Source organism: Plectropomus leopardus, chromosome 8 (assembly GCF_008729295.1).
Source record: "Plectropomus leopardus isolate mb chromosome 8, YSFRI_Pleo_2.0, whole genome shotgun sequence".
NCBI classification, from domain to species: Eukaryota; Metazoa; Chordata; class Actinopteri; order Perciformes; family Serranidae; genus Plectropomus; species Plectropomus leopardus.
This window is the reverse complement of record NC_056470.1, coordinates 35,643,283-35,715,371: the sequence shown is the minus strand read 5'-3', so window position 1 is coordinate 35,715,371 and position 72,089 is coordinate 35,643,283. Positions and strand designations below refer to the sequence as shown.

General features: G+C 37.4%; 2 protein-coding genes across 2 annotated transcripts in view; both read left to right on the top strand.

Moving 5' to 3' along the window:
• Window positions 1–11,698, top strand: part of LOC121946642 (DENN domain-containing protein 4B-like) — a 29,349-nt gene extending 17,651 nt beyond the window's left edge. Inside the window, exon 6 of the mRNA XM_042491309.1 lies at window positions 11,658–11,698. Within this exon, the coding sequence (XP_042347243.1) occupies window positions 11,658–11,698 (41 nt within the window). The remainder of the gene's footprint in view (window positions 1–11,657) is intronic.
• Window positions 11,699–16,891: 5,193 nt separating this feature from the next.
• gripap1 (GRIP1 associated protein 1) lies at window positions 16,892–46,921 on the top strand. The gene is given in 23 exon segments (XM_042491308.1): window positions 16,892–16,981; window positions 18,092–18,158; window positions 24,262–24,323; window positions 24,474–24,500; window positions 24,838–24,945; window positions 26,311–26,473; window positions 27,068–27,207; window positions 27,587–27,626; window positions 31,561–31,727; window positions 33,571–33,618; window positions 33,883–33,914; window positions 34,135–34,182; window positions 35,068–35,167; window positions 36,076–36,153; window positions 37,757–37,849; window positions 41,090–41,188; window positions 41,190–41,225; window positions 42,227–42,322; window positions 43,121–43,231; window positions 43,508–43,609; window positions 43,842–43,955; window positions 45,293–45,376; window positions 46,838–46,921. Coding segments are annotated over 23 exon segments (1,947 nt in total). The 5' UTR covers window positions 16,892–16,933.
• The last annotated feature ends 25,168 nt before the right edge of the window (window positions 46,922–72,089 follow it).

The window sequence follows — 72,089 nt, the reverse complement described above, 5'->3', positions numbered from 1 at the left end:
AAAGTCCAGCAGAGTGAACGATTTTTTGCTCACTGCATATTAGAGAGAGGTTAAAAATTTTAAACATCGGGCTCAGGCAGCAAGCAAAAATTGGATTTATTTAAAACTGTTTGAAAAAACTGGGTGATTTTTTTTTTTTTTTAAAATTTGCACAATGAAAATGACGTTAATCTCTTAAGATATTTCACGCAATTTTTTGTATTTATATGCTGGGCAACAACTATTAACCTCGTCTTCCAAAATGAAGTGCATCAGCGCAATGCCCCAGGGAGCGTACGTACATATAATAATCTTAAAGAAAAAAATTCTTCCAGAACCACCACCGGATAGATTGGAAACATGAAGTTTTTCTAAAAAAAGTCATAAAAAATATTTTCAAAGCTTCCTGAATAAAAACTTACAATAATGTGTAAAATGAAATAACCAGTGATTTTTCATTGCCTAGAGTGGAAGATTAGGCAGAGCAGCATGGAAAAAGCTTAAAAAAAAATAAAAAATTCCCTTCGTCTTCAGCTGCAAGCCAACCAGACTGAAGTGGCTTTTCCACATCCGTTTTGTGAAAAGTTAGGCCTCAAAAAAAATCTTTTGGTAAAAAAAAATTTATAAGAAGCAAAACAGTCCAATATAATGCCAAAAGCTTGAATTTGAAAACGGTCCTGACCATAGAGAGGGCGCTGTGCTGGAAATGTTTTGCCTTCAGCAAGGAGCTGTGTGGAATCGCTCCGTGAAATGGTTAACGACATCCTCGTAGCACAAACTTTGATCTTGATTTTGCACAGTGGAAAAAAAAGAAAAAAACGCAGGGTGATCAGAGAAAAAACGCCAATTAAAAGAAAGTAGCGTAAAAATGAAAAGACAAAACCACATCACCAAAAAGTAAGTCAGGTTTTAAACAAGTTATTTGTGAAATATTTATTTAGTTCTTTTTTTTTATTTTTTTGCTGCTTGCCCTCCCACAATTGTTAACCTATGGTAGACTGTTAATGTTTGGAAGATCTGGACTTTCAAAGACTTAAATCCAGATAATGGGAAGCTGTAAATGGAGATGTGGAGCTGGAGGAGAAAATGGTAAAGGAATCCATATCACTTTTTGCAATTTTTTTATTTTTTCTTTTTTTTTTTTTGACGTTTTTCAAAAACTCAAAAAGGCAAAAAACTTTTTTTTTTCTTTTGGGTGGGACTTGCGAGTGCTGACTATGGGGAGTCCTTTTTTTGAGATGCACAAGTACGTGGAACAAAACTGCATATTTTTCTTTTTAATATGTTCCTGTCTGTATGAGATCCTGGAGCACATTTTTTGATCTGAGCTCTCAGAGCCATCGGAGGGGTGGAGTTTGCTTGGTCCATTGCGGCACAGGTGATCACCATCTTTGCAGGTTATAAACGGCAGGAAAGGGAGATTACTTGAATAAAGTGATTGAGTTGCCTGTCGAGGACTTGGAGTCGTCTTGGTTGTCTGCAAAGAGGAACCGGAAACGACGGCTTTGTTGAGCTGGACCTTAACGATAACAATGACATCATGTTAGGTTCTTTGAGAACTGAAAGCCTGTTGACATATTGGTGGAGATAAGTTTAGAGTCGTAGAGTTTTCCTTGCAGAAAATCAGTGTTCAGATTCAGACCTCATAAGTTTAATTTTCTTAAAATAGAGTGCTGCAGGATCGATCCTAGGGATAGCAAAGGATTTTGACCCACCCTAACGATGAGTGGCTAGTTCTAATTGCCTTTTTTGGTTGGATTTATTAGATTTAGGCAAAGGCTAGTGGGAATAGTTTGGTTAGAGTAACCAAAATCACCTTTTTTAAAACAATCTAAAGGCAATCCAACCAGATGGGGGTGAAAGTAACACTTAATGGGAGTGTTGAAAATGGCAAACTTATTTTTGGTTTTAGGACTCATTACTGGGATTTACCTATTTTCTCTGATCCAGGGATGTGGTAACTTGATTCCTGTGACTTGAACTCCAGTCAGACCAATTTGCAGTTTTAATGAACTTAAGGTTTTTTCACGTTGACAAAAGCAAAACGGAAAACAAACAAAATTCCTCCCTTAAAATTTGACTTGGCGCACCATTGACTTGTAACCTCACTTGGACTCAAGTCTTTTGACTTGAAATGCTTGATACTTTTCCCAATCTATCTACAAAATTTTAGTACGTTTTTGGGCCAAATTTCAGTATTATTGAAGTTTTTTAAGATTAAGGTCAGTCGCAGTTGTTTTTTAACAAACCTAATTACCCAAAATTTTTAAGATACAAAAGTAAAAAATGAAACAAAAAGAAAACTTTTTTGAAATTAGTGGTTTTTTTATTTTTTTTTCTTTTGACTTGAAAATACTGCATACTTTTCCCCAGTCCCCAAATGAAAGAGTATGTTTGGGCACTATTTTTTTTGCTGTTGTTTTTTTGTTTTAACTTTGTTTAATAAATGCATGCAAATGTAAATAGCAATCATGATATTTTTGTAAATTTCATTGGGTTTATATATTTTTTCTCTGTTGTAAAAATGGATTTACATTTTAGTGAAGAGCACCATTGTGACATTGTTTAGGACTCAAAACTCAACTTGAGACTTGCCTGTCTTGATTCGGAGGGACTTGACTGCACAGACTAAAATGTCACTTTGTAGATTTGGCATTATTGCGTAAATTAGTAATTTGCGGTAAACAAACATTTACGGTACTGAAACATTTTTAAGATGTGTAAAAAGCTTCAAAATTCCACAGTTGGGTATTTACTATACGAGGAATTTTATATAGTAAAACAAGTTTGAAAAATCACTTAATGAGAACTTATTTCAGTCAGGATATTGTAACCAAAAAAACATGTTTTAAATAATAACCTTAGTGATTTGATACTAACTGCAAAAATGCAAATTCATTTCTGGGTTTTAGGAAATTATTCCTAAGCACCACGCTTTTTATAATTAATGAGTCATTTGGTTTGTAAAATACTTGCCAAGTTTTTCCCTAAAAATGAAGATGATGTCTTCAAGTAACTTTTTTAAGTTTTAAAAACCTAAAAAAAGTCTTTATTTTCAGTTTTTCTGCCATAAAAATAAGAAAAAAAATCAGCCACCCATATTTGACATTTAAAAAAGTATAAAACTTAAATTTTTTTTGCTTGAATAATGCTTAATCGAAAAAAGCCACCTCACTAAAAAAAAAATTGTTTGTCCACAATAATAAAAAAAAAGTTGTTTCAGGCAATCAAAAGAAACACCTAAATCTTCAATTTTAAAAATTTTAACAGTAAAGATTCAACACAAAACAGTTACAAAAAAAAACCTTCAAAAGGTTTTAAAGTGTTGCAAAGCTGTTTGCATTCAGCTGCATAAGAATTTAGTTGTGTAGCTAAAAAAATATCTGTATTTAAATATATATTTTTTTTGACATGTAAAATTTGCCTAGGATAAAAAAAAAAACAAAAAAAAAAATAAAAAAAAAGACAAATGTCCACTGGAATCTGACTTTGTCTGAAACTGTTTCAAGTCTCGTTGTCATCTAAAAATGTGGACCAAAAGCATTTGAAGATATCTTTGTATCTTTATCTCCAAGAATGGTGAAATTCTAAAAATGAAATTGCTGTTAAAAACATAAGTGGCTGAATAAGTCATTTTTGGCCAAAATACCCCATATTTTTCAACATAGATGTGGGTGAAAACATATTTTTCCTGCCTTGAATGTACTTTTTTTTTCTATGTTGTGAATTAAAGTGTCTTTAAAACTCAATACATACAAAAACTCCCTGTCAAGAACACAGCACTTTTAATATGTTCAGTGCAATTCAAAATTCACTGCAATATTTGCATATTTGCTGATGTTCTTCAAAAAACGTGATGTCCAGTGTAAAAAAATATATTTCTTTTAAAAGAATTTTAATGTGAAATTGAGTTGTTAAAGTTGTATCTTTCTTATTAAAAAGTTGTTGTTTTTTTTAAATCCATCACCATGTTAAATAAATGATTTAACTTTGTTTTAACCCTTGGGGACTGTTTGGTGCAATAAATAAATTTTTAAAAAAAAATCATACCTTTTTTTTTCATCTAAAACCGTGGCTTCATGACAAAAACCTGCCATTCAAAGGGTTAATATTCTGAAAATTCATGAAAATTTGATATTTATGATTAGGACTGTGTTGGTTTAAAAATAAACCAATGAAAAAAAAAAAAAAATAAATTAATATGTCATGTTTTGTAAGCTAGTATTTTTGTGCATTTTGTGTGCAGAGTGATACGAGTGTGTGTATACAATGGTTAACCTAAAATCTAATTTGTTTCATGAATGATATAAAATCAGCTTTTTCAACAATTCTCATTTTCCAGCAAACAGTAACTCATTTTTTAAATTTCATGACAGACATTTCTAGAACTTCATAAAAAATAAAAAAGGCAGGAAATATTTTTTGACTGCAACAGATGAAAAATCACATTTTTAGGACTTAATTACTGGCATTAATGTCTTCATTAAGAGGGTCAAAGATCAACCAGATAGTGATTTTAATTTGAATAAACTGAATTTTTGTATTCTTGTAAAAAACAAGCACTCAGATCATTAAGTAAAGTAAATCTCGCCACATAAACTTAATTAAAAGTATTTCGTTTAAAATCCTTTAAAAAGTAAAAGTAAAAAGAGATTTATATTATAGAATAAAAAAGTACCTGTCCCTGCTGTGACTAATATAAAATATGTGCTCGAAAGGCAATAGTACTTATCCACAGAACTTGAGTAAATATACTTTAAAAAAATTCAAATATATTAATTTTTGTGTTTGTTTTAAAGGACATATTCCCAAAATTCCCAAAAAGGACTTGGTGTCTATTGAAGTCTGCAGTATGCGTCTTAATGATTTTTTCTTTCCCCCACAGCTTATATTAATAATAATTAACTATAAACTAACACTGAACATTTAAACAATTATTAAGCTGATTAATCAATTTACATTAAAATAATTTATTTCAAAATTCGTAAAAAAGAATTAAATGAGACTCCTAATTGGCTCATAAACTGAACAAATTAATAATTACATTTCAACCACAAAAAAAATCTTTTAGTGATTTCCCTCCCCAACATGCTCTGTCGTTTATCTTCTGCGGATGATTTAAGTTTGTACCAAATTAAAACAGATGCCACTAATAATCAGATTAAAAAACATGATTATGATGTTTTTATATTTAAAGAAAACTGGAGTGTGTCTGTTCAGTTTCCACTAAATGGAGGGCTCAAGTCCTACAGAAATGGAACTCACCATTGTAATCAGGTAAAATAAAATTTCAGTCCTTTAACCCCTCAAAACATAAATAAAAGAATCAATTTTATAACTTGTTTTAATTTCAGGCGCTCCTCACAAGTATTTCAACTTTGAACTCTTGAAAAAAAAGGGTTTGATTAATTTAAAAAAAGTAAAAAAAAAAAAAATAAAAATGGCCTGCAGAAATGCAAAAAGTAGTATATTGTTAGTTGTTTTGTTTGTTTGTTAGATTTCAGAAATTAAAAAAGAAAAATAAGAAAACTTCAAGAGAACTGAATTTAAAATAATCATAGTTGGATTATTTAAATTATATTTTTAAAGAATAATAAATATTTTTAAGCAGTATTTTCCAAGAAATTTCCATGTTTTCTTTTCTTTGCTAAAAAAATTTATTGTTGCATGTTTAAATCTATTTTTTTTTATTGCAAAAAAAAAAGTCGATTTTGATTTTTTTTTTTTATAAAGCTAAGGAAAAATGTCAGGAGAACTGAATTTATAATTAATCATAATAAAATTTTTAATGACTTAATTGTTATGTTAAAGCAATTTTTTCCAAGTAATTTCCTTCCTTTTTTGGTTTGCTTTGCAATTTTCTGAATTCACTGTATTCATTATAATTATAGTTAGATATTTAAAATTATTTTTATTAAGAATAACTATTTTTTTTTCAGACCATTTCCCAAGTAATTTCCTTTTTTTCCATTTGAATTTATTTGTTTTGTTTTTTTAGGTAATTTTCAATATTAAAAATGTCTTGCTTATTTCTGGATTTTATTATTTTATTTCATTTTGATTAATTTATTTTTTGTGGAAGTTTGTGATTGGTCAGTGTCAACCTTGGCAAACTCTAAAAATTAATTATTAATTTTTAATTTAAATCACTTAAAAATAATTTAATGCCCCTTCTCTGAGTTCAGGTCCACAGTTATTAATTAACTATATTACTAGGAATAATTAATAGGCCTTATTAGTTTTACAATATTCTTTGATCACTGGCATGGTGGTGTTTTAATTTTAATTGTTCTGTACATGATATTCAAAAGGTCTGTTTAATTTAATAAAAGTCTTGTATTAATCACATCAGTCACATGAGACATTTTTACTACAAAAAAGTGCTTTTATTTTTTTATTGATGATATTTTGTTGCTAAAGAAGTAATTTGAAATGCAGGACTTTTGATTGTTTGTTGCTTGCTTTTTTGAATTAAATTAGGGAGAGAAAATTAATACTATTTACATTTTTGAGACATGACCAACAGTCCTGCTCCAGGCACGGGACATGTCCCGGCAGCCCCGCTCCAGTGCAGATATCAACACTTGCACAAGGGGGTCCACTCCATGGCAAATTTTTGAAAACTTTCACCAGAGACCTTAGAGAACATGATTTTAGGACGGATTTTTAGAGCATGACCAATTGGGGGGGGGAGTGTCCCTTTTGGCTTTTTTAGTGAAAATACCCCTGTTGGTGAATGTTTAACCAGACATGGAGGTCCACTGTTATATAGATTGGGGCTGAGTGCACACACAGGGACACAATGACAAAACTCTGCAGAAATAAAATTCTAACAAAATCTACAATTTCATTTAGCAGACGCTTTTAATCCAAAGCGGACGTACAACACAAGCAAGAATTTAGACTGTAGATAAAATTTTTAATTTTGAATTTAGACTAAAAAACCTTAGTAAGTGCAAAAAGTGCTTCAGGTGTGATTGGCACAGGTATTTGCCTGTCTAGTGGCAGAAGAAGTGCCGCACCCAGGCCCAACCCCCCTCCCTTTTTTTTTTTTTGAAAACCAAAGTAATAAAAACCAGTAGCGATCTCAGCATACTGAGATTCAACAATCTCAGTATCACTACTTACGATGGCAGTCAACATACAACATCACACAACTAAATGAAGAGGAAACTGCAAGTGAGACAGAAATGAATAGCAAAGGAGAAGAAATAATATAACCAAATATTGATTTTTAGGTTTATCTAGATTCTATGCTTTAAAAAACTAATTTGAAACTCCACAAATAGAAAAAAAAAGGCTCCAGTTGAAGATGAAAAAAAAAAATGAACTTAAATAAATAAATGCATTCTGTCACTGCTGCACTTCCTCTTGTTTCAATTTCCTGTGCTGGAACATGGCTGTCAGCCTCCGTTTAACATGCCTCCACTCCACCTTTAAAAATAAAGAGTAAAAATAAGATTCACTGCTTTACCGTCACTGTCACAGTCCTGCAGGAGGGAGGCAGCAATCATAATGTTTCTGTGAGAAAAAAGAGACTTATAAATAAATAAAAAAACCCATTTCCTGCTCAATGTGAATGAAAAAAAATCTTCAAGTCATTAAATGAAAAAGAGAGGGAAACAAACTTTTCTCTAAATAATGACTAATATGGTAAAAATAATGATCAATAATCATTTTCTATATCTAAAAAGCATCTTGCAATATGTGGGACATTATCCTTGCCAAGCTGCTTTTTTTCCCATAATTTCTGATGGAAGAATTAAAAGAATTTTCTCAGCATTCAAAGGTTGAAATGCAAGAAAAGTGAGTCGATACAGACTTCAAAGGGATAAAAACACAAATTATTATCAGCTAAAAAAAAGGCCGCATTTTTTATAGACTTGTCAAGTTTTACTGCAGGACAGTTGAGAAAAAAAAATCCTGAATGTGTTTGTGGGTGTATTAACACAACCTCACCTCACCTGTATAACCACAGGTGATGAGTCCACTGCCCTGTGTGTGTGTGTGTTGTGTGTGTGTGTGGTGTGTGTGTGTGTGTGTGTGTTGTGTGTGTGTGTCTGGTTTGGTGTGTGTCTACGATGTGTCTGTGTGTGTCTGTGTGTAACTTGTTGTGAGTGTGTGTGTGTGTGTTGTGTTGGTGATAAAGCACAGAGACAATATTTAGTAATCTGCAGTACAAACTGACACACAGAGGCAACTCAGAAGGGTCCCCGGGGCTGCACTCAGTGGCCCCAGAGTGCCTCATCTGCACTGTACATTATGGGGACAACACACACAACACACACACACACACACACACAAAAAGGGCCCACTCATTTTCACCCTGATTCATAATCTGCTCAAAGACTCACTGCAGAGCTCCGACATAATACAGTGGACCAACGTCTGTCAACTGCAGCACGTCCACATATTTAAAAATGATAAATAAACTTTTATTGACAACAGGCTCACTCTGCACTCATTGCTACCTGCATGTAAAGCTCGCGGGATTAAAATTCACCGCACCACTTCTTATTCATCTCTCTCAACATTTACAAACCAAAGCAATGTTGTGGTTTTAATCGACCAACAACAACGTCGAAGACACATCAGTGCCTGATGGGGACGAGGATTTTATGCCACAATAGATCTGATCAAATTTGGAAAATCTAGAAAAAGCAGAATGATTAAAATCATTTTATCCCCAGTCAAATTTGCAGAGCGCTCCAAAACAGGAAGTTAGAACTGTTTGGCTGGCAGAAGTCAACATGCATTATTCGCCCCATAAAGTGTACGATCTGAGTGGATTTCACACACCATAAATAGAAAACAAGAAAATTCATGCACGACTGAGCAGCTTCATATGAATGTAACAGGGCCCAGCCTCAAATTCTGTAAACCAGGTCTCTTAATATATCTTTTGACTCCAACTTCTTTAATGTGAGAATTGATTGCATATTTTTGTTATATATGATAGTAAACTGACAGACCTATGGGTTTGAGACCTGATTAATCAGCAAATTAATTAATCAATCAACCCTGCTATGTATAATGAGCACTTTAACATCAATTGAAATAATTCAACATGTGCAAAACAAAGTATGAATTATCTTTCTTATCCAGTCAGACCAAAGGGGAGAAACGAAACCAAAGGACGAAGAGAGGGAGGAGAGCCGGCATCAGGGCGAGGCTGACCCCACTTGGACTGAGGAGAATAAAGTGGATGAGATGTGACTGAAGCTCACTCAGCAACGAATCAGAGACTGCTCTGCAGACATCTTCACAGAGACATGGTTAACCCCTCACATCCGGGATTAAGCTGTTGCACTGGATGAGCAGACCCTGTTCAGAGCCAAAAGGACACAAAACTGATGCAAATTCAAAAGATGCACTGCAGAAATTAAATGATGCCATCAGCAGCAACCGAATGGAGTTTTTCATAGCAGCTGCTGATTTAATTAACTCATCCTTCAACTCCAAAGATGGTGCAGGATCAAGGACAAAAGTCATTTTGACTAATAAATCTACCTTCTACCTTCTATCCAACCTAAATTTAAACCTCAGGTGGTCACATCCTCTGAAAATATGACAGTTTGTAGGAAACAGGAAATGAAAACCATGTGACGTAAGACAGACCGCACAGAGGACAAACTGGGTGATCAGAAACAATACTACATATATGTAGTATGTATATGTGTTTGTTGAGAGGTCACTGTGGTAGTGAAACTGATAACCTGCTGCAGACCTGTGCAAAAGGTTCATTTTTGCTCATTAAAGGCTCAGTTCACTCAAAATGGTAATTGGACCTGCACTTGTATAATGCTTAAAGTTTAGTTTGTTTAAAAAGGGACAGTGCATATTAATATACAAGGTATAAAAATGCCTATTTTTTATCTGTGGTCCCTCGGTCAAGGTGTTACACAAAGCTTCCTAAAAAATAACATTGCCAAAGGTGCCACATGCTACACAATTTGTTTTTTTTTTTTACATTCATACACATTCACTCACTGATGGAACAAATTTGGGTTCAGTATCTTGCGCAAAGATGCATCAACATGATGATTGGACGAGCCAGAGATCAAACTGCCGACCCTCCAATCAGAGGACAACCAGTTTTTTAGTCTTTTCTGAAATAAAGCTGCTAATGTTTTGAATATCAATCGCCATGGTTATTGGGATGTTAGTTGCTCAGCTCCACGTTGTGTTTTATCGACATTTACAAAAATATTGCTTAAGTTTTGTGCGAATCTGTGATGGAAACCCTAACTTCTAAATTACAGCTGCTGCACAGCAATGGGTCGGGCCAGGCATTTTTAGCAGCAAGCAGCAGATACACTGGAAGACAATGAACGACTCTATCCCAGTGAGCGTCAGGTCAAGAGAGAAACCAGAGATGGCTTCACACTATAACTGAGCCGACCACCAGGGGGCAGGACATCAGCTGTCTGTGCATGGAAAGGCAGATTTCAAACTGCTGTCAAAAATGTTATCGCCAGAGAAGAAGTCGAAAAACATCACACGGTGGAAACACAGTCATCTCCACATTGTGTTTTATACACATTTACAAAATATCGTTCAAGTTTTGCACAAATCTGTAATGGAAACGCGCCTACTGAGGCCAAAGGACAGAAGTGTCTGTCCAGCATATCCTGCACTTTGACTGACTGTCAGGTGTCTCTTACAATTACAAACGTATATAACCTAAATCATAACCACATACACTCTTGGAGGAGAACTGAAACACAGCTGAGCTTCCTGTCCTTTGGTCAGTGGACATAAACAAAGAAACAAATTGGACTCTCAGGCATCCACGATAATGAACTCAGAGATATTTTTGGACAGAGACTCAAACCTGCAGTTTCCTCTGTGGTTCAGAGGCAGTGACAAGGCTGCAGCTTATTTCTGCTGTATCTGTCTCTGACCACAGAGTTAAATTCACAGCTTCGCGTTATGTAAAAACAAGCAGAGAGGACGACACAGTGGCGGCTGCTTACAAGGCTTTGCCGTTTTCAGAAGCAGGAGGTGTGATTCTGATCTGTTTTACTCGTTTTATTTCTTTACATTCATGCACGGCTGAAAACACAAAGGATGTACTGACAGTGCTGGAAGAAAAATCCAGATATTTTACAACAGTAAAAGTGGCAAAACTACATGAGTAGAAATACACTATTATAAGCAGAAATCCCTCACTTTTGTAAAACTATAGTAATGCAGAATGGCCTATTTTGGGATAATACTGTATAATAATAATAATTGATGCATTAGCCCTTTAAGACCTGGATTGAAATCAGTTCTCTTGTGCTGTGTTCTTTCACAAGCATTTAAAGCACTGAAAAAATTGGGGATGATTTCTTTTGTAAACATGGGGAAAACTTGTTATGGAACTTGACAAGATATATCTCCCATATATTGCAAAAAAAGAAAGAAAGAAAATAAAGGTATAAGGCGACAAGAAAATGACTTGACAGTTAGCTTGGAAGGATTGTTGGATATTAAACACTACATCAATAACGTTAATAACTAAAATAAATACACAAATATACATCTTGAGATCATTTTCTTTTTTGTTTTTTACCTTTCTTTTCCTTTTTCAGGTAATTTTATTGTAACTTTTTTACTGCAGACTGACGGGAACAAAAGTTTCTCAGCGCTAATACTTCAGACGGGCTGTTTTTTTTAAACATGTTTGTTTAAAGGTGTGAGGCCCACAGAGCTGCAGGACGCGTTCACACGGTGACGCTCCTAACATTAACACTGAGTGCGAGGCTGCGTTCACACGTCACATTTTCATCTTCTGACCTCAGTCTGAGCAGTTCATTTTGTACAGCTGCAGCAAAAAAAACTCGGCTTGGTGTCATATTACAATTTAAGAAAGAAATGTGTCATCAAAAGTGGTGTTGTCAGTTTGATTCTGAAAAGGATCATTTGCAGTCTGTTTCTCAAATGGGGGCACGCGGAGGTACTCCAGGACGTATGTGAGATTTTTAAAAAATGCATTTAAAAAAATAGCAGTCATGCATAACTCCTAAAAAATAATTATATTACAAAAAAGTACAGTACAAATCAAAATCTAAGTTCATAAACTGAAATTTATACTCAATATTCAATTTCAATATCCTTAAAAAAAACCCTGACTCTCCCCAAACCAGGATCGTTTGACCCAACCTGTCAATCAATCACTTGCACAGTCAAGACACAAACATTGGGGTCGTTGTCGAAACGTAGCAGCAATGCTGCTAAAAACACGGAGAGACATATCTCTGTTACTGCCATAGTTAAGTGCAGGTGTAACCATAGACATGGACTGCAACATTAACATTGGGCCCAAATAATGTTGTTACAGGCGTTGTGTTTAACTTTGCATGTTGGACAGAAAGCAGCCTGACGTCACCGGCTCTGTCTGTAGCAACACTGCAGGGTTAATAATCCTCAGAAGACAAACAACATGTAAAACATACAGAAGTGTGTGTGTTCAGTTTGTGTGTGAAATACAGAAACTTACTTCACCATCAGCGCTAACCTCAACCCTCGGCCTGGCACCAGGGTACACTTCAGCCTTTTTCACTTCATTTTTAGATCCTAAAATTCTCATGTGACTTTTAAAACGGCATTTTAAATCAAATTTATTATTTTTCATGAAGTACTTGTCAGATATATATTAATATCAGATATATATTAATATGTTATATTAATATGCTTTGTGATGCTGAACACACTCTGACAGTGAACTGTAATTTAAACTGAGCAAATTGGCTTGATTTCATAAAAAAACATGGGTGGAAGACAATGAGCAAGAAAAAAGAAATGACGCAGAATTTTGCAAAAATTTGTTTTTTAAAAAGAAAATTATCAGAAAATCTGTTTAAGCAAATAAAAACAAAAGAAAAAAACACACAAACAAAGCAAACAAAACTTGGAAATGTGCTTTAAAACTCCCAATAATTCAGTAATGTAGTTTAAAATATATAATTATGCTAATTATTAATATAGTTTTTCTAGTATTTTGTTCTTTTTTCCCCATAGATATTTTTTCCCTAGCTTTTTTAAAAATCATTTTACAAATCTTCTAATTTGTGGAACATTTCTTACCACGTTGCTCTATGACTTTTTTCATGTTTTTTAAAAGAAATTGCACCAATTTCCAGAATTGAAAGGTTTAAATACTTTTATAAGGCGTCTGAACGCAGCACAAGAAAAGTAATGTTGGTCCAAGTTAACCCTTTGAAGCCTGGATCTGCATCAGCTGTGCTGCCTTAAGTATTTCACCTTTGAACTCCAAACCAATGAGCACCTTGACAATAAATGTTCCACAAATTGCAGGAAATCAGTAGATTTGGGAAATTATTATTTATAATAATTATAACAGAAATAAGAGCCGGAAGATCGGAAGAGCGTCGTATAATGATTATATTTGTATATTTAAAATTACTTCACAGAATTATTAGTATTATTATTGTCATTTATTTTTTTACCAAGCACTTTTTCTGGGCCATTTTCTTATTTGTTTGTTGTTTTTCTATTTGCTTATTTTTCAAACTTTTTTTTTTTTTTTTTTAACTTTGTTCATTTATTTATCAGGTAACTTATTGCCTTGTCTCCCTGTTTTTGTAAGAAATTAAGCAAATTTGCACACATTTCCCAGAAACTGGTTGGAGTATGGTAATCTGGTATCATATCATTTATGAAAATTTTATAATGAAAACAAAGGTCTTTTTTGATTAGGTTTTATGAAACTAAATTTGAAGAAATTCGAAAGGAATGGAATTCGAAATGGACCAGTATACACAGAATGAATGTATAACTGTGAAGTGTGAAATGCTTCCACTGTGGCTTCTTACTCGTTTTATTCCTTCATATTTTAGTTATTTATTATTTATTTAAATATAGAGATGTGCTGAATGTGTGCCGACTGTTTAAACTGGCACTTTACCAGAGTAGCACTCTGAATTTTATTTCTTTAAAATATGTTTATTCAACTCTGTATTTTTATTTCTATTAATTTACCTTAAATGCTGAACACATCATGTTCTACTTGTCGTTTGTTGGTTTTCTTTGTTGTTATTTTACAGTGTAAAAAAATGGAAAAAAGATTAACTTTTTTAAAATACTTAATTAAAAATGCCTGCTTGACTGTTGTAAAACCTACAGAGCTCAGGAGGTGACATGGATGTGTGTGTTGTTGGTTTTTTTTTTTTTTTTTTTAGGTTTTTTTAAGATGTGTGCAAATTACTAAATCGTGCAAGTTTTACTAAAACGCATGCCTGATTTAGTAATTCATGCACACGATAAAAGGGACTGGGTCAATCTATATAATCTGTCAAACAACATCATTACGAAGGAAATTAAGCCATTCTGAGGCAGAAACAGCCTTTCAGTGACAAGGTAGAAGCTGCAATCACTTTTTTGGCAGGTTAAAAAGTGCTTTTTATGGGTTCTATTGGCCCTTTAAAGGTATTTGAACAAGTAAAAAGTACTAAGTGGGCTATAGTCTGTCAAATATAGGCAATATAATTGAAATTAAGTCATCCATGTCACCTCTCAGGCTAAAAAAACCCCAAAACATCCATCAGGCTCAACAGAAAAAAAGACAAAAAAACAAACAGACACTCACAGTGTACTCCTGTTCCTGAGTCCCGGGATCCACAGCCTTCAGAGTGGACAGCAGGGAGGGCAACAGCTCCATGTCGCTTCAAATAACATCCAACAGACATCAGACACCATCCAGCAAACTTCAGAGATCATCCAACACCTGAGCCGACGTCCTCTGACTGTCTGTCTGTCTGTCTGTCTGTCGGTTTCTCTCTTACTTCTCTCTTGATGTTCGCCTTTCTCACTTCTGTCCCTATATTTAACTCCTGTTAGTTAATAATTTAACACCAGATAATTGAGCTCCTCCCTCTCTCTGTGTGTGTGTGTGTGTGTGTGTATGTGTGTGTACATGAGAGGAGGAAGTGTGAGGAAACTGAATGAAATAACAGTCGACTGTAGCTCGATTACTTCACTGAGTTTTAATGTGTCAGAGAGATGTATTTCCTTCCTGAGGACAAACAGATGACTCAGACTCACAGCCGTCCACCTCGCCGTGTGCAGTCTGCATCGACCAGCTCCACCTGCATGTCTGCAGACAGAGATACACGCACGCAAGTACGAGTGTAAATAACTGCTTTCATCATGATATCATATTATATCAATACTTTAATCAACGATACAATATTTACTGATATTACAAAGTCTACCACGATACAATTTTGATTCAATTTCGGGGCCTGTGATTGACATGAGCCGATATTATCTGCTAATTTTACACAGTCAGTTAGAGGAGAAGCTGCCAACACTTTCTTTGCTTGTAGCCACAAAAAGATAAAAACAACATAAACATTACTGGAAATAATTAAAACTGGTTCGTTTCTGAAAAAAATGTATTCAAATATTCAAACTATGATGTTTTTCCTAAAACTTCAGGGCTGTCTGACTAAAAGACAAACTTCTTCCAAAAACCTTGAAATGTGGAAGAACAACAAGATCTTTTCACTTAAGCATAAACCTCAATAATAAATATTGACAAAACAACTGTCTTTTGTAGGTCACATATACAGCATGCTAATGTTATTAGCATAAGCCTATGGCATTTTACATGGCATAAATTAGATTAGCAGCGAGCGGACTTTTCCTCTCCTCATAACTTAACCAGTTTAATATTATTTATGTTTTTTCTGACTCACCGCTGGTTTAAGTCGCTGCATCTCCCGAAAGAACAGATGACTTTCAGTCGACGTGCTCGTTTTTTCAGTCAACATCGCTAAAACAGAGCAGCTAACGTAAACGTTAGCAAAAAGTCTGTGTCCGGCAGGTACTTCCTGTTTCCTCAGTACGCTTTTGTTTACATGTCACGTGCGCCGTCTGTTGACTCGCAGTTTCTCTGAAAAACAAAACACTTCCACATGATGATTTATTCCGGAATAAATCATAATAATGATATATCCTCTTCATCTTTCTCTCGGCTGCCCGCCATCATCTGCCGGACGCTGTGTGACGTCACACGCAATTTCAAAATAAGGGCGCGCCTGAAAGAGGATGATGAGGATTGATGTTTACACTTTGCATCCATGTTACCTGCTCGTTGCTCATTTAATCAATATATCGATACATATTGATGGATCATTACACCCCTACATACAACACACAAGTGCACTTTATGCCATACAGATTACATTGCTACTGTTACTGCACTTTTGTTTTTATTTAGTTCTTTATTTCTATTGTCTGTTACCTGCCAAGGGACTACGGATGTAAATTAGCAGTCCTGCTTACTCTGGCATATTCACTTTTGTACTTTATAGTGATTTTCATAATATGCTGTGTCCCTTTACAGTAAAATAAATAGATAAATAAAGTTCTATACTTGAATATTTTGACCTCGTATTCCATCCTTGTGAAAGATATCAGCACATGAGAACAGTTTCCTACTTTTGTGAGCAAGATATTGACAAAAACAATTTCGCAAAAGCAAGTAAAGCAAAAGGAAAAGATGAACATTAACCTAAGTGGAAAGTATGAGATAATAAGTCCAATATTTTGGCTGTGTAGGTCTATGTGTCTCATTTAAATCAAAATGAGAGTTAAAATGTTGACCTACATGTTTTCTTTCTATACTGGCTTAATAGGCCTTCATATTTTTCTTCTTTGTTTTTGATGCTTCGGCACCTTTATGTTGGAGCTTATATGCCAATAAAGCCCTTTGTATGAAACTGAGGAGTGAGAGCTCTGTCTCCTGGAAACACAGTCAGAGTGAGAGCTCTGTCTCCTGGAAACACAGTCAGAGTGAGAGCTCTGTCTCCTGGAAACACAGTCAGAGTGAGTGCTCTGTCTCCTGGAAACACAGTCAGAGTGAGAGCTCTGTCTGTCTCCTCCTCTCTGCTCTTCCTCCGTCTCCTCCGCTAGCTTAGCCTGCTAGCTGGCAGCTCAGGTAAACATGGCCATGTCTCAGGCTCTGTCAGAGGAGGAGTTCCATCGGATGCAGGTGAGATAGAAACACGACAGGTGATGTTTCGGGTCGTGGGGTTCGCGCGCAGGCAGCTGTCAGTCGTGTGTCACACCTGTGGGCTGCAGGCAGGTGCGGCATCTCTGTCAGGGACGTTAGCTCCCCCCTGCTAACCGTTAGCCGATGGTCCCGCAGCTGCCGTTGGGCTGACGGTATTAATGTAATTATGTCATCTCGACCTGGGCTCGGTTATTGATCAGATCGATCATAAAACTGATAGATATTTATTCGGCAGTTAGCCGCTAGCTCTGTGTTAGCTTAAGTTAGCCTAGCCTCCTCCTCTGGTTTCATGTTAGCTTCCTGATGCTAACGGTTGTTTTTATCTGTTAGTTAGCATGTTAGCATCCACGGGACACAGTCACGGGGTCCGATCACACACAGAGCTGCTGCTGTTTGTCTGCTGTCATTTCACCCTAAACTGCAATAAATATGATAAAAATAGACAGTCTGTCACTCAGCGGGTATACATGGACCTCAGGAGAAGTATTCAGATCAGTTACTGCAGTAAAAAGTGCTGTGAAAATACTCCACTACAAATATCTGTGTGGATGTGGTACTGCTTTCAAAACCTTACTGAGATAAAGGAAACTGCTTTTCTAAAATCAAGCTTTGAAAAAATATTCTACATCAATATTATTTTCTACTACCATTGAGTTTATGGCTTCAACCAACATCAGTCCTAGTAATAAATATCAATATTCATCAAATTTATGAATTTTAACCCTTTAAATGCCAGGTTTTAGTCATAATGCTATTATTTTTACTTTAGATGAAAAAAAAAAAAAAACACACAAGAAAAAAAGACTTATTTTCAGCATACTACATGATAAGTTTATTTATTTATTTTCAATGATGTCAGTCTGGGATATGTCAATGATTAGCAGCATCATTGACTGTGACAGTGCACACAAAATGTCTTTTCATTTTAGTTTGGACAAACAAGAAGATTCTGAAACTGTGAAGCTACTGATTCAGTTCAGTCAAAAGCAGGATAATTTAACATGAGGTGATAATGATATGAGATGATAATGTGTGTGTGTGTGTGTGTGTGTGTGTGTGTGTGTGTGTGCGCGCACGCTGTGTGTGCAGGCTCAGCTGTTGGAGCTTCGGACTCAGAACTACCAGCTGTCTGATGATCTCAGGAAGAACTCGGCTGGTAAAAAGCACCTCTCTGCACTTTCTCTGTTTGATGATGATGATGACGAGGAGACTTTCAAGTTCGTGTGTTTGCTGAGTCAAGATTATGCAACACGAAATAACAACAATGAATATCAGTTTTTTTTTTTATTTATATGTTTATTGCTTTTTATGATGAGAAAGAACACAGAACAAACATATGAGAAAAAAGAGAAAAGAAAGAAAAAAAAAAAGCAAAAAGCCCTCCCCCCACCCTCTATGTAAACAATAAACAAGTAGAACACGAACATGATCAGCTCATCACACAGAGAAGTAGCAAAGACCACAGTCATGACAACAAATTAGACATACATGTTTTAAAGAAAAACTGCAAAGTGAATGGTGAATGGTAAAATAAGGAATATGCACAGCAAGGCGTTTCACAGTGGTGGACACAGTAGTCCTATCGTTGAAGTAGTTGCAGCACCGGATCCCACATCTTTTTTTAATATATCTCCCCTGTCTTCATTCAAAAATCTCAGTCTTTCCAGGTGAAGCATATTTGCCATTTCACCCAGCCACAAGTCATACGAGGGTGCAAAGTCTGACCTCCATGCCCGGAGAATTAACTTCTTTGCAATCATAGTTCCAAATATTATAGCCTTCTTCTCATATTTTTTAACAGAAGATAGGGGAGTAGTTGCCCCGAGGATGGCCACAAGCGGATTAGGCTCCCAACATTTCCCAAAAGCCATAGAAAAGCAATGAAAAATACTCTTCCAATATGTATATAATTTGCTGCAAAACCAAAAAGAGTGTATTAAATTACCAGTCATTGACTTACATCTGTTGCAAATGGGTGAAACATCGGGAAAGAAATTGTGCAATCTTTCTCTAGAGTAATACAGTCGATGTAATGTCTTAAACTGTATAAGGCAAAGCCTGACATTCACAGAGCAGTTATGGATACTTTTTAAGCATTCATCCCATACATCATCTTCCAATTCTGCACCCAGTTCATCTTTCCATGCCTGCCCAATGTTTGCTGTGTTCAAATTAATATTCTTGTGCAAAATCTGGTAGAAGAAGGAGACTGCCCCTTTAGTAGCAAGGTCAAACTTATTTATTGCCTCAAGGACCCCGTGTTCTTCCAGAATTTCAAAGTTAGATAAGTGGGTCCTGACAAAATTTTGAATTTGAAAGTATCGAAAAAGGCCAGTTTTGGGAATGTCATATTTAGCTACAAGTTGTGGGTATGAGGCAAAAATGCCTTTAATATATAAATCACCTATATTGCAAATGCCTTTCCGCTTCCAGAGGAGAAAAAACACTATCAGACAGACCTGGCAAAAAAGAATGATTTTCACATATTGGGGTGTCCAAGTAGATTTTTGGAGCCTTAATGTAATGTTTTATCTGCTTCCAGATTTTTATGGTGTTGCCAATTACAAAACTGCTGTTAAAGCATTCCTTTTTAACAGTAGTAGGGCTGTTAAGAAGAGCAGATAGTGAAGTTTTTTTGCAAAGCATTCTTTCTATACACAACCATGCTGGGCAGATGTCTGCCTCCGAGGGAGGGCCCTTCTTCCACCATGCAAGAATAGATAAGTGCGCCGCCCAATAATACAACTTAAAATTCGGCAAAGCGAAACCTCCCATATCCTTTGGTTTTGATAGGTGTTTTTTAGAGATTCTAACAGTTTTATAACTCCAAACAAAAGGTATAATAATCGAGTCTAACTGCTTGAAATATGATTGCGCAATAAAACATGGAATGGACTGGAAAAGGTGGAGCAAGCGGGGCAATACAATCATCTTGATTGCATTCATCCTCCCAACCATAGATATCGGGAGGGTTCTCCAAAACTCGATATTAGTTTTGACTTGCTCAATTTTGTTTTGCCAATTTAACCGGAGGAGATCATTTGGATTTTTGGTGACAGTCACTCCTAAATATGTAAAAGTTTTGTAGGATTTTTTAAATGGAATGGATTGCAAGTATGTCTTGTTAACTGTTGCGGAGACGGGCATAAGTTCACTTTTCTCCCAGTTGATAGAAAAATCCTGAGAGGCCACCAAATTTATCAGTGAGAGTCAGGAGAGGAGGTATTGATGCTTGTGGCTGAGAAATGTACAGGAGGACGTCGTCTGCATATAATGAAAGATGATGTTTATAGCCAAACATGTTAATGGGGGAGATTAAAGTACTCTGTCTGATACTTTGCAGCGAGCGGTTCGATGATAATTGCGAACAAAAAAGGGGAGAGGGGGCAACCTTGAGGGGTCCCACGGTGAACTGCAAATGGAGGGGAGATATTCTGATTTGTAATAACTGATGCAGTCGGTCGTAAGTAAATTATTTCAATCCATTTCATGAAAGAGGGTCCAAATCCAAATTTTTTGAGCACAGACATCATGTAAGGCCACTCTACTTGATCAAACGCGCGTTGCGCATCCAGTGAAATAACAACCGCCTCTCCTGAATGCTTGGCATGTAGTATATTTAAAAGGCGGCGTAAATTAAAGTACATATGTCGACCGGGCATAAAGCCAGTTTGATCTGGATGTATGATGGAGCATATGCATTCTTTGAGTCTATTGGCAAGAATTTTTCCAAGAATTTTGGTTTCGATGGATAATAGCGAAATCGGGCGATATGATGATACCATATGAGGGTCACGGCCTGGCTTTGGGATTAGTGAAATATTAGCTTTATATAAGGTAGGCGGCAAAGCCGAGGATAACTTTGTGTGATTGAACATTCGTAAGAGCAGCGGGGACACCTTAGAGCCAAATTTTTTGAAAAACTCTACATTAAAACCATCTGGACCAGGTGCTTTGTTATTTGGAAAGGAAGAGATAACCTGGGTAATCTCATCTAGATTGATGGCTCTGTCTAACATATCAGCTGAGTCCAATGATAATTTAGGTAAATCCAGACTCTCAAAGAATGCATTAAAGGCTTGAAGGTCTGGGCCGCCCTGTGACTTGTAGACATTAGCATAGAAATCTGCAAAACATTCATTGATCTTCACTGGGTCAGTATGCAAGGTTCCTTTTTCGGATTTGATACAATGTATGGCTCTAGAAGCCTGTATTTGCCTTAGCTGGCGGGCTAATAGCTTGTGTGGCTTGTCGCCAAGCTCAAAATATCTCTGTCTGACTTGTACTAGTAATTTTGATACATTTTTTGACATTATAGAGTTATATTCATACCGTAGAGCTGTTATTTTATTAAGTACTTCTAGTTTACGCTCAGTTTTGTATGAGGCTTCTAGTTTGGTCAATTGATCATCGATTTCAGTTAATCTTTCCTTAGAGTTTTTTTTCTCTATTGCCTCATATGATATTATATGGCCTCTAAGGACAGCCTTCATGGCCTCCCACAGAGTGGAATCATCCACATCGCCCGTATCGTTGCTGCTTAAATACAGTTCTATTTTATCAGAGAGATAGGTACAGAAATTTTCATCTTTTAATAGTGCATTATTCAAACGCCAGCTATATTCACCTCTCTTGTGGTTCAAGTCAAGACTTAATGAAACAGGAGCGTGGTCTGATATTAGTATATTATGGTAAGTGCAGTCAACAACTGACTGTAGTAGCTTAGAATCAATCAAAAAGTAGTCAATCCTGGAATAAGATTTATGTACTGCGGAAAAATAAGAAAAATCCCTCGCGGTGGGATGGAGAAGCCTCCAGATATCCACCAAATTATAAGATTGCATAAGATTGTTGAGCATGCCACTGTTTCTAAATACAGCAGTTTGGGAGTGCTGTCGATCGAGAACAGGGTCTAAGACGTAGTTGAAATCCCCACCCATGATTACATTTGAATCTGACAAATTTGGCAGGGTATTGTAAAGGTTCTGAAAGAAAATTGGGTCATCGAAGTGGGCCGGTAAACATTTACTAGAATTAATGGCGTGGAGTTCAGAGTCCCACAAACTATCACATACCTGCCCCTATGGTCCGAAATTGTTTGAGAATGGATAAATGGTATATTTTTACTTATCATAATTGCAACGCCCCTAGATTTTGTACTGAAGTTGGATTGATAGACCTGAGAAGCCCATGAGGGACATAGTATTTTTGCTGCTGTTTTTTTAATGTGTGTCTCCTGGAGAAAATATATGTCTGATTTAAGTGCCCGTAAATGAGCATACACCTTTCCCCTTTTCAGTGGGCTGTTCAGCCCTCTTACATTCTAGCTAGTTATTTTAATTTTACCATTGCTGCGTCCATGAGAATCAGCTAACATACTGAGTATCTACTGTATATATAAAAATGAAAACATTTTCCATGACTGTGATAAGGCATATTCAATTAATTAAAACAGACAGATGTGCTGAATAAACACCCCATAACAAACACAAAACCCTTCTGTGTGAACACAGGAGTAGTACTTCAAAACCCTAACTTAAAGTTAAAACTAGACTTGAATATCAGTTTTTAAGTGAGATATTTGTAAACAGATGCGTTAAGATAAGGTGCATATCGATATCGATATGTTTTAAATAATGTTGTTTCAACTGTAGGATTTAAGGGTCAGTTTGTAATGCACACTTCTTGTTTTAACCCTTAAAAGAGGAAAAATAAAAAAAAAAATTAGTAAAATTAGTAGGAAACGATCAGGGAAAAAAACTACAATGATTATGAATATAAATTTTTGCACATATTTTTCCAAGCTTTTTATTTGGATTAATTTTCTAAATCTACTGACATCTTGCTATTTGGGGAACATTTTTCCAAGTTGCTTCCTGCCCTTTTTTCCCCATGTTTTCAAAAGAAAGCAAACCATTTGGCTTCGGGTTTGAAGGTTTAAATACTTGTGAAAACATTTAAATGTAGCACAAGAAAAGTGATCCAAGTTTCAGAGGGTTAAACTTGTGTCTGATTTTGAGATTTGGGGTTAGGGTTAGGGTCGTTTGTTTTCTCAGATGAAGACATTATTAAATAACATTTCACTGGCTGAGTCGTACTATCTGTGACAAGTAACTGACCTTCATGTCAGATCATGTTGGTTGAACATCTTTCGGGAATTTTTGCAGTGTTCAGTGTGTCTGATTTTTGGAGCTAGCACTCTTACATGAACATCAGCCTGCAGTCATTTTATCTGTCAACTCTTCAACGATACAGGAATAAATTCACCTGCATGTTTAGTTTGTAATTAATGTCCTTCAGAAAAACCTGTGATTTCTGCAGAATTATTCCGTTGAATGATTTGATATCAGTCTGACCATCATGTCAGAGAAAGACGAGCAGAGCGGAGACGTTCAGTGAGCCGCCTGTTTGTTTTATTCATGAAATAATTAATTGACTTGTATTTTATTTCATTAATGAGTCAAAGAGTTTATTTACTCAGATTATACTGTGAACAGAAGAACAGCATGCACACTGTTTAAATACAGAGTAATCAAGTTTTTTTTCATTAACTGTTAATGATTAATTATTGATAAATAATGTGGCTGATTCCTGACAGTAATTTGTCGTTTGTAATTATTTATTTAAGAAGGGACAATGTACATTTATCCACATATAAACAAATGTAAATGCACCCGAGTTAGCCGAGGAGCTACTTTTTAACGGCTATCCATTGCGTGATGTTAACCCCTTATGATTAATGAACAAAATGACAAATTCAGAGTCAGAAGCCCAGAATGACACCCAGAAATAATACAAGTCCTGTTTTTCTGCTCTGATGGCTGTGGGATCAAAAATGTCAGTTTGAATGGGTTTCAATGGAGCATTTTTGGACCTGAACAGTCTGAATGTAACTATTTAGTTTCCACAGTGTATTTTAGACTTATTGTAGGAGCTGAGCTGCAAATTCACTGATTACACTCAAATACACAATCTGGACTACATTTAGGACACATGCATCAACACACACACACAGTTATCACAACAGGAAGAAGAAAAGAGACTAAAATGTGTCTCTAGGGTTATTTTACTATAGAGGGAAAATATATCTGATCAACACTGCAGCTGTGTTGAGTTTGACATCATTGTTATGGGACAATACTTAAAATCTTTATATCTCCATAAAGCCATTATCAGTCATCACAGTGCTGTAAAAGTGTTATTGCAGCAGCAATATGAAGATTAAGATAGCTCTAATGATGACGTTTGCTGTGTTTCAGAGCTGAACGCCGTCCGTCAGAAGAATGTGGTTTTGGAAAGAGATTTTGTCAAAGCACAAAAGGTAACAAAAGTCTTTAAATGTCTGAAATTATATATTATAAATATTCAGCCTTAAAAGTCATTAAATAGTCCTTAAATTTGAATTTGTGCTGTGATCACGTTGTTTGTTAATGATGTTTATTTTCATGATTTTTTTTCCCCGTTTCCTCAGGCTTTGAATAAAAGCAAAAAAGCTCAGGTGAGTTTCTTCTGTTTTTGTAATTTATATTCTTTTATGAGTTTTTTGTCCAGGTTTTTAAATTTTTGTTTGAACATGTGAGTCTAGCATCAATATTTCTAACACTGAATACCTTTTTCATTTATCTGATTAAAAAAACTCTTAGCTTCAAAAAAAAAAAAATTACTGTCAATTTTATTTTTTTAAATCTTTTCTTCTTTGTTTTGGGTTTTTTGTTCACATCCACACAGATCCGGCTCCATTCATTTTGCTTTTGTGCAAAGACAGTAAAGAAGCTTTAGAATATGAAGTAGGATAATTAATAATGAATGATGAATAACGCTGGCTGTGGTTGCAGGAGGTGGAGGCGCTGCTGAGTGAGAACGAGATGCTTCAAGGGAAACTCCACAGTCAGGAGGAAGACTTCAGACTACAGAACAGCACGCTGATGACCGAACTCTCCAAGGTCACTCTCACTCTGTCTTTACTCTCACCACTAACATGCCGTAATTTCCGACAGGCAACTCCAGTGCGAACATGTCCGACAGCCCGCTCCAGCGCGGACATGTCCGACAGCCCGCTCCAGTGCGGACATGTCCGACAGCCCGCTCCAGCGCCGCTCCTAGCGCGGACATGTCCGACAGCCCGCTCCAGTGCGGACATGTCCGACAGCCCGCTCCAGTGTGGACATGTCCGACAGCCTGCTCCAGGGCGTCTGTCCAGACAGCCAAACTTTAAAGCCTCAATCTGAGATGACGGGAACCCCCAAGGTGGTTATCACCTGTCTCTAAGCAGGTTTCCGTTAACCCTCAAATTGCGCAAATTCAATTGCGAATACAAAATACGCCTAATGGAAACACGTAAATGAAAGAAAAAAACTCCCATTTATGACAAAGAAGTTATTACAGTCTCATGAAGTGATGTTTCAGGCTACTTGAAAAAGCCAGATTTTGCAAAACTGCAATTGAAACACTTTTTTTCACTTTTATAGCTCATATGATGTGTAATAGCGGGTGGCGGTAATGCGACTTTATGGATGCCAACCGCCATCAAACCCAAAGAAGAAGAAAAAGTACAACAAAGTCACACGACTTTCTACAAAACATGACTCGGTGTGTGTGGACGGAGCAAGAGACCGAGATCTTCTTCACTCCGATACCAGACAAAGAAAATTATTAGATATTAGATCGGCTTTATTGAGCAGCTGCAGTGAAATAAACCTGCTAATGTTTTAAACATTGATTGCCATGGTTACTGGGATGTTATTGCCAGAGAAGTCGCTTGACATCACTGAGTGGAAACAGAGTCATCTCGCAATTGTTTTTTTTTAACGAAATTTCGAAAATATCGCTTAAGTTTTGTGCAGATCTACAATGGGAACCCAGCTTCTGTTAACTCTTTCTGCTTCAGGCTCTGAGCGTGTTCACAGAAAATGAGTCAAAATGACGCATTCAGCGGGCGCTACAAGAGCTGTTATTGCATCACATAACTCTTCAAAAGTTGAGCAGATCATCTGGAAGTTTTGAATCCACAATTCCTCTGTGAAATCAGCTCCCAGAAATCCCTCATAAATCGCGTTTCCATCACAGCTCCATAACACGCCTATGTGGCCTTGGATAAAAAATAATGACGGCTAGCGCGATGGCTGCAATAGAAATAAAGGTCCATCCATCACCATGGTTACTGGGATGTTATCATCAGAGGAGAAGTCACACAACATCACTCAGTGGAAACACAGTCCACATTATGTTAAGTCCACTTTTTAAAAAGTTTAGCACAAATCTGCGATGGAAACCCGCCTGATGTCAGTCCCATCTTGTTTTGTTTGCAGCTGTGTACGCAGATCGAGCAGCTGGAGCAGGAGAACCAGGGCCTGAAGGAGGGAGGAGCAGCGTCTGCGTCCAGCCCCCCGCCTAACCCCGCCTCCAGTCCCGTGGATGGAGAGCTGCTCCGCCTGCAGGCGGAGAACTCCACCCTGCAGAAGCAGCTGAAAGGTGTGTGCTGTTACAGGCTGCCGTCTCAGCTCCAGGAGAGACACAGAGCAGGTGTGACGTCTCCATCAGCTGATCAGCATCCAGCAGCCGGTGCTCTGAGGTGTCCGCAGGGACTGTGCTCCGTCTTTTTATATTTACATTCAGACACTGGAAGCCGTGTGGAATAATTGTGAAATGTTTGTATTGTTTATGATGCTGTTACTTGCTGTTAGTTAAAGTCAGCAGGAGATACTTGACTTTTTTTTATGTACCAAACCAAAGTGGAGAGCAAATCATGGCCAGCTGGTTCACAGCAGCACATCCAGTTTATGAGGGTGCCCACAGTAAAATAATTGTAAAATAACTTTTTTATTCATTAATGAATGTCCTCTGTGAGGAAATAAGTAAGTAGTGAGTAAATGAAAATATAAATAGGTAAACAATTCAGTAAATAAGTAGATAAATAGATAAGTAAATAGATAAATATATAAATAAACAGAAAAGCAAATAAATTTATGTATAAATAGATAATTAAATAAATGAATAAATAAATAGATAAAGATAAGTAAATAAATGAATAGATAGAATAGATTATAATCTGTGATTGCCCTGCAGCTCTCCAGGAGCGCTATGCCCCCGGCAACCAAAGCGCTACCACGGAGAAGGACGAGTCCGCCAGCGCCAACGGAGTCTCTGATGTCACAGGGAGAGGGGAGGAGCCAGCAGCAGAGGGACCCAATGAGAGGCTGGACCAGGTGAAGGACAGAGAGCGTTTCTGTTTTTATTTTACAGACCAGAAACACCCAGAAAAACACAATCTAATCCATATTAAATTGTTACTAAATTATCCATATTTAATCCAATGTAATCAGTTGAATTGATATCTTAAATTATGTTTTACTCACCATCTCTCGAGACTTTGGCAAATATACTGCGCAGATCAGCGCTATTAGTTTGACAGATTCTACCGAAATTCAACATGTTCCAGGAGTGCTGGGTAGCAAAATATTATCAAGACATAATGGAAATAAAGTGAGAGATTAACACGTAGAAGAGACAGATGATCATTTGTATAAACGTACGTGTTTGAGTGTTTCAAACATGTAATTTTCTGTTTCCTCTCTTTGTGTGCAGACGGAGGCTCAGCTGGAACAAACGGAGAAAAAACTTCACGGTGAGTTCACGGTTTTTCTTGATTAACTGTTTGAAACCTCGAACGACATCCGTTTTCTTGTGTCGCTCTCAGAAGCCTTTCAAGCTATTTGACCCTCTGAGAAAGTTGGTTTGATTTATTTTGAAAACATGGGGATAAAAGGCAATGACCAATATTTTTGTGACATTTTACAGATTAAATTACTAATTCTATTATGACTTTTCTAGAAAATGATATGTAGTGAGCGTTATTTAAAAATAATTTTAAAAATTGGGAAAAGAATGTCCAAAAAACTATATTTATAACCACAAATAACTTTAGAAATTTATATATATTTTAAATATGAAATTCATAATTTTATACTTTGTAAAAATGTTTAAATACTTTTATAATATATATATATATATAAATTCTTTTGTGTTTTTTGTCATTTCCAGTACTTTCTCTTGGTCATTTTCTTGTGTCTTTTTTTTAAAAATAATTGTCGTAATCTTTCGGGCCTTGTCTTTTTTTTAAGTTGCTTATTGCCTTCGCCTTATGTTTATAAAATATACAAACCAATTTGTTAAAGTGTGATTTTGAAAAATTCTCTAGTCTGATAAAAAACTTAGATTGTGCGATTTATTTATTTTACTGCTAATAAACCCAGTCAGAGAATATCAAATGACCGATGAATATATGTGCGTAAAAATACAGTTTGCGTTTTACTGATTGGAGCAGAAATAATGAAACGTATGGTGTTTGACTCACAGACCAGTGAAGCTTTTAAATTTCACATTGAAAGAAAGAAACAGGAGTTCTTCGTGATGTCATGACGAGCTGATTTCTGCTGACTCGCTGTTTTTCTCTGAACAAACTCTGCTCTGAAAGACGTGAAAACACTGACGGCGAATTCACAAAAGGATTGTGTGTCCTTTTACTGCTGCTAGATCTGCACGAATAAAAGAAAAAGAAACTCTGTGATCCTCAGAGTGCCTGCAAATGGTGAAATGCACCTCTAACATATCATCTCAATGCTCCTGTGCTGTTTGCAGGAATTTAAATGAGGACATATTTGACATTTGGTGCAAAATTGACCCGTTTCTATGCAAATGAGTCTCACGGCAGAAACAGTGCAGTCCACAAAGATCAGCACTAACAGCTGCACACAGTTACAGAGCAGGTATTAGTCTCTTCAGAGAGCTGGTGGAAACTGAAGTGCACTGAAGGTCTGAGATCTTAAATCCCCTAAACAGTTTCTCTGTGTTTTGTAGTTGGTCAGAACTGAGAGCTTTTTTTTTCTCCCAGTTGTTCTGATTTGAGCGAATCAATACGCTGCACGCAGCTTTACCATGGAATGAGATTTTACATGTTTTATCTTTTTTTTTTTGAGTTTCAGTGATTGGAGAAAATCGCTAAAGGTTAAAAGGTTAAGCAGAATTAATGGTGTTTAGGCTGAATGTGCATTAATTGTTGCCTGTTTGAAGTTTTTGTAGTTGGTCAGAACTGAGAGCTTTTCTTTTCTCCCTGTTGTTCTGCCTAATTTGTTCGTGGCACAAAGGCAGCGTTATCAGTCCCTCAGGATTTTACAGGCTTTTTGTGGGATTTTACAGGGATTTTTGCGGTCCAAAAACCTGATTTCACGACCGTTTTTACAAAATTAAGGTGCTACAATTTGCAATTTTGTAGTTTTTTTCTGCAGAGGCAAGTGAAAAATTTAAGAAATAGTTGTGATGCAGAGTCAGATTCGAGTGGATCCTTCGCAGCTTTACCTTAGAATGAGATTTCACTGTTTTATACATTTTTGTAAAGTTTCAGTGATTGCAAGGTTAAGCAGAATTAATGGGGATTTGCTAAATTTGCGTTAATTGTTGTGGTCACAACATCACAACGTTCTGGAAAGATTATAATTTTCCACATGGATATTTGCGATCAGGCACAAAAACATCAGATTTCATTCAGCAGTGAAACGTTACGCTGCGATGTCATCCGTGAGTCACGCAGCGACGCGCACTGATGCTCACTTCTTTGTTGCTGTCAGCAGCTGCAGTCCAGTTTTTGTGAATTCGCCTCTTGATTTTTTGGTTTTGCTTGATTTCATCAGATTGTGTCAGTCTTCAGACAAATCAGTGACTAAATCTTACAGTAGATTTTGAGAGAAATCTAGTCGATATAATAAACTTTTAGGTGCTGTCCACATCAAGAACAATAACTATAACTAAGATAGTTTTTAAAAACAACTAGAACGACAACAAAAGTGTCAAAGAATATTGTTTGGATCAATCTTCGAGCAATACTGTGAACGATAGAAACACATTATCGTTACAGTTCTTGGTGTGGACGGCTCTTTCGTTTGGTGTTATTCTGAATTAGTTGCTAATAATTGATAAAATCCACCAGTGCGGCCCTTTTTTCATGGAGCTCGGTGCACTGAATCTCCAGTTACTGGCTGTTTCTTACCTGCAGAAATCTGTCACAGTTACAGCTCCACCTGTGGATGATTTTTTTGCTTTCTGCTGGACGTTATGTGAGAATTAACGGCGAACCCTCAGCTTTGCTTTATGAAAGCGTAGAGCAGCTAGCTGGCTCAGGGCAGACACACACTACAAGCTGACCGAGGCTGAAGGATAATGAAAAATATCTGGATGTTTGTAAACCATAATAAAAAAGTTTAGGCTTCAAATCTGGTATTTTCTGGCAAAGCTGCAAAGCCAAAACTAATTTAAACCTGCTTACTTTTTTTTCTCACCCAAATATGAATGCAGTGTTAAAACTTGATAGATGTTGAAGGTCGTTCTGAAAGTTTTAATGATCTTCTTTTTATTATGGGAGTGTTTCATTTATCGAGTGTTGAGCTGCAGCTGTATGACTGACGGCAGAGTTGGTGGTTAGGATTTTTTTTTTGGATAAAAAATAATTTGCATGATCAAGATGTTATTAAATGATTGTTATGCAAATTAAAAAAGTCTGAGTACACCAGATCTCTACAAGTAAAAGTTATATTTCTGCGACAAACTGAGAATCAAACTGACTGAAAAGTGCCTGTAGCATCAAGTATTGAAACTGCCAAAAGTCTTTCAGACTTCTTTAATCAGATTTAAATTAAAAAAAAAACACTTTTGGGTTTATATAGTTCAGGATGACTGCTTTTGTTTTCTGGAGAAAAAAAGTCTTTCATAAAAAGTTCATTTTCAGCTGTTTCAGATGTTTTTCTGTGTCAGAAATTGTTCATTGAGAGAACTTTAAATGAATGTGTGAATGTTTTCAGTTGTTACGAAGTTTTAATGACAGACTGAGAAAAGCTGCAAGTGAACACGCCGTCAGTGTTTTACAGGTGTTTCTCAAAAAAATAGAATATTGTGAAAAAGCTCAATATTTTAGCATTGGTTATTTAAGAAAGTGACAATTTTATATATTCTAGACTCATCACATAAATGTTTCCAGCATTTTTCTATTTTAATTTTTTATAATTATGGTCTACAGCGAGAAAAATGTAAATGTAAAAAAAACAATCAAAATATTAGAAACATGCAACCCAAAACTATGACCCTCCACGCCACGTTGATGCAGTAATTTGTAGTAAAGGAGCCCCAACCAAGTACTGAGTATATAAATTAACATTCTTATAATTTTTTGAATGATCCTCGGAAATATTTTAATAATTTGAGATACTGGATTTCTGATTTTCATGAGCAATAAGCCATCAAAATTAAAACAAAAAAAAGCTTGAAATATTTATGCGTTATGAATATAAAGTATATGACAGTTTACCTTTTGTAATTCAGTTACTAAGAATAATTCCCTTTTTCGTGATATTCTAATTTTTTTGAGATGCACCTGTGCAGTCGATGTTCGACTTTGCGGCTCGGCCAGAAACTCAGAACAGACTCTCATCAGAGGTCGGAGCTGTCGCAGCCGTGTAGTGTGTGTCTGGCCTAACGGACTGCCCCCCTGCTGTGTGCGGCGCCCCCTTTAGGCCTGTCAGAGACGAGCGTAGAGAAGATTGTAGCTAAGCAGGCAGCGCTAGGCTGGTCGGCTGCTCTCTGTCCAATAACTCACTGCTTTGGACCAGAGCTGGAGATGGCACTGAACACCGAGCAGGAGGAGAAGAGGCTGCTGAGGGAGCAGGTCCACAACCTGGAGGTACTCAAACACACACACACACACACACACACACACACACACACACACATACACACACACGACACTGAGACTTCCATCCACCAGTTTTTGCGCACTTATTCATTTGTAAATTAAAAGCAGTTCAACAGAAAAGCCAGAAATTTGTGTGAACATTGCAAAAACATTTTTACATTTTATTTTAGAGAAATTTAAAAGTGTTTGTGTGCAGCCCCGCAAAGCACTGTATTTTATCATTATTATTATTATTATTATTATTATTATTATTATTATATTTGTATTTAATAATAATAATTTGATTTGATTTTTTACTTATTTCGACCATTTAAAAAAGGAAATAAAGAAAATATACAAAAACAGACAGACCAAAAGAAAGGAGTAATTACAGACAATGAAAAACATGAAAAAAGTAAAACATAATAATATGCTTTACATATTCAAAAAGGAGTGAGAAAAAGAACAAACGTATTTAATCCCACCCCTTATCCATAAGTCATAGAGTTTTAATTAATTAGCTTCCTTATCCTTATTAAAATGGATAATAATAACTTTAGTCATATAACACCTTCAAAAACAAAATGCTTTGACAAACAAAGCGAAACTGAAATAAGAAACACAGACGATGACACAAAAACAGACAAACAGACCCAGTAAACACAAGCGAGACAAAATTAAAACCAGTAGGACAAATAATACAAGATGCAAGATGTAAAATGTCAATATGTCAATTAAAAATAATACAAAAAAACTAAAAACTACAACAGAAACAACAAAGCAATAAAATTACATTAAAAAGGAAATAAAACAAATAAAACATAAAAAGGCAAAATAGATAAAAAGAAATAAAAAGACAAATAGAAAAGACATCACACAAAGCAAGTCTATAAAAATGGGTTTTAAGAAGTGAATAAACAAAAGTCACTGATTCTGCAACCAGCATAAAAAAAATAAAATAAAATAAAAAACATTAAGAAGCCAAGCTGAGAGTGATTTTTAATTGATACCAGAGAGGAGGGAGTCGCAGTGACGAGTCTGGAGAAGATCAGTGAATTAATGATGTTTTCGATTGTTTTTTTGCGTAACTTTTTCTGATGTTATGTGTTTTTTTTTTCAAACCAGTTGTGAGTCTGTGGGATCGCCTTCAGTTTTTAATGTTAGAGGTTTAAATGCTGAGTCAGTATCACTGAACCAGAGAGGACACACAATAAATGAGATTAAACAGCCGTGTGTGTGTGTGTGTGTGTGTGTGTGTGTGTGTGTGTGTAATTAATTCATGACAGGAAGTTTAACGGCAGCCGCAGAGCGGCGCTGAAATGTCAGGCGTCTGCGGCTCTTTAATCACGTCGACTTGTGTCCTTTTCACAGATTCACCGACACGCAGACTCATGTTTTGTCATACAGCAGGTTTTTAAATGTTCCCACAAAAATCTAACAAATATTTAATTATCTTTAGAAATATCAAACATGAGAGGTGTAAACCACAACTATAAATATGAGGAGGGAACAAAGATGTCTTTATTAATGCTAACTCATCTTCCTCCTGCACTTTGTTTGACATGAAGTCTTAATTATAACTTTTGGTGTTTAATTTTCATGATTATTAATCGCTGACACAACAAATAATATTTAATTGAACATCAGTTTTAGGATTTAAATCCAATTTGAGACACTCATAACTCCATAAATCCACTACTGTGTCCAAGCTCAAAATTGGACATGGAAATGAAAATGTGGCAGATTTATCAGAATAATCCGAGTTCAAAATGAGCACTGATGTTTTTGGAGATGTGAGGAGCCGAATTTTGTTTTACAGTGTCCTGAAAGTTTGTTTCCTGTCCTCTTCCAGGTGTCCAAACAGGCTGAAATCACCAAACTGCAGGAGGAGATAACAAAGGTATCAGACGGGTCATTGATTGATTGATTGATTGATTGATTGATTGATTGATTGATTAGGCCACTGAAATGATTTTGTTTGAAAAGAAGCCTTTTTTATAGTTTTTAAGAAGGACATCATAAAACAAACAAACAACAAAACAAATAAAACACAACAATGATCATAACACGTTTTTTTTAATTGATTTTTAATGACATTTTTTAGGAAAGATGAGGTGAAATTCTTATCCTGATTTCCTTCCTTTTGTCTCCGTCTCTCCTCCAGCTGTCTGACAAGTTAAAGAAGAAACAGGAGAGGTGAGACGCCTGATAAAACATCTCTAAATCACACCAGTCTGGTTTGAATTTCATGGATTTCATAGTTATGAGACGTTAATCTGCCGGCTGAAGCTCCTCCGGGTTTTTTTTACCAGTTACAGGAACATTTAAGGGAGCAGCTGAGCTGCAGTCTCACAGTGAAACTTTTTTATCTTGTGAAAACATGATGAATGATAAAGTTTGTGTTTGTGTTTTGTAGTTTCCAGCGTCTGCAGGGAGAGAAGGAGGCTCTGTACAACGACAGCAGGTCAGAGCTGCTCTCACACTCTCACACCAAACTCACTGACCTCCACGTCCGGACTTCATCACGCGTTAACAGTTCGACAGACGCTCAGTCGTGATTCGCTGTTGTTTGTAGCTTTTTGTTCTGTTTTGTATGTGATTTGCTTTTTTGTGTCGTTTTATGTTGTGTGTCATGTCGTTGTGCATCTGCAGAGGGACTGTAGATGTAATCTGGTACAGTGCATCAAATGATAACATTAATGTTCTGAATTGTACATGGTCCCTTTTAATTGAAATAAAATAATTTGATAATTACCTAAATAAGTAGCCTATTAAATAAAAATGTACTACCAATATTACTAATATAGGTGCATCTAAAAAAAATTGAATATTGTGAAAAAGTTAATTATTCTTAGTAATTTAATTCATAAAGGTAAACTTTCATGTATTGTATATTCATAAGATGTAAATCGATATATTTCAAACCTTTTTTTGTTTTATGTTTGATGTCTATGGCTTATAGCTCATGAAAATCAGAAACCCAGTGTTTCAAATTATCAGAATATTTCCTAAAATCATTCAAAAAGTGATAATTTTGTTCATTTTTATTTTTTATTTCATTTTTTAAAAACATTTTCGCCGTAGGCCATAATTATAAAAATTAAAGTAGAAAAATACTTGAAGCATTTTAGTTTATTTAATGAGTCTAGAATATATTAAATAGTCACTTTCTTAAATAAATGATGGAAAATATCGAGTTTTTCACAATCTTCTAATCTTTTGAGCGTTGATCTCTTCAGCACCTGTGCTGTACTGTACTCTCCTCGGTATCGACAGGGCCGATCGCCATCACTGTTCTTTTGTTGCTCATCAGATGTTGACATGTTGTTTGTTGTTTGTGTGTCTGCAGGACAAAAATCGATGAGATCAACCAAAGAAAAGAGGAGGAGCTGAAGGCAACAAACATCCGCATCCAGAAACTGCAGTCAGACGTGATGGCGGCCAATCAGGTCAGAGAAATACTCCGGTGTAAAAGTACAACTTCTGCATTCAAACGCTTTAGTAAAAGTATTTATATTTGAAATGAAGTGAGAATGATCCAATTTATAATGATGATTACTGGATTATAATTATTGATGCATTAATCTCCTGTTGTTCCTACGTCAGTGTGACCTGGTGCATTTTTAATAACCCAAAAAACACAAATCAATCAGTATTTTGTTGTGGTGGTGTTAATCACCTCTCACAGATCATTTTTCCAATAAGACTTTTTTAAATGAAAAAATACGTTAAACACTTATTTTTCTCTACATTGAAAAAAAAATCTAGAAATATAATATATTAGTGTTATTCAAGATTTAGATATTTCTCATTTTTTACATTTTGAACTTTTTTTCATGAAGTGATGTTGATAAAAAGAGATGAGGCAAATACATAAAATGTTCCATTTCCATTTGAAATGTTGCTACACTGATCGATTGATCGATTGGTTGATTGAATTCTTTAATTTGAACATGTTTTTCTTCTAAGACCATAAATGTACAAATGAGCAAAATAAAAAAAAAAGCAACAGAAAAAAAGAAACTGATTAAGAGCAGCAGAAGTTTCATCCTCAGAAAAACACTTAATATATTTGCTCATTTTTCAAACTTTCAAAAGGATCAAATTAACCTGCGACATAACAGGAAGGTTCATGTGTTCATCTGGTGAAGGTGGAGCTCATTTTGAGGATTTAATCTGTAATAATATATCCTAATTCATTAATGTAAATGCATTATATTAATCTGAATCTGCAAAATAATCAAAGCTGTCAAACAAATGTATCTGAAGAGAAGCAGAAAGTAGTTTGAAATGTAAAATCTCAGTTAAAGTTCCTGTAAACTGCTGTGACTGACGTGCGTTTGTGTGTTTGGTTCAGGTGACGGCTGAGCTGAGAGAGCAGCTGCAGAGCAAAGAGAAAGAGCACGAGCTGGCTCTGCACAACCTGAGAGACCAGGTAACACACACACACTCACGTGTGCACACGTTTGTTTACACAAAGACATATATATATATATACGTAGATACGGCATCCCCGGTTTGATGTGCGTCCGCTCGAGCGCCGTATTGGGGAGGTCAAGAAGTGCAAGTCAATAAATACATGTGTGTTTAGAGATGCAGATTTCACTACAAAATCGACCGTAAATCGCTTAATTCTGAACAGATTTTCATGAAATTTGTAGCAGTATCAAAATCACGTCATTGTGATTTCAGCAAACAGAAAGCTGGTCGGGTTAAAAAATACCATCAATGATGCAGACGTCTGATAAAGTGATTTACCTGATCGTGAGTGTAGATTATGTGTAATGTGTCTGTGAAATGTAGTGGAAGTATAAAGTTGAATAAATGAAGTTGATGAAATGAAATTGAAAGTAGCAGAAAATAAATACTCAGGTGAAGTGCCAGTTCCTCTAACCTGTACTGAGGTGCCGTCCTCGAATAAATGTGCTCCGTCACAGTAACCACTGTCATGTTGACTTTCCCGTGTTTACAACAAAACAAATTTCATGAAAATCGGCTCAGAATTAAGTGAGTTACAGCTGATTTTGTGGTGAAATCTGCATCTATTTGTTTACTAGCGGCTCTTGACCTCCCCAATATGGTGCACGTGAAAACGCATCGCGGCGAGCTGAGAGCAGCAGCCAGGGAGGTATCTGCGTTTCTAAAATCTTTGGAAAGTAACTGTCGACCTGATGTTCACACCGCCTGTGAGCCTGAACTTAGAAAATGACTGTGTGAAACGACATTTAACACTTTTTAGATTCTTACGTTCGTGTAGAAATTTCGTGAAGAAAGTTTCACAGCTCTCGTCAGATTATTCAGCTTTAGTTTCGGCTCTGATCGAAACGTTCTTTTGAATGTCTCTGAATGAGGCAGAGAGCTGAGCACGGACTGATCCGTTTTCTCTATTTTCTTTATTAGAGCACAAAATCTGAAATTGGCAAAACGAGTCCATATCCATTTTTATCATTTTGGTTTTGGAAACAAACATTGACAAAAAACCCCAAAACATTTTGGTTTTATTTTGAAAAACGACTAAACGAATGACACATGGACTGCCGAGGAGGCGGTCAGAGGGAGAAGGCGAGGCTTTCTGGGAGGAATTTTGACTTATTTATTTGTATATTTATAATTTTAACTCAGACGGATGCCTGTAGGAACGTCTGCTCTGCTGTTACACTTTTCAATGAAGATGTTTCGTTGCCAAAGTGATTAAATAATGAAAAAAAAGATTCACATTCAAGAATTCGTTTTAAAAAGTAAAAGAATAAAAAAAGGATGCATGAAGGAAACAAACTCAAACATATTTAATCACTTTGGTGGTGGAATAATTTGGTGTTTTTCTGCTCACTGCTCTCTATGTGTTTCTGACTCTTTCCTTCTCTTGTCCTCTTTTTTACCTTTTTGTTCTCTTGGTTGTGTCTCTATTTGTTTCTATCCTCTTTGTTTTTGTGTTTTTACTGCTCCTTCTTTGTGGTTTTTTGCTTGCTTTGTTGGCGCTCTTTCCTGGGCTCTCTGTGTCTCCGCTGCCCCCTGCCTGTGCTGCGGTGCTACTGCAGGTAGCCAGTCAGAGCGCAGTCAGTCAGGAGCAGGTTGACAACATCCTGCAGGAGAACGATGCTCTGAGGACAAACCTAGCTGCTCTAGAACAGGTAAAAAAAACCTAGAAAACATCACCATCTAGAAGGTTCAGGGCCCGTACACAGGCCGCGTCTTTAACTGCCCGAAAACGCAACTTTGTGTTCACGTTGTGCCAACTGTCAGCACTTTATCAAACCTCTATAATCAGAAATCCTGAGAAATCCTTTTCCAGCTGTTTCTTTGGTGCATCTTGAAAGTGGGAGAGATGAAAAGCTCAGGTTTATTCTGCGTTAAAATGATCAACTCCTGCTCCAGCTTCTTGTGGCCGATAATGTACCGATAATTTATTTTTGTTTGTTTTTCGTTAGCTGAGGGTATGAAAGGCTGAGATGAGTACAGATGAATTTAATTTGTGCATTTTCATTAAAAAAAACATTTCAGACAAAAAGCTGGAAAATCACATTTTTTTAAAGAAACATTTTCAACAGCAAAATCAATTTCATTTTTATATTTTATATTTTTTTCCTCTTATCTTTTTATGTCAACTTAAATTGTACAAAAATAATGCTGAAAATAATATTGTGTTTGAGTTCTAGTGGATCTATAGAGAGGAACTTTCCCCAAAATGTCAGGAAGCAGCACAGTTGTTTTGGGACGTAGAAATGTTGTTTTATTGCAAAAACATCCGTAACAGTGTCCCCGACACTCAGTGAAAACACAGACTGACGGAAAACCTCCTCAATGGCGGGGAAAGAGTTAAAAAAGGGAAAGAAACGAAGGGTTAAACCCTGCTGCTGACTGATCTAGCAGCAGGAGTTTGACACGCAGCATCATGCGGTGTGTGTGGGACTGGAGGAGCGAAACCATGGCAACACGGGACAAATCAAAGCAGTTTATTATCATCGGTTCTATTTATCGGCCAAAAAATGTATTATCGGAATTATTGGTATGACGTCAGTCATAGTCCCATTATCGGGCCGATCGCGGATCCCTAAAAAATAGAGTTCCGTTAGATGTTCTCCGCTAACACTACGTCGTCTACAACGGTACCACGAAACAGTACAGGCATAAAAAAGAGCTGCTACAGAGCAGTTTGTGTAGAACCTTAATGCCAGATTTTTTAAGAGTTCTAAACTTGCTGGGAACAGATCTCACTAAATACTAGGCCTTAGAACATTGTTCCGAGGACTAACCCAGTTTTTCGAGAACCTTTAGTTTACCTGAAGAACGTCACGGTTCTAATTCGAATCATTTCTGCCTTGGAACAGGTACAACAAACATGGAAAACAAGTTGTTGAGGAATGACTGTGCTGCTCATATACCTGGAGAACCTCACTGAGAACCTTTGGGTTCTGGCTGCTCTAGATCTCGTGATTATACTTAAAAAGCATCATTTTAAAGTCAACCTAAAAAACTGTTCGAAGTTTTCTGACACACCTCACTCAGTGTGGACCTGTACCTCCGTCTCACAGGAGAACGGTGCTCTGAGGACGAATCTGTGCGCCCTCGAACAGGTAACTGAATCTCAGACCCGACCTAGAGCCCTCCTCTAGACTCTAACCCCACGACTGTGCTTAGAACAATCCTGAATTCACACAAAGCTAGCACACCTAGCACCTCGATCAGTAACTGTGAAAATTTTGAATTGAATTTTGGCTGCTGTGAGCACTAATGAGAGAACCTTTAATATCAGTCATGAAGCACATCTGCGCTCAGGAGTCATCACTGAACTGTTGGAGTTAATGTGTCGTAGAACAATGACAGAACGTCTGCGTCAGTAACGCGTCTCAGGCTGATTTATTTCAATGTGTTAAAATCCGTTAAAATCCAGAAACGTCTCCGCTGATAGACTCAAGTCAGTGATGCTCAACTTACGGCCCACGGGCGAAATCTGGCCCCTGAGAGCGAGCTGGGTGGCCCCCAACCTTAATGAAATTACAGTGATTAAGTTCGGTTTAGTTTAAAGATTTATACAATGAAAATAAAGTAAAATAAAACCAAATAAATTTAAACTAATTCCACAGATGAACTCCTTCGACTGTTAAATATCTTTCTTTTGCATTTGTTCACACAGTAAAAAAGTCTGCAGCTTCGTACATTATCGAAACATTCAGTGCTCCAGATTAGATTTTAGGATCTATGGTTATGATTGTTGTTATAGTTGTGTGAACTCCGTCAACCACTTGAGTTGGAGCGATTTTGAAAACACTCTTTTTAAAGTTAATATATAGAGAGATTAAAGTCTCTGTAAATTAATATGTTTATAATATATTAATATATAGAGATTAAAGTCTCTGTAAATTAATATGTTTATAATATATTAATATATAGAGATTAAAGTCTGTAAATTAATATGTTTATAATATATTAATATATAGAGATTAAAGTCTGTAAATTAATATGTTTATAATATATTAATATATAGAGATTAAAGTCTGTAAATTAATATGTTTATAATACATTAATATATAAAGATTAAAGTAGGCAGAAGTCAGGTATGATCTATTGTCATTAGTCTACATTCATTTATCACCGTCTGCTGTTTGTTTGTCTTTAACTCCACGTTACCTGCTGCCGACACGTCTTTAACTTTTGTCATCGTTGTGCTTTTTACTGAACGATTTCACGGTTTTTATCTGATGTTTTTATCTGATGTTTTTATCTGATTTTTTTTATCCGATTTTTTTTATCTGATTTTTTTTATCTGATTTTTTTTATCTGATGTTTTTATCTGATTTTTTTTATCTGATGTTTTTATCTGATTTTTTTTATCTGATGTTTTTATCTGATTTTTTTTATCTGATGTTTTTATCTGATTTTTTTTATCTGATTTTTTATCTGATGTTTTTATCTGATTTTTTTTATCTGATTTTTTTTATCTGATGTTTTTATCTGATTTTTTTTATCTGATGTTTTTATCTGATTTTTTTTATCTGATGTTTTTATCTGATGTTTTTATCTGAGTTTACTGTTCCACATATCTGCCATTCAGTCTGCGGTCTTCATGGCTCCGAACGCTTTCACCCTTTCAAACCTCAGCAAGTTGGCTTGATTTCTTTCAAAAAACACGAATAAAAGGCAACGAGCAACTAAAGAAGGAATTACCGTAAAAATAGTAAAAAGTACAAGAAAATAACCTGAAAATTTGTTTTGAAAAAGAATGAGAAACAGAGAGTTGAAAAGTTCAGATGCTTGTGAGAAGTGATGTCGCTGCAGGTTTCAAGGGGTTAACCATCTCCATCATCATCAGACTGTAGGATCATTCAAAAAAGAAAAGGATGATGAAATGAATTAAGTGTGTCCGTGTGCAGATCCAGACGGTGAAGACGCAGGAGATGAATCTGTTGCGTGAGCAGCAGGAGGCGCTGACGTCCGAGCTGCAGCAGAGACGAGCCGAACAGGAGAGTCTGCTTGGCTCAGAGGGACGACCTGGACTCCCAGCTGCAGGTGACATGCACGCGCGTGCATGCACACGCGCGCGCACACACACACACACACACACACACGCACACACAGATTTGACTTCATTCTTTGTTTTTTTTGTTCAGAACTTTTTAAAACATCAGAATGAACCAAAGCAGACGTCTGTTACTGAGGTTCAAACCGATTATTGGCCTGGATGATAATTGGGGCAGATATTTGGTATTTTGCAGATTATTAGCGTTTTGTATTAATGATTGGCGATAAAATTAATTCAAAAGGGCAAAGAAAGTGTCAGCATGGGAGGAACTTTAACGTTGTAAAACCTCAGGGAGATATTTTTATTAATTAATTCTTTATATAAATTTTCACTTGACTTTAATAAAAAAAACAAAGTTTTGTGTTGGAGTTTGTTATATTCTAAATTCTAAATAATGACAGAAAGATTTTCATTTTTATTGTAAATACGTAAGTCTCATTAAATACTAATAATCGTATCGGTATCGGTTGACGTCTATCTTTTACTTTTATTGGAAATCTGTTTGTGACGAAACGCTGCAGCTGACCTCCACCACGTTTGTCTGTTTATTTTGTTCCAATTTTATTTGTCGAATTTGTCGCCTTTTTGTACAACGTCTCATTCACTTATGCCCGATCATCATAAGAGCGACGCGACCGGTATTTTACCTCGTCTAAGGGAATACTGACTGCACTGAATACATGTCCTCCTGTATCATTTGGACAGAACGTCACTTTCAGTGTGTCCACAGAACGATTCGCAGTCCAGAAACCCGAAATGCTGCAGAGCATCGATGCCAGCATTAAAAAAAATGTAAAAAAAAAACACTTCACTTCACATTGAAGGACGTCTTATTACGCTGAATATGTGTTTCATGTCTCTTCCTCTTGTCCTCAGCGAGCGGGACAAAGACAAAAATCACAAGCTATGGAAACATAGAGGCTTTTTAGGGACGTGAGACTTTGCCTTTTCACACGTCTGTTTTGACGTCTCCGTCTGTCTCCTTCAGGAGTCGAGTTTTGCCAACAGGAAGTTGTTGGAGCAGTTAACAGAAGAAGGACAAGAGAAGGAGAAACTGCTGAGGGATCTGGACGAGGCCAGGAAGGTACACACACACACACACACACACACACACACGCACACTTACACACACAGACGCGCACACTTACACTCACACCAAAATACAATAAATCAGAATACGCACAGTTTTTTGTCATGATGAACATAAAGACACATTAAAGAGCCATTAACGCTTTGAAACCTGAACAGATTGGTTTGATGTCTTACAAAAAATAAGATGCAAGAAAATTACAAGAAAAAGAAATAAATAAATAAATAAAACAAACAAGAAATGTGTGTGTATATATATATATATATATATATATATATATATATATGTTTTTATATATTTATATATTTTTATTTCTGTAACATAAATTGAAAAATAAAATTTTAATAATTATAAATATTGTTTTCTCTGCATTTTTCCTCTTTCTCTTTTTTGAAACTTTCCCTGGTAATAAAATTCAGGTATTTTTCTTCTCAGATTTTAGTTCCTGTAATTTGCATGTGTTGTGTTTTTTAAAAGAAATCAAACCAAAATTTGTCAGGTTATTCATAATACAAAATGCTTACAAAGTATTTAATCCTGTGAAATATAATAATACTAAAAAAAATAAAAGAAAATTACAGGGAAAAAAAGATTGAAGCACAAACAAACAAGAAAGTACCCAAAAACGTGCTAAAAAAAAAAAAAAAAAACAACATTTTTTTTCTGTAACATAAATATAAACGTGTGTGTGTGTGTGTGTGTGTGTGTGTGTGTGTGTGCGTGTGCGTGTGCGCGTGCGCGTGTGCGTGTGTGTGTGTGTGCGTGCGTGCGTGTGCGTGTGTGTGCGTGCAGACAGCAGAGAAGAGGAAGTCCATGCTGGACGACATGGCCATACAGCTGAACCAGGAGAAGTCTGACCACAAGGAGGCGCTGTCAGACCTCAAACTGCAGCACGAGAAGGAGGTGAATCTCTCTCATGGATAATCATGGACCTGTTTTTTAGATTTTGGTCTTTTTTTCTTTGAGTTCTTGTTTTTCAGTCTTTTTTGTTTGTTTTTTGGGGTGTTTTTCTTTGAGTTCTCATTGATCTGTTTCCTGGTTTCCTGTTTCTGTTTTCAGGTTTTAAAATTTGCAGAAAGACAAAACATTTTCACCAGATTTTGGGATTAAAGTCTGAATGGTTTTAACTGTTTTAATGATGTCTTTCTCTCCCTCCCTTTCTCCTCCTCCTCTCCTCAGGTCCTCGGGGTTCGGGCTCGATATGAGAAGGAGCTCAGAGGGCTCCATGAAGACAAGAATCGCTCTGAGGAGGAGATCCGACAGCAGCTCAGAGATGAGAAGGTAAACAGGATGGGAGGCAGAGAGGAGGAGGGAGGATAAAAGGGGGAGGCGGGAAGGAGGAGCACCAGGGACAGGAGGTAGAAGTCAAGGAAAAGAGGAAGGAGCCGGAAAATAAATCATCGTCATAAAAACGTCGTCGGGGTGAAACAGCAGCCGCTCGTGTTTCACCTGCTCTCTCCACACATGATTATTAAACTCGGTATGAATAAACATCTGTGCGTTTGTGTTTTAGGCTCGGACGAAGGAGCTGGAGGGTCTCCAGCAGCGGGTGGAGGAGCTGCAGGCGCAGGTTCTGTCCATGGAGGGAACCAAAGGATGGTTTGAGAGACGACTGAAGGAGGCGGAGGTCAGTGTGACGGAGAGGCCGCGTCCTAAAATCACCTTCAGACGAGACGATGGAAATGAATCTAAATTCATCTCTGTGTGACTCCACAAACAAGACCCTAAAACATGCTAAAACTGGAAAAAATATATATTTTTCTCCACCATAAATATAGTTTTCTGCACAGTCTTTATTTTCCCAGTTAAGCTCGAGGTGTCCTTCAGCTTCAGCAAAGGTTAGGTTGTTACAACTTTTAAGGTCAAAGTTTTGCTGCTTATCCAGCAGCTAACGAGGCGACCCAAACCGCACAACAGACCGTGAGGTGCTACCCGAGGGCGAAGCACAAAATGTAAAAATTAGCTGATTCAATTCACCAAATTCACTAAGTTTGGCTGAAAGCAGTAATGCACGCGGCTCGGACCATTTTATGAAATACATTTTAAATAACTTAAATTAAACTAAATTCTATATGCCGAGTAAGAAACACAAAAACTGGCAAGAAAACCTGCCAAAAAACGTTCCCCATCCCAGGAAACTTTATAGCTTTCTCACCAAGACAAAAAAGATCTTGTTATATGTCAAAAAAATTGGCAAAATGTCAGTTTAGCAACATATGAGATGACTTTTTTTGTCAGCGGAGGACTTCAGGGTCAAAAAGTAAAGTAATCTGGAGGTTAGAAAGAGGTGAAGTTACCTAACCTGTGCAGCCTGCTGCTCATCTCTGCTGCAGGACACAACAGCTGCTCTCAGCAAAACACAAATCTACCACACAGCTGTCAGAGGGAGAGCTGCATTGTGGGTAATGTAGGCGGCACATTTGGATAATGAAGGCAAAATGTGTGGATTAAAGAAAGAGGAGTTTTTTGAATCGATTTTGAAAAGTCTGTCAGTGGAGTTTAGTCTTTTAGTTAAGTTTATTTCTGTAATTTTTACAGCTTATAAAAAATAAATAAAGAAGCATTGATATTTTAAAAAAACAAAGGAAAAAACAAAACAAAAAACAGGACTGAAAAGATGAAGGCTGAAGCTTTATCTTATTACTCCTACCTTTTTTCAGAAATGACATCATATTGTCCCACTTTCAACCCCATAAAAATCCCCAAAAACATATTCATGTACACTCTGCTGTTCATACTTCAGTTTTATATTTGTTAATGTTCTTATTTTTAAATAATTTTTAAAATCTATTTAGTACATTTCATTTTTTCGTCTCCGTTTCTTTAGCCAATCCACAGATTTACTCTGAAAAACATTTTTGTTTTTGTGAACATACAGAACTCTCTAATTTAAAACAAACTCTCCTCTAAATGTTATTGCTTTTATTCATCTTTTAATGTGACTTTTTTAATTGATCTTTGCAGGAGAACATCGAGAAGAACTCTCTGGAACATCAGGAGGAGATCGAGCGGCTGCAGACAGAACACACACTTCAACTGGAGGTACGCGCACACACACACGCGCGTGCACACACACACACACACACACACACGCGTGGTTTTTTCCGAACAACGTGTCAGAAATCATCTTTGTAAACCTTAAATGTGTGTGTGTGTGTGTGTGTGTGTGTGTGTGCGCGCGTGTGTTTGTTTATAAATGTAGTCGGTGTAGGTGTGTCGTGTGTATTGTGTTGTGTGTGTGTGTGTGTGTGTTACCCTGCAGGGCTGGAGTCAGACACCGTGTGTGTGTGTGTGTGTGTGTGTGTGTGTGTTACCCTGCAGGGCTGGAGTGTGACACCCTGTGTGTGTGTGTGTGTGTGTGTGTGTGTGTGTGTGTGTGTGTTGAACGCAGTCCAGCTCTAATTGAATGTGTGTTTCTAATTAAAGCGTGGTGGTCTCCATGGTAACGGCGGCGGGTTAAAGCGTGTTAACAGCAGATCAGAGTGGAGGAGGCTCATGTGAACACTGACAGTCTGTTCCAGAGACTCTGAACATTCACACCATCTGTCAGCATGTTGCTTCACACACACACACATACACACACACTCAGCGCTCGTCCACCAGGACGTCTGTCTTCTTCTCTTCTTCCACCTCATGACTCCGTCCTCTATTTCACCGCCTGAGCTGCAGCTGTAAAAGAAGCGACTTGGTTCACCTGCACTGAGTGTGTCGGACGTGTGAAAGATGGAGTTCAGATTTGAGAAACTCGTACTTCGCTTGAGTTTTCTAATCTTACACAATTTCTACTTTAACTGCACTACATTTATCTGATAGCTTTAGTTACTTTGCAGATTAACAGACAGAAAATAGAGTGACAGTATTTCGTAGTGACCAACTGCAAATCTGCAGTAGTATTTTCCGTATGTACCTCTACTACAGTACCAGAAGAAGTACCCAGATCTTTAACTTACAGGTGCAGTTCCCTCCAAAATATAAAAAACAAACAACATGTTTCTCCTCTTATCTCGCTATTTATAAGATTTGAACAGTGATACTCAACGGCCGGCAGGCCAAATGTGGCCCCTGATAGGGTGCTGGGTGGCCCCCGAACTATTTACTAATTCACAATTAAAATAAAGTGATTGACTCTGTGAATGGTTTTTGTCCTTTTAGTCTCCATAAGGTGTCAGAGACATAAAACAGCATCAACATAGAGCTTGCTGATCAAAAAAGAGCCAGAGGAGGATCCCCTACACCCCCACAGAGGACACAGCTGAGACACTGATGTCCTAAAATACGAGAAATGTCCAGAAATCTAAGAAATGCCCTGAAATACTCTGAATTCCTACAAAACGTCCTAAAATTCTAGAAATGTTCTCAAATTCCAGACACACACTAAAATCTGAGAAATGTCCTAAAATCCTAAAAATGTCATAAAATCATAGAAATATCCTGAAATCCCAGAATTTCCTAAAATCCTAGAAACATCCTGAACGTTCTAAAATCCTTAAAAATGTCCTAAAATCCTAGAAACGTGTGGGACTGCTGCAGCTGGTCCCCGAGCAGAGCGAGTTGAGCGTCCCTGAGTTCAGTAGTTTTGGAGTGCGTTGTTGAGCGTTGGCGTCGGCCGTCTCTCCGGTATAACGGAACTAGATGTGACATTTGAAAACCTCGACAGCAGCGTCTCTTTCTTGAAATCACGCCCCATCACGGCGCTGTGAGCGCTTTCATGTAGGAACTAACTACAACTTCATGCAGTAACCAGTTTGGCAGTTTAATTGATCACAAACGATCCGATTTTAAAGACGGAGTGAATGTTCCGAATGTAAAGATCTGCTGCGGGTCTTCAGTTCAGTGAGTACGAAGAAAGAAAGCAGAGAAATGTTGCTTCAAATCAACACATGAAGAAGAGTTTTTCTTCACACTGAAATTAGAAATTTGCATAAAGACAAAGACAAAAAAAACAATAATAAAAATTAAAACCCATTATCGCCAAACAATTAACAGCGCACATAAAAGTGTTCAGGAGGAAGCTCTTACCTTCGTTATCGTTAGAGTCTGATAACGAACCAATAAAGCACAACCCGCCGTGCATCATGGGATATGTCAGTGTGGATGTAACGAGCACTTTCAGCCAATCAGATAACCCGGCTGACTCTGTGGTCCTCCGAGGAAACAGTTTCTCCCTCACTGATTACTGCGCGTGTGTGTGTGTGCGTGTGTGTGTGTGTGTGTGTGTGTGTGTTATCTGCTGGATAACAGCTGCCACTAAGAGCAGAACGAGGAAACTTAATAGGAAAAGTTAATTACTGATGGAGGGAGTCTAATTAGCGGCAGGTCGGGTGGTGTGCAGGTACGCTGAGTGTCGTGGGTTTGAGTTTCAGTCGTCACGAGTTGTTTCCTTTCCGACCGACTGAGCACGAACTCATTGCGTATTTTATTTTTAACTCTTGATTTGTTTTATTTATCTAAAGGGCGGCAGCATCTTAACGAACATCAGTATCAAATAAAAGTGTAAAGATGCAGGACTGAACATTTACAAGGACAAAATAAAAAGGAAATAAAACAATAATTCAATCAGAGGACAAAAGTGCAGCAACGATGTAATCTGCGTGCTCGATGGCCTGCGGCTGATATTCGTGTTAACGTGTAAAAACAAAAGAAATTCATTCACACTGAAATTTTTTTTTCAGTTTCATTAAAAATAAAAAAGGTCAAAGCCTTTTGTATCTGCTGCAAGATCCAAGAGTGAGCTGTTTTTTTTAGAAGCTGAAAAACTGATGAAAGAAAAACTCAGTCGCGTGTTTTATCTCGTCGTCGCACTCTGAGGGACAAAGTGCAAAGTAACTAAGTACATTTACTCAAGTGCGGCACTGAAGTACAGATCTGCAGTGTCGGTGCAACATAAAAATACAGAGTGTGAAAGTGTGAAACATTTTTACAAAACTTGAGACAAAATTACATTTTCAAAATATGACAAGATACAAAACAAATTCAAATAGCGTGAAACACTTTTACAAAGCTTGAGACAAATTTACCAAATTACTAAAATGTAAAAATGTTTGCTCAATGTTCACCCCTCAAAGGAATTAAATATGAATTTGTGGTGTTTTAGTCGCCAGAAATATTTTATCAGATTGAATTAATTTATTGTTGTCAGAATAATTTGACCTCTTCTGTGTGAAAGGTCACATTTCTAATGTTACAAATCTTAAAACCTAAAACTCGAATTAAAAATGAGACGTTTTGTCACAGGGGACGATCCTCTCAAGTCATTTAGTAGATTTTTACTTTATATTTACTTTATACTCACCTGCTGCCAAAATACAGATGAAACAAACTCACTCTGATATATTATCGCATTTATCCTCCCTACCTGTCCAGCAAGTTATCTCTGTCCGTCTGTCTCTCTGTCCGTCTGTCCATCTGTCCATCTGTCCCTCTGTCCCTCTGTCCATCTGTCCATCTGTCCCTCTGTCCCTCTGTCCATCTGTCCATCTGTCCCTCTGTCCCTCTGTCCCTCTGCCCATCTGTCCCTCTGTCCCTCTGTCCCTCTGCCCATCTGTCCCTCTGTCCCTCTGTCCATCTGTCCCTCTGTCCCTCTGTCCATCTGTCCATCTGTCCCTCTGTCCATCTGTCCATCTGTCCCTCTGTCCCTCTGCCCATCTGTCCCTCTGTCCATCTGTCCATCTGTCCCTCTGTCTGTCCATCTGTCCCTCTGTCCATCTGTCCCTCTGTCTGTCCCTCTGTCCATCTGTCCCTCTGTCTGTCCCTCTGTCCATCTGTCCCTCTGTCCATCTGTCCCTCTGTCCATCTGTCCCTCTGTCTGTCCTTCTGTCTCTTTATGTCTGTTTCTATAATTTCTCAGTGTATATTTTAACATCAACATGTTGCTTAGTTTTAGATTTTTTCTTGAATTTTTTTGTTGGCTGTATTTCAGTGTAATATGAACTAAAAGAGTGTGTGTGTGTGTGTGTGTGTGTGTGTGTGTGTGGACTGTGACATTAGATTGAATTAACAGACGGGTTGTTTTCCTGCAGAACTCTGTGTTTTCTCGCCGTCAGGTGGGCGGCTGCAGCCTGTGGGTGTTTTTAATGTAGATTTTAGTCAAATTAATTAGCCGCAGAAGATTAGAGGGGGAATTAAATGTCGCTTTTTTTTCCTTCTTCTTCTTCTTCTCTAAATTAATCCCTACGTCAGCTGGATTAAGAGTGAGGGGGCATCAGTGGAGGTGGAGATGTGACTTGTTTTAAATATTTCCTTTCAGCAGGAGAGCGCAGGAAGAAAAGTTTTTGGAGAGCAGAGACGTTGAGCGTCTGATCGGCTCGCAGTGAGCTGCTGTTGACGCTCGCGATGTGAAATGATGCCGTACAGCGTGTGCTGGTTGTGACAGTTTCCTCTCTGTTCTAGTCGCTGCTTCTCATTAGGACTATTTTTAAACTCATCAGGAGTCTAATGGACTCTGATAAATGTCAGTGAGATTCAGATTTTTGAGAAACGGCGTCCAGGAAGGACTTTTGTTGTTTATCACTCTGTAAATGTTTGAAAAGCTTCTGCTCAAGAAATTCAAATCAAGGATGTGTGGAAATAATCTGAAGCTGCAGCAGCACGTTTCATTTAAGAGGACTGTTAGAGCTTTTAACTAAAGGCCGCGTTTACACGAAAACAGCCACGTTTACACGGAAACGGCCCGACCAACAAAAGTCTTTCCAGCAGCCTAAAACGCTGAAGTCTGCATGCCAGGCCAGTAGTTGGCGGTGTCACTTTATAATAACACACCATAGAAGAAGACCAAGAAGTACGGCGTGATGTCACTGTTCTCACAGGGTCATTGTTGGTTTCCATGGCGACAGACGTGGTGGCGTTTTTAAAAGATGACACTCTGGAACCCGGTTTCAAAAGTTCGTTTTCAGGCCCCAAAACGGCGTTGTCATGTGAACGATGTGAAGGTCAAACCGCAGCAAGAGTTAAACGTTTCATGCGTGAAGCGTTGCCGTGTGAACGGCTCTTTAATGTGTGTTCACATGTCGTCACAGTTCGACTTTCTGCACTGAATCTGCACCGAGAAACAAACTCTCAGACTTCACAGTTTGATCTGGTTTTAGTTTCCTTCTGTTACAGATTTCCTCCTCGCAATCACAAACTTCAGACTGAGTTTTCTCACAGATTTAAGAAGAGTTTGAAATTATTACTGAGCATCGTTTCCGAAGTTATTTCACTGACTCAGTGGCACATTCGCAGAGACTAGATTGTACTCCTTTGCAAAGCCTATTGCAAATATAAAATACGCCTAATGGAAACACGTCATTTAAAAAAAGAAAACTCCCATTTATTGCAAAAAATGTTTTTCTGCTCTCATGAGGTGGTATTTCAGGCAACTGGAAAAAGACATATGACGCTGTGAGGTCACATGACGCTGTGAGGTCACATGACGCTGTGAGGTCACAGGAACTGGCTCAGCAAGAGCTGTTATTGCATCTCATAACTCTGAGAAAGTTTTGAATCCACAATTCCTCTGTGAAATCTTGGACTACATCTCCCAGAAATCCCTCATACGTGGCCGCTCCCACGTATAAGGGGCTCGCCTTTCCACCATGGCTCCATAACACGCCTACGTGGCCTCGGTTGAAATAATGACGGCTGGTGCGGTGGCTACAATAGAAATAAAGCTGCTGATGTTTTGAACATCCATCGCCATGGTTACTGGGATGTTGTCACCAGAGGAGAAGTCGCTCAGAGTTTTAAACACATTTCTAAAATAAAGCTTCAGTTTTTCGTAAATCTGTGATGGAAAGCAGCTTTATCTGAAGCTCTCAGAAGGAGAATGGATTCCAGCCGTTAAAGCGCCATGAAGGAGCATCACGTGCAAATGCTCCTCACAAGAGATCCTGCACTCACAATATTAGAGCAGAAACTGTTTTTGCAGCTTTTTTGTGTCTGATTGCTGTTAATATTCGGCAAAGTATGAATTCTGCCTTTGTGTAAAGATCATAACAGACAGAAAACCGGACAGAGAGAAGAAAAGCGACGGGTGACTGATGCGTGCAGAGGTTTCCTCAGAACGTCACTGACTGAAGAGGCTGATAATGTCTCTGTAACTGCGTGCGGCTGTTAGCGCTGATGTTTATGAGTTGGACGGTTTTTTACAGGGAGGCTGATTTGCAAATTCCCTCTAAATGTTTGCATTATGCCTAATTTGAATATGTGCAGATATGACAGGAACACAGAGACACTGTTTGCTTGGCAGCACAGTCAGAGATGCATTTAACCCTTTCTGTGTTGTTTGTGCAGCGTTAGCTGCTGCAAACAGCTGCACAATCCTTTTTCTGAGTTCATCGAGTCTCACAGCGAAAGATTGCTTTAGAAAGTGTCCAGAAAAAGAGAGAAAAAGGTTACATGGTTTAATTATAATGCGTTTGTAACTGTGTGTTGTTTTTTTTTTAAAGGTTTTCGTGTTGTTGTTCAATCACAAAATAATTCAAATTCATCCTGTTTAACCCCTGAGGGACTGTTTGGTGCATTTTAGGGGCTTTTCATTCTTCATTTTTTGATCATTTTGGCTGTGTTCATGTATATGAAATACATTTTTAGTTTTAGTTTTGTTTAATCTTGGAATTTCCAGCTCAGCTCCTAGAAACAGAAATTTTTGATCCATCATTATTTTTGAAAGTCATTTGTCAAGTTTTACTGCAGGACAGTTGAGAAAAAAAAATCCTGAATGTGTTTGTGGGTGTATTAACACAACCTCACCTCACCTGTATAACCACAGGTGATGAGTCCACTGCCCTGTGTGTGTGTGTGTTGTGTGTGTGTGTGGTGTGTGTGTGTGTGTGTGTGTTGTGTGTGTGTGTCTGGTTTGGTGTGTGTCTACGATGTGTCTGTGTGTGTCTGTGTGTAACTTGTTGTGAGTGTGTGTGTGTGTGTTGTGTTGGTGATAAAGCACAGAGACAATATTTAGTAATCTGCAGTACAAACTGACACACAGAGGCAACTCAGAAGGGTCCCCGGGGCTGCACTCAGTGGCCCCAGAGTGCCTCATCTGCACTGTACATTATGGGGACAACACACACAACACACACACACACACACACACAAAAAGGGCCCACTCATTTTCACCCTGATTCATAATCTGCTCAAAGACTCACTGCAGAGCTCCGACATAATACAGTGGACCAACGTCTGTCAACTGCAGCACGTCCACATATTTAAAAATGATAAATAAACTTTTATTGACAACAGGCTCACTCTGCACTCATTGCTACCTGCATGTAAAGCTCGCGGGATTAAAATTCACCGCACCACTTCTTATTCATCTCTCTCAACATTTACAAACCAAAGCAATGTTGTGGTTTTAATCGACCAACAACAACGTCGAAGACACATCAGTGCCTGATGGGGACGAGGATTTTATGCCACAATAGATCTGATCAAATTTGGAAAATCTAGAAAAAGCAGAATGATTAAAATCATTTTATCCCCAGTCAAATTTGCAGAGCGCTCCAAAACAGGAAGTTAGAACTGTTTGGCTGGCAGAAGTCAACATGCATTATTCGCCCCATAAAGTGTACGATCTGAGTGGATTTCACACACCATAAATAGAAAACAAGAAAATTCATGCACGACTGAGCAGCTTCATATGAATGTAACAGGGCCCAGCCTCAAATTCTGTAAACCAGGTCTCTTAATATATCTTTTGACTCCAACTTCTTTAATGTGAGAATTGATTGCATATTTTTGTTATATATGATAGTAAACTGACAGACCTATGGGTTTGAGACCTGATTAATCAGCAAATTAATTAATCAATCAACCCTGCTATGTATAATGAGCACTTTAACATCAATTGAAATAATTCAACATGTGCAAAACAAAGTATGAATTATCTTTCTTATCTATCTTTCTGTCTGAGAGTGAGATAAGAAGGTCAGCATCTCTTTAATGTCCGTGAGTCGGGATGTGGTTAGCTTGGCATCAACACTGAAAACAAAAGGAAATGGCTAGCTTAGCTCTTTCGATGAATAAACATCATGTTTGTTTGATCTGCACAAAAAATTTGAAAAAATGCAAATATCTTTGGTTTTAGGGGGAGTCAGCAAGGTAGCACTGTATCCAGCTCTCTGAATACATCCATGGCGAGCATGCTAATGTGTCATAAACAGATATATTAAGAGACCTGGATACAGAATTTGAGGCTGGGCCCTGTTCATTCATATGAAAGCTGCTCAGTCGTGCATGAAGCCAAAATGGTGTGAAATCACTCAGATCGTACACTTTATGGGGCGAATAATGCATGTTGACTTCTGCCAGCCAAACAGCTAACTTCCTGTTAAGCGCTCTGCAAATTTGACTGGGGATAAAATGATTTTAATCATTCTGCTTTTCTAGATTTTCCAAATTTGATCAGATCTAATGGCTAAAATCCTCGTCCCCATTAGGCACTGATGTGTCTTTCGACGTTGTTGTTGGTCGATAAAACACACATTGCTTTGGTTTGTAAATGTGAGAGAGATGAATAAGAAGTGGTGCGGTGAATTTTAATCCCCGCGAGCTTTACATGCAGGTAGCAATGAGGCAGAGTGAGCCTGTGTCAATAAAGTTTATTTAATCATTTTTAAATATGTGGACGTGCTGCAGTGACAGACGTTGGTCCCACTGGATTATGTCGGAGCTCTGCAGTGAGTCTCTGAGCAGATTATGAATCAGGGTGAAAATGAGTGGGTTTTGTGTGTGTGTGTGTGTGTGTGTGTTGTGTGTGTGTCCCCATATGTCAGTGCAGATGAGGCACTCTGGGGACTGAGTGTGTTGCAGCCCGGGGAGTTGAGTGCTCTGTGTGTCAGTTTGTACTGCAGATACTAAATATGTCTCTGTGCTGTTATCACCAACACACACACACACACACACACACACACAGACACACACACACACAGACACACACACACACACACACACACACACACACACACACACACACACACACACACACACACACACACACACACACACACAGGGCAGTGGACTCATCACCTGTGGTTATACAGGTGAGGTGAGGTTGTGTTAATACACCCACAACACATTCAGGATTTATTTTTCTCTGTTGCAGTAAAACTTGAAAGTCTATAAAAAATGCGCCTTTTTTTTAGCTGATAATAATTTGTGTTTTTATCCCTTTGAAGTCTGGATCGACATCACTTTTCTTGCATTTCAACCTTTGAATGCTGAGAAAATTGGTTTGAATTCTTCTTCAGAAATATGGGAAAAAAAAGCAGCTTGGCAAGAAATGTCCCACATATTGCAAGATGCTTTTTAGATATAGAAAATGATTATTGATCATTATTACCATATTAAGTCATTATTTAGAGAAAGTTTGTCATTATAATGACTTGAAGATTTTTTTTTCATCACATTGGCAGAAATGGGTTTCCATAAGTCTCTTTTTGTCACAGAAACATATGATTGCTGCCTCCCTCCTGCAGGACTGTGACAGTGACGGTAAAGCAGTGAATCTTATTTTTACTCTTTATTTTTAGGTGGAGTGGAGGCATGTAAACGGAGGCTGACAGCCATGTTCCAGCACAGGAAATGAAACAAGAGGAAGTGCAGCAGGTGACAGAATGCAATTATTTATTTAAGAAATCTTCACTGGAGCCCTTTTTTTTTATTTGTGGAGTTTCAAATTAGCTTTTTTAAAGCATAGAATCTAGATAAACATAAAAATCAATATTTGGTTATATTATTTCTTCTCCTTTGCTATTCATTTCTGTCTCACTGCAGTTCCTCTTCATTTAGTTGTGTGATGTTGTATGTTGACTGCCATCGTAAGTAGTGATACTGAGATTGTTGAATCTCAGATGCTGAGATCGCTACTGGTTATTACTTTGGTTTCAAAAAAAAAAAAAAAAAAAGGGGGGGGGGGGCCTGTGCGGCACTTCTTCTGCCACTAGACGGCAATACCTGTGACCAATCACACCTGAAGCACTTTTTGCACTTACTAAGGGTTTTTTAGTCTAAATTCAAAATTAAAAATTTTGTCTAAAGTCTAAATTCTTGCTTGTGTTGTACGTCGCTTTGGATAAAAGCGTCTGCTAAATGAAATTGTAGAATTGTAGAATTTATTTCTGCAGAGTTTTGTCATTTGTGTGTGTGTGCACTCAGGAATCTATATAACAGTGGACCTCCATGTCGTTAAACATTCACCAACAGGGGACTAAAAAGCCAAAAGGGGACACTCCCCCCCCCCAATTGGTCATGCTCTAAATCATCCTAAAATCATGTCTTAAGGTCTCTGGTGAAAGTTTTCAAAATTTGCCAAGAGAGGACCTTGTGCAAGTGTTGATATCTGCACTGGAGCGGGCTGCCGGACATGTCCGTGCTGGAGCAGGATGTTGGACATGTCTCAAAAAATGTAAATAGTATTAATTTTCTCCCTAATTTAATTAAAAAAAGCAAGCAACAAACAAGCAAAAGTCCTGCAGTCAAAATCCTTCTTTAGCACAAAATATCATCAATAAAAAAACAAAAGCACTTTTTTGTAGTAAAATGTCTCATGTGACTGATGTGATTATACAAGACATTATTAAATTAACAGACCTTTTGAATATCATGTACAGAACAATTAACAATTAAACACCACCATGCCAGTGATCAAAGAATATTGTAAAACTAATAAGGCCTATAATTATTCCTAGTAATATAATTAATTAATAACTGTGACCTGAACTCAGAGAAGGGGCATTAAATTATTAAAGTGATTTATTAAAAATTAATAATTAATTTTAGAGTTTGCCAAGGTTGACACTGACCAATCACAAACTCCACAAAAAATAAATTAATCAAAATGAAATAAAATAATAACAATCCAGAAATAAGCAAGACATTAGTACATGAAAATTACCTAAAAAACAACAACAAATAAATTCAAATGGAAAAAAAAGGAAATTACTTGGGAAACGGTCTGAAAAACTATAGTTATTCTTTAAAAATAATTTTAAATATCTAACTATAATTATAATGAATACAGTGAATTCAGAAAATTGCAAAGCAAACCAAAAAAGGAAGGAAATTACTTGGAAAAAATTGCAAAAACATAACAATTAATCATTAAAAATCCTATTATGATAATTATAAATTCAGTTCTCCTGACATTTTTCCTTAGCTTTATAAAAAAAAAAAATCAAAATCTACATTTTTTTTGCAATAAAAAAACAAACAGCAACAATAAATTTGTACAGCAAAGAAAAGAAAACATGGAAATTTCTTGGAAAAACTGCTTAAAAATATTGTTATTCTTTAAAATATAATTTAAATAATCCAACTATGATTATTCTAAATTCAGTTCTCTTGAAGTGCTTTCTTATTTTTTCCTTAAAATAATTTCTGAAATCTAACAAACAAACAAAACAACTAACAATCTACTACTTTCTTGCATTCTGCAGGCCATTTCTTGCCAAGTTGCTTACTGCCTTTTTCGAAATTAATCAAACCCTTTTGCTCAGAGTTCAAAGTTTGAAATACTTGTGAGGAGCGCCTGAAATTAACACAAGAAAATTGATGTTTATGTTTTGAGGGGTTAAAGGACTGAAATATTTTACCTGATACACTGGTGAGTTCCCATCAGACCTGTCTGTAGGACTCTGCCTCCATCTAGTGGAAACTGAACAGACACACTCCAGTTTTCTTTAATAAAAACATCATAATCATGTTTTTTAATCTGATTATTAGTGGCATCTGTTTAATTTGGTACAAACTTAAATCATCCGCAGAAGATAAACGACAGAGCATGTTGGGAGGGAAATCACAAAAGATTAAATGAAATGTAATTATTAATTTGTTCAGTTTATGAGCCAATTAGGAGTCTCATTTAATTATTTTTACGATTTGAAATAAATAATTTTAATGTAAATTGACTTAATCAGCTTATAATTGTTTAAATGTTCAGTGTTAGTTTAGTTAATTATTATAATAAGCTGTGGGGGAAAGAAAAAATCATTAAGACGCATACTGCAGACTTCAAATAGACACCAAGTCTTTTTGGGAATTTGGGAATATGTCCTTTAAAACAAACACAAGATTTAATATATTTGAATTTTTTTAAAGTATATTTACTCAAGTTCTGTGGATAAGTACTATTGCGGAGCACATATTTTATATTAGTCACAGCAGGGCAGGTACTTTTATTCTATAATATAAATCCTTTTATACTTTTACTTTGAAAGGATTTTAAACGAAATACTTTTAATTAAGTTTATGTGGCGAGATTACTTTACTTAATGATCTGAGTGCTTGTTTTGTTACAAGAATACAAAAATTCAGTTTATTCAAATTAAAATCACTATCTGGTTGATCTTTGACCCTCTAATGAAGACATTAATGCCAGTAATTAAGTCCTAAAAATGTGATTTTGCTGTGCAGTCAAAAAATATTTCTGCCTGTTTTTATTTTTTATGAAGTTCTAGAAATGTCTGTCATGAAATTTAAAAAATGAGTTACTGTTGCTGAATGAGAATTGTTGAAAAAGCTGATTTTATATCATTCATGAAACAAATAGATTTAGGTTAACCATTGTATACACACACTCGTATCACTCTGCACACAAAATGCACAAAAATCTAGCTTACAAAACATGACATATTAATCTATTTTTTTTTAACTTTCATTGGGTTTATTTTTAAACCAACATCAGTCCTAATCATAAATATCAAATTTTCATGAATTTTCAGAATATTAACCCTTTGAATGGCAGGGTTTTTGTCATGAAGCCACGGTTTTAGATGAAAAAAAAAGATTTTTTAAAAATTTATTTATTGCACCAAACAGTCCCCAAGGGTTAAAACAAAGTTAAATCATTCTTAACATGGTGATGGATTTAAAAAAAAACAACAACTTTTAAATAAGAAAATACAACTTTAACAACTCAATTTCACATTAAAATTCTTTTAAAAGAAATATATTTTTTTACACTGGACATCACGTTTAAGAAGCAACATCAGCAAATATGCAAAATTGCAGTGAATAGTTGAATTGCACTGAACATATTAAAGTGCTGTGTTCTGACAGGGAGTGCTGTATGTAATTGAGTTTAAAGACACTTTAATTCACAACATAGAAAAAAAAGTACATTCAAGGCAGGAAAATATGTTTTCACCCACATCTATGTTGAAAATATGGGGTATTTTGGCCAGAAAATGACTTATTCAGCCACTTATGTTTAACAGCAATTTCACCTCTTTGGAGAATACAACCATCAACAAAGATACTACTTCAACTTTTGGTCCACATTTTTAGATGACAACGAGACTTGAACAGTTTCAGACAAAGTCAGATCCAGTGGACATTGTCTTTAATGTTTATTATTAAATGTATGATATTTGGGTCGGAAGCAAACATGTCAAAAAACTATATTTAAATACAGATATATTTTTTAGCTACACAACTAAAGATTATGCAGCTGAATGCAACAGCTTTGCAACACATAAAACCTTTTTGAAGGTTAGTAACTGTTTTGTGTTGAATCTTTACTGTAAAACTGAAGATTGTGTTTCTTTTGATTGCTGAAACAACTGATTGATTAACAAACAATTAGTTAATAGGTGGCTTTTTTCGATTAAGCATTATTCAAGCAAAAATTTAAGTTCTGGCTTTTCAAATGTCAATATTTGCTGATTTTCTTTGTCTTATGTGGCAGAAAACTGAACATCTTTTAGGTTTTAGACTAAAAAAGTTACTTGAAGACATCATCTTCATTTTTAGGGAACAAACTTCAAGTATTTTACAAACCAAATGACTCATTAATTATAGAGTGGTGCAGGAATAATTCCTAAAACCCAGAAATGAATTTGCATTTTTGCAGTTAGTCTCAAAGTCACTGGGTATTTTTAATGTGTTTTTGGTTACAATCCTGAAATAAGTTCTCTAGTGATTTTCACTTTGTTTTACTATATAAAATTCGTCAGTAAATACCCAACTGTGAATTTTGAAGCTTTTTACACATCTTAAAAATGTTTCAGTACCGTAAATGTTTGTTTACCGCAAATCTAATTTACGCAATAATGCAAATCTACAAAGTGACATTTTAGTCTGTGCAGTCAAGTCCCGAATCAAGACAGGCAAGTCTCAAGTTGAGTTTTGAGTCCTAAACAAGTCACAATGTGCTCTTCACTAAATGTAAATCCATTTTTACAACAGAGTAATAATATATGAAATTTACAAAAATCATGATTGCATATTTACATTTGCATGCATTTATTAAACAAGTTCGTTAAAACAAAAAAAACAACAGCAAAAAAAAAATAGTGCCAAACATACTCTTTCATTTTGGGGACTGGGGAAAAGTATGCAGTATTTTCAAGTCAAAAGACTTTTTTCCCACTAATTTCAAGTTGTTTTCTTTTTGTTCATTTTTTACTTTTATCTTACAAAATTTTGGGGTAATTAGGTTTGTTAAAATAACTGCGACTGACCTTAATCTTAAAACAATAATACTGACATGTTGCCCTAACGTACTAAATTTTGTAGATTGGGAAAAGTATCAAGCATTTCAAGTCAAAAGACTTGAGTCCAAGTGAGGTTACAAGTCACTGGTGCGCAAGTCAAATTTTAAGGGTTTTTTGTTTGTTTTCCGTTTTGCTTTTGTCAAGTTGAACCTTAAGTCATTAAAACTGCAAATTGTCTGACTGGAGTTCAAGTCACAGGAATCAAGTCCACATCCCTGGATCAGAGATAATAGGTAATCCCAGTAATGAGTCCTAAAACCCAAAAATAAGTTTGCATTTCAACACTCCCATGTGTTTTCGGTTGGATTGCCTTAGATTGTTTTACCCTGATTTTGTTACTCTAACCCTGAACATTCCCACTAGCCTTGCCTAAATCTAATAAATCCAACCAAAAAAGGCAATTAGAACTAGCCACTCATCGTAGGGCGGGTCATTCCTTTGCTATCCTAGGATCGATCCTGCAGCACTCTATTTGAGAAAAATAATGACTATGAGTCTGAATCTGAACACTGATTTTCTGCAAGGAAAACTCTACGACTCTAATCTATCTCCACCAATATGTCAACAGGCTTCAGTTCTCGAACAAACATGATGTCATTGTTATCGTTAAGGTCCAGCTCAACAAAGCCGTCGTCCGGTTCCTCTTTGCAGACAACCCAAGACGACTCCAAGTCCTCGACAGGCAACTCAATCACTTTATTCAAGTAATCTCCCTTTCTGCCGTTTTTACCTGCGATGGTGATCACCTGTGCCGCAATGGACCAAGCAAACTCCACCCTCCGATGGCTCTGAGAGCTCAGATCAAAGTTGTGCTCCAGGATCTCATACAGAGCAGGAACATATCGGTTGCAGTTTTGTTCCACGTACTTGTGCATCTCAAAAAGGACTCCCCTAGTCAGCACTCGCAAGTCCAGTTTCCTTTTGCCTTTTGGTTTAGAGCGGACGTCAAGGTCAAGTCCGATTTCTTTGCAAAAGTGATATGGATCGACCATTTTCTCCTCCAGCTCCACATCTCCATTTACAGCCTCCATTTCTGGATTTAAGTCTTCTGAATCCAGATCTTCCACGACATTAACAGTCGGTGGTTGTGGAGCAAGCAGCAACTCACCGTTTAAAGGGACAATCTTGTTTAACCACCTGACTACTTTTGGTGATGTGGTTTGTCTTTTCATTACGCTCTTCTGGGTGGCGTACCATCTCTGGATCACCTGCGAGGCCTCCGTCGCTCCACTGTGCAGATCAAGATCAAAGTTGTGCTCGAGGATGTCGTTAACCATCTCACGGAGCGATCCACACAGCTCCCTGCTGAAGGCAAACATTTCCAGCACAGCGCCAATGGTCAGGACCGTCAAATCAAGCTTCTGGCTCGCTGGACGTTCTTCTGTCGACCAAAGATTGAGGCCTAACTTTTCACAGAACGGATGTGGCTCCACATCAGTCTGGTGGCTTGCAGCTGAAGACGATGAATGCCCATTTGTTTGCTGCTCTGCCTCATCTTCCACTCTAGGCTGAAAATCACTGGTCACATCGACCATGTTGTAAGTTTCAGGAAGCTGAAAAGGACTGTTGAGAAACTCCATGTCCCATCTGTCCGGGTGGTTCTGGAAGGTCTTTTCTTTAAGATTGATGTACGACGCAAAATTGCGCTGATGCACTTCATTTTGGAAGACGAGGTTAAAGTTGTTGCCCAGCATATCAAACAAAAAATTGCGTGAACTCTTCGTCATTGCAAGTGCAAATTTATAAACCTCCCACATCACCCAGTTTGTAAACAGTTGCGGATCCAAGTTTTGCTTGCTGCCTGAGCCGATGTTAAAATCCAAACCTCTCTCTCTGCAGTGAGCAAACTTATCGTTCACTCTGCTGGACTTTAGGATCTCTTTTGAGCGAGTGGCACGTCTGATCCACAATCTCTTTTTTTCAGTTATACTATCTATTTCTTCTATGTTGTCTTCAGAAAACAGATCCATGACTTGAAGAACTGTGTTCTTCAGACTAACGTTAAATGAACAAAGGTTGTGAGGCTGCACTGGGGAGACACAAACTTCCTCCTCTTCCTCCTTTACAACCAGAGCTTCATTAAGAAATTTCATTTTTTCTGGTTCGGCTTCCAAATCTGACTGCACGTCTGTCTCAAAATCAACTGGACACATGTACGACAGGTCACTACTCTGACCAATATCTTCTGCATCAGCGACCATCAGCATTTCCTTTTTGTCACCGGCCATCATTACTTCTTTCAGTTCTTGGTAATCTGCGTCAGGATATTTTCTCTTTTTAGACTTCTGCTCCCGTTTGTGAGGCTGGACTTGAAAAACCTCCTTTCGGAAAGCGCTCCTGTCCTCGGCTGTCAGGCAGGCGTTCTTCCTCTCCGTCAGCTTGGTTACTTGAAAACTGAACAGCGTTTTAACCAATTTGTGCCCAAAGTTTTGCTGGACCAAGTCTCGGACTATCCCAGAGTGGGTTCCACAGAGCGCTCTGGAGAAGTCGAGCAGCTCCATCATCACACCGTTGGTTATCAGATTTGGGTCCAGTTTTTCTTTGGGTGCGTCGTCTGGTCGAACAACCAGATTCACGCCGAGGGCTCTACAGAAAGGGTAAGCATCATCCGTCAGTTTTAATTGGACGCCTCCTGGTTTCTTTATCATTAATTTACTCTCTGAATTCTGATGTTCTGTGGATTTCTTGCCGCCTTCAGAGAGGACTGAATAATCCATGACTGTGTTTCTTTTCGGGCAGTAGCGTCCGGGCTGCTCTGACCCAGGTGTGTGTGTGTGTGTGTGTGTGTGTGTGTGTGTGTGTGTGTGCGTGTGTGTGAGGTGGAGCTGCATCTGTTTGACCGCCTGCTCCTGCGTATTGAGCCGTGTGTGTGCGTCTGTCTTCGTGAGGAGCGGTCGCAGGTTTCGACCTCCTCAGTGAGGATGTGTTGTCTTTAGAGGACTGTTTGAGGGTTCACGCGGAGTTTCAAGGTCACGGTCAGGTTTATGTTGGCGTTAGCTGGTACTTTTGTTTTCCCTCTTCCCCCTTTCATATTTCATATTTCGCTCCTCAGATGTTTCCAGAAACATATTTTGAAATCTCGTGTAGTTGGAATATGAGCTCATCTGTTATGCATGCAGCTCCGCTCGCTGTTTCCCGCTCTCGGCTTGTGACAGAAGGTGACGGCGTCTTTGCCGTCAGAGCATCAAACTGTGGAACACTTTTGCCGACTGAGTTCAGACTCACAGCATCTTTAGCATCTTTTAAATCCCTACTTAGGACTTTTTATAGTTTTATAGGAAAGCATTTATGAATATTTAACATGTTGCTGTTACTAGGTTTTTTAATCGCTCCACAGCCATTGGATGCTACTTCTTATAGTTTTATATTTTTAATTTAATTCCCCAGTATTAATAAATGATCACTGCGTTGTTTGCATTTTATTTTATTGTCGTTTTTTTCCATTGCTTTTCTGTTAAGAAAAGTGAATTATCCACAGAGGTGTCCTCCTCTCCAAAACAAACACACCAGCTGATTTTAACATGGAATTAAGACATTTCACAATAAAACATTTTTCAAATTTTAAGTTGCTGCTTGTTTGAGGAGCTGCTATGGCAGCAGACCCCAAAAACCTAAATATCCCCATCTGTCAGCAGTGTTTGGTTTGTCTGTTCTGGGCTCCTGTAGAAACATGGCGGTGCAACATGGCGATCTCTGTAGACGAGGACCTGCTCCGTATGTAGATATAAACGGCTCATTCAGAAGTAACACAAACACAAAAAGAGATGACTGGTTGCTCTGCAGACTACAATCAAACGTTGGTCACAAAATTGTATCTGGTGCTTATGGAAGACGGGAAACAGCAGGCTAAAGCAAGAGGGACACCCAGGCACTCTAAAAAGTGTTAAAAATGTGAAAAATGAGGAGGAATTACATTAAAAAGCCTTTATTAAAGTGGCTAAATCATTAAAAAAGCCAACATGTTCCGACCAAACACTTTGTCACGGCTTCAAAAACGTTTTTCACACTTTTGGAGTGCCTGGATTTCCCTCTCAACACAAAAAGTGTTATTTTCAGCTGATTATTCACTAAAGAAAGCACACAGGTATTAGTAGAGCTGGGCGATAAAAAGATTACGATATCAATCACGATATAACTTTTCCTCGGTTGAAATATGAGACACAGTTGATAAAATGTTGATAGAACGCATTCCAGCCATGTTTTGACAGACAACACAAACAGCCAATGATAATAAGAATAGCGCCGCGGAGAACCAAATGCAGTCGATGCGATGCGTCCTGGTGTTTCTAAATAATTAATCCAAAGTCTGATTAAAGCTGAAACTAACACAAAGTCATCTGTAGAGTCTAAAGAAGTCACTTTCACCTCTGCAGATGTGTCTGTTTCAGACACTTTGGTGCTGTGAGGAGAAGCTGCGCTCTGTTTGTCTGTCTCACTGCGCTGCTGTCGGCCCATCAGCTGTTTGATCCGCCATGATGAAATGCTGTGGCTGTCAAACACTCAGCTGTTCGACAGTCAAAGTCGAACAGTCGAGTCATGGTTTGCTCTCAGTATGTTTTCTGAGCGTGCAGCACCTTTGAGGTTCTTCTGGAGAATATTCTGGACGGCATTTGTCATTGTTTTGGATCGCTGCAATGATAATATATGTACATTTACATAAAGCGAGCATATTTGTCCACTCCCATGTTGATAAGTGTACAAAAAAATTGAAAAATAACCCTTTAAGGTACATTTAGAACAGATAAAAAACGTGTGATTAATCGCGATTAAATATTTGAATTGATTGACAGCCCTCATACCTACACACAAAACTCCTCTTCCTCCTCCTCTCTCTCCGTTTACTGTCAGTCGATTTATTCTCTCTCTCTTTCAGTCCATATCTTTCACCCTCTCTCCTCCTCCCTCTGTCTCATCTCCCTCTCCCGGCCTTTAAATGCAGAACTTTGTGTCTGAATTTGGCTCATTCTGTGTGAGTGTCTCATCTATCATGCATGAGTGTTAAATTATAAACTCCGGGTCACTGCGCCGCCCTCAGCCAACATCCTCAGCCTCTGAGAGAGACACACAGACGGACAGAGAGAGAGAGAGAGAGTGAACAGGAGATGGATATCAGGTCTAGATGTTATCAGGGAACACCCTCCAGTTATCTGTCCTCCAGCCTTCCTGCGGCAGGACTCTGCAGCTCCTCCTCTGCTCTTCAGAAGCTCTGCTGGTCTCTGATCGCGGTTCATATCATATTTTGGAATCTGAGTCATTCTGCAGCGCGCAAAGTCCCACAAGATGATATATTCTTTATCTTGTGCAGACATGAAAGAGATGTTATGTTATAACTTGTACACACTAGATCAGATAAAATAAAAATACATCATTTTTCAGGACTTAGAGGATGTGGTAGAAGCCAGTTTCTAATTTATTTCTTACTTATTTTCTTTACTTTTCTACTTATCTGCAGTGATTTCTGCATTTGTGCTACTGAAACAGTTGGATTTCTTATCCGAATCCCTTAATGGATCCACTTTGGTTCAACTTTTTGCCTGTTATTGATATTTCATGTCATATTTTATATTTACCCCTTTTTTAAATTTCCATCTCAATATTAGCAAGAAACTCAAGGGAAGGGAGTCTGTTCCTCCTGACAGGCACATTGTCATGGCGTCATGTGACCTGTTTGGACAAATATCGCTTTTTGGAATCGCCTGAAATACCGCCTCACGAGCATAAAAACTTTTTTGCCATAAATTGAAGTTTTTTAGAAACTGACATGTTTCCATTAGACTAATTTTATATTCAAAAGTTCAGACAGAGTCACCTGTTAACACGGACACTCGTTAAACCGAAACACCCGTCTGACGAGTCATACAGGCGATGTGTCGAGTAGTGTTTCTGTCCTGATAAAATGGGGATTTCCGTCCGTTGGATATGTAAAGGAAAATGTGAAGTTCAGATTCAGTTAATGGGAGCACATTTTGATGAGGACACAAAGTTCGGTATGACAGCGGCCTGCGTTCATGCACAGCACCAATCCTGAAAAGCACAAAAACAAATGTCATCATTGTATTATTTACTGGATGGATGTTACAGTGTATAATTGCAGCAGTCACTCTTGAATATTTGGAGATTTTGTGCGTTATGTAAGAGCTTCTGAAGAAGTAACCTGTCTGCTCTGACTGTGAAGCAGCGGCAGCTGAATCACACTGAGCCACCTGGCACTCAGGTGTTTGAGGACGCCGCTCAGCTAATCCAGGCTAACCTCTGCAGAACTATTTACACCTCTGCATGAATCATTTATCGAGAAGGAGCTCTTATAAATTAGACATGAAACAAACACTTAGCTGCTGCTGTTTGAGTGTTTGTGGGGCACTGCAGAGGAAAAACACAGCAGACTAATGACAAAGATCCTGTCCTCTGATGGGTTAAAACACAGTCCGTACGCTCATGAAAAATCCTGGAAAAGTAATGGAATTTGCAAATAGCAGTTTCCAGGCCTGGATAATTTCTTCATGGTGAATTTTAACAAAAACACGCCGTCCAAACCCACTGGCACGGGACTTAGTTAAGAAAATAAACTGCTATTTTTTTCCTTTAAAAATTGCTAAATATTTTTTAAAGAAAAGAAAATTGCCAAATTGAAAAAAATGAGAACAAAACAATTTAAAGGAAAAAAAAGTCACCAAAGTTTTATTTAAAAATCACACTTTTTAAAAAAAAGAAAAACAAACTGTCAATTAAAAAAAATGGACAAAACAAACACGCCAACATTTTTCAAAAGGCAAAAAAAAGGCCAAAATTAATTTACATTTTACATTAAAAAAAAATTGCCCACATTTTTTTCTTTAAAAAATTGCCATTTTTTTTAAAAAGAAAAAGAAAAGTCCACAATTAAAAAAAATTACCAAAAATGAAAACCGACAGGCCTGCAAGTTTGCAAGACACATTTATAAAAAAAATTGGCAGTGAAATACATTTAAAAACAATCCCCTCTGATAAATAGCAAACAGTCCACGCCAACATTTTTCAAAAGGCAAAAAAAAGGCCAAAATCTATTTAAATTTATAATAAGGTATTATAATGAATTATTCAGTTCTATTCCTGTTCTAAAATTGTTATTTTTTTACATAAAATAATTATTTAAAATATATATTGTATAGTAATGATAAAGAACTGATAAGGAGTAGCGATGGTGGTTTTCAGAGAATGTAGGATCTTTAAGATTTGCCTCAAAGTCCTGGAAAAGTCCTGGAAAAGTCCTGAAAATGTATGGGCAAAAATGTGTATGAACCCGTTTAAAAAACACGGTGCTGTTTGTCTTGTTGGCGGCATAAAGGACGGAGCCTCGCAGAGAAAATAACCTGTTTTTTGTAAATAGCATCATGTAAGTAGTGATCTTTTCTCTCTGCAGCTCCTTTACTGTCTTCACTTCATACATCATCATTACATTATAGACATCCACTCTGTCAGGGAGTTTATTAGTTTTTCTCTCTCGAGGCTTCAGACCAGACTATTAGACAGGACGACCATATTGCAGATGGAGATTGTGATTCAGGCGGGAGGACGCAGCGCCGCGCTGAAGTGTTTGTGGATGAGATGAGTTTTTAACTTATGGCTGATGACGGAGGGATTCCTCGGTTTTAGGGGAAGATGGAGAGCTTGTGGCGTAGTGACGGAGGAAGGAAAACCTCAAATAATATTCTCCCGAAAAATATATTTTTGCATTTTATTCCAAGGTTTTTTAAATTGCTGCTCCAGGCAAAGAACCAGCAATTTAACCTTTTGAAAGTTGAGCAAATGTGCTTGATTTCTTATTTAAAAAAAAAAACATGGGAAGAAAGCAATGAGCAACTTAGAATTAAATGACCCGAAAATTGGCAACAGAATGTGAAAAGTACAAGAAATATGATTAAAAACTATCAAAAAAAGTAAAAAGTAAAAGCGAAAAAAAAACAAACAAGGACATGACGTGGATTTTTTTTTTTTTTTTTTTTGTGACCAACATCAGTTCTAATCATAAATATCAAACATTTATTAGTTTTAACCCTTTAAATGCCAGGGTTTTGTCATGATGCCACTGTGTTTTTAGAAAAAACACAAAAAAAAGCCCAGAATGACACCCAGAAATAATACAAGTCCTGTTTTTCTGCTCTGATGGCTGTGGGATCAAAAATGTCAGTTTGAATGGGTTTCAATGGAGCATTTTTGGACCTGAACAGTCTGAATGTAACTATTTAGTTTCCACAGTGTATTTTAGACTTATTGTAGGAGCTGAGCTGCAAATTCACTGATTACACTCAAATACACAATCTGGACTACATTTAGGACACATGCATCAACACACACACAGTTATCACAACAGGAAGGAGGACAAGAGACTAAAATGAGACCAACAGTCACTAAAGGGTTAATAAAACACCTGCAGACATCCTGAACTGAAACTGGCTGTTTCTGTCTCGTAGCAGAGTATTTGTACACGGTGGTATTGGTAGTTGTACTGCAGTATCAGACTGGAGGAGCTGTGGTGGATGTTGGTCTGAGCGGTCAGTGTTTTTGCTGTGACTCAGTTGGACTCTGAGTCTCCTCTCTGTGAACTCTGAGGACGTCTGGGACTTCCCTGTTTGTCTGGGAAATGTCAGTCCACTCAGCGCTGCTGCCTATATATAGACAACACACACACACACACACACACACACACACACACACACACGGATGATGATACTCCCTCGTGTGTTTGTGTCGGTCTCTCCTTCCTTCTTCTTTCTGTGGATTCCTGTTTTCTGCGTTCCTCCTCCTCCTCCTCCTCTTCCTCCTCTTCCTCCTCCCAGACTGCACTGGGCCGCTCTGAATTATTAATGAGGTCACACACACACACACACACACGCACGCACGCACACACACGCATGCACGCACGCACGCACGCACGCACGCACACACACACACACACACACAGAGTAAGAGTGTCTCTCCTCTTACAATCAATACGTCCACAAAAAGCCTTTCTTCTGACCCTCCCTCCTCCTCCTTCCTCTTCTTCTCCTCTTTCTCCTTTTTCTTCTTCTTCCTTTCCTCCTCTTCCTCCTTGTCCTCCTCCTCCTCCTTATTCTTCTTTTTTGGATCCTCCTTCCTCTTTTCCTTATTGCCACTCCTTCTTCTCCCTCTTCTCCTCATCAATCTTCTCCCCTTTTCTCCTTTTTCTTCCTCTCCTTGTCGTCATCCTTCTCCTGCTTCTACTAGACCCTCCTCTTCCTCCTTCTCCTTAGTTTCTTCTTATCCTCCCTCCTCTTTTTCTCTTCATTCTTCTCCTGTTTCTCCATCTTTTTGTCCTTCTTCCTTTCCTCGTCCTCCTCATCGTTTTCCTTCTGCTTTTACTCAGCCCTCCTTCTCCTCCTCTTCTTCTTCTTCTCCTCCTCCTTCCTCTTCTTCTTCTCATTCTTGTCCTCTGTCCCTTCTTTTTCTTCTCCTTTCTCTTCTCCTCCTTGTAGAATTCTTCTTCTTGTCCTCCTCCTTCTCTCCCTTCTTCCTCCTCAAATTCTCCTTCTCTCCCTCGTTTTTCTTCCTCTCCTCCTCCTCGTCAGTGTGGTGCCAGTTTCAAACACGTGTTTACTCGATTACATCGTAAAGCGTTTTTGTGTTTTTATGTGAAAAGTTGCTGAGTGTCAAAAAAACGTGCGTTACAAAGTACCATGTTGACCTTTGAGAGAGAGAAAAGACGTTTAAACCTTTCGAAAACATGAAGAAAAAAATACAAAGAGCCAAAACGATTAATGGATTGCCAAAATAAATAAAAATGTAAAAGGTGAGAAGGCAGTGACCTGGCAGTTAGCAGGAGGGTTATTAGAAAGTACCAAAAAAAAATCTGCCACAAAACTACATTTATAATTCCTACAATTTTATATTAAAAACTTAAAAAATCTTCTTTTTTTTCACTTTCTTAAGGCCATTTCCTTGATTTCTAAAAAAAACATTTATTTATGTATTTAGCGGCTTATTTTCACCGAAGTTTTTGTAACTTTCTGCTTAATTCTAAAAATTAGAAAAATCCTATTTTTAAGTTTTTGCAATTCTCCTGTTTCTCTGTGCAAGCTTCAGACACATATCCCTCAACGGCTTCCCACCAGGGATCGTTTTCTTAGTAAAAACCCAAAAACGATCAGAAGAGAGGAGTCTCACCCACACGTTTTTTTAAATCGGGAAATTTAAGTAAAACAGGAAACAGATTGAATAAACGCGTCTTGGTCATTATAAACTCTCTCCTGGTTGGTCAGAAGACACTAAAGCCCAACTCTCCTCTGATATTTATGGTAATTTATGGTGTGTGTGTGTGTGTGTGTGTGTGTGTGTGTGTTTTAAGTTTACCCAGGAGAGTGTAGGAGTAATGGGGACTTAAACAAACTGTCCCCGGAGTACAAACGCCCCTCTCACCACCTGATTAACCATTGATTTTTCCACCACTTTAATGTGTTTGTGTGTGTGTGTGTGTGTGTGTGTGTGTGTGTGTGTGTGTGTGTTGGTATTTCCCGTCTTTCCAGTACTGTCTAAATAAGTCAACACAATAACACAATTACAGCTCAGTCTCCACCACCAGTGGGAAGAAAAGACAACGAAAAAAGAGAAAGAGGCTCATGAAACAAGAATATATATATAAAATATAGAAAACATCAGCACTTCCCGGTAAAAAAAAAAGCTTAGGGGAAATAAGAAAAATGCTAAGGAGAAATTATCTTAATTATATAGATTAGAAAATTATTAGAATTATTAAGCACTTTTGTCAGGTCATTCTCATATTTTTTCCCCTTTTTTTCTTTACTAATTTTCAGTTATTTGACTTGAACCTTTTAATAGTCTCTTGCAGATTTTTGGTTCGCTTTTATTTCTCGTTGCCCTCTTTCCATGTTTTTGGAAAAAGTGACACCAGTTTGCTCAGGTGAAATAAAAAAACAAAGGAAATAGTACATTTAGAAAAAAATAAGTTATTTATAAAAAGCCGGGGTAAAATGTCTCAGGAAGAAAGAAAATATAGCAAAATTATATTTAAAATTACAGAATTATTATAGTTATGATTTTATTATAATTCTTCTTTTGTTTTGTCCCACTTAAAAAAAAATCTTGCCAATTTGCTCAGGTTTTAAAGGGTTAAAAAACCCTCTTGGATCACTGATTTTCGTACATTTAGCTGAGTGCATCTGATTACGTACTTTTACTTCAGTAGGATTTTAAAGGAAGGCCTTTTACTAGTGGTGAAGTATTTCCACAGTGTGTCTGAGTACTTTTACTGCAGTGACTGGTGTGAATACTTTTGGATACTATATAAAAAGCCTTGAAGGAGCATTTTATTAAATCAGCAGAGTCCTTTTTAAAGGGCCAGTCCGTATTTTTCCTGTTCCGGCTCATTGAATATAAAAGGATCATTCCTGCTGACTCTTGTCACTCCGTTAGATTGTTTTTCTTCCTCGCCGGCGGCCGCGTTCAGGTTTCACTGTTACATCATCAACAGTAGATGAACCGCAGGTAATCAACACTGTCATACATGTGACAGAAACACACACACACACACACGTTTTGTGCTGGTTATTGATCTTTGTTTCTGTACAGAAACGCTGTGAAAACGCCGTCAGAGGGACAGAAAAGCGTCAGAAAAGCTCAGTGAAAGCAAAGACACTAAAGTGAAGCCCGAAGGCGAGCTGAGGCGATCATGATGCGGTTAGCTGGTCATGTTTGACGGTTTGGACATGATAAATATCTTAAAGACACTGAGTGAGAGGGTGAGCTTCAACCTTTAAGGTTTCATTCATGTAGAACTGAAGCTCCACTTAAAATGTTTGCAACGCACAAACATTAAAGTTTGATGCAGCGTCCAGCTGTCCTCAGCACTGTGTGTGTGTGTGTGTGTGTGTGTGTGTGTGTGTGTGTGTGTGTTGGACATTGAGCCTGTGGGTGTGTGTGTGTGTGTGTGTGTGTGTGTGTGTGTGTTTTACATGTACTCACTAATAAAAACAACCATAAATCTGATCTAAATAAGTGGCTGAATAGTTCTCCTGTTGCGTTTTTGTGAAACATCGCCGCTGAGAGGCTCCGAAAAGCCGCTAAATAGCGATAAAGTCGGCATGTTAGTAGTCCTCCTCTCCTCCGTCACCCTGGGACCTTAGATCACCTCATTCTTTTGTTTTTGGACGTGGAAATGTTGTTTTATTGCGTAACATCCGTAACAGTGTCCCCGACACTACAGAGAAAACACCGACTGACAGAGAGTCTCATCAATGGTGGAGAAAGAGTTAAAAACACAAAAAGAAACAAAGGGTTAA